Genomic DNA, 72,089 nt, shown 5'->3' on the forward strand with positions numbered 1-72,089 from the left:
TTGGGTTTCTTTCCTTCTCTCCACTCTTTACCTGCCTGCTTTTCTTAGCCTTTCTCATCCACTCTGTCACTGATACCTCTTCTCCTTTCTCTGCCCGATGCGTCTGTATGTCACATGTCCTTGGCTTTTCTTTCTGTACCAAAAGCAGGAAGTCTTGTGTGGAAATTAATGACACCAAAACGCAGTCAGCTGGTACCTGTTTCGTCACTTGGGAAATTACCAGTCATATAGCACATGCAGAGGAGGCAGAATGACAAGAATAGTTCAAGTTAAATTCCACCCCACTATCAGCTGATAATGATTGAATGCCTTTAAGTTGTCTACAAAAATTGTAATCTATATACTGTATTAAAATACAGAATGATATCCACTAAAGGTTTCATGATACAAGTGAGACAGAGAAAAGTGTAACAGTTGAAAAGGACTTTAACCTCTCACTAATGAGTTTTACTTCCCTAAATGAAATATCAGGCAGAGCTTAACCCTTCACAGTTCAGACAGGGGCAGGATTTTTACAATACCGACTGAAACAAAGAAAATTAGAATCTGACAGCAGATAAGAACCAATTGGACAATTTAGTCTACCCATTTTCTACCTATTTTCTGCTTGTGTAATCAGTATTGCAAGAAAGGGAAGTCAGGAAAAAAGACATTTGAAAAAGTTTTGTTATTTCGGCTGTTAACCTATATAAAAGCAAGGTACAGTTAAATGATGAATATGGGTTTAAAGTGCCGTCTCTCGGCTTCAGTTTAAGGGCATTCACATGCAAATTGAAGGATGGGTTTAGGGATTACAGTTCTTTAATATGTAGTCCCCTCTTTTTCAATGGACCAGAAGTAAATGGTCAATTGACTCAAAAGCTGAACATTAAGTAAAGCAGGTAAAAGGTCTGGAGTTGATTTGAGGTGTGGCATTCCCATTTGGAAGCTGTTGCTGTGAACATGCGATCAAACGACCTCTCAATGCAAGTGAAACAGACCAAAAATCCATCAGAGAGCTGCAGGGACATTAGGAAAAATCAACAGTTTTGTACATTCTGAGAAAAAAAGAAGGCACTGGAAGTCCACAGAAGACAACAGTGGTGGATGAGGGTACAATCCTTTCCATGATAAATAAAAATCCCTTCACAACATCCAGCCAAATGAAGAACACTCTCCAGCAGGTAGGTATATCATTATCCAAGTCTACCATAAAGAGGAGAATATAAAGGCCAAATTAGACTTTGTCAAAACACATATACAAAAGCCAGCTCAGTTCTGGAACAGCATTCTTCAGACAGATGAAACTAAGATCAACCTGTACCAGGCTCATAATCCTAAACATGTGAAACATGGTGGAAGCAGTGTGATGGCATGGGCATGCATGGTTTCCCTCCAGTGGCACTGGGTCACTAGTGTTTATTGATGATGTGACAGAAGCAGACAGATTCTGAAGTGTATAGGGATATATTGTCTGCTCAGATTCAGCCTAATTTAGCGAAGTTTCTATGGAGTTTTACTTTACAGATAGAGTTCTTTAACCCCTTCAGTCCCAGGGGTTTTTGGTACCTCAAAGCCCGGAGCAATTTTGCCATTTTTGCGTTATGTCAGTTCAGCGATTATTCTCCTTTTCTGCGAATAGTGTACCCCTGTAAACTATATATTGTTTTTTCAAGGAGAGATAGAGCTTTCTTTTGATACCATAGTTAGATGATTAGCTGAAAATTTAGGATGAGAAAATTCGAAAAAAATTTTTTTATATATTTTCCCTCTGAATCTGTAAGGTCCGGGGTCCATGGTCAGAAGGCTACCATGACCCAGAGCGCCCAAAGATGGTGTTCAGGGGTTATTGCGTGAGGGCCTGATGCAGGGAGGCCACACCTTCCTGGGCGCCGAGCACCCAGGGTTGTTCAGCCACATACCAGCACCATGACATAGCAGCAGATGTTGTCCAGTTCAAAACAAAGTAATAACCTGCAGGCACCCTGGAGCAGGTATGAGATATAACAGAACATAGAAATGGGCAGGATGCTGCAGGCTGGGAGTAGGGAAGCTGAGCAGAGTACAGGAGAAACATAGCAAGCAAGAGGGACAGAGCGAGCAAGGAACAGGGAGACCAAACAAGAAACATAACAAGACAAGACATACATGATACAGGGCACAACACAGGGCAGGGAACAAGGCAAGGAACACGGGATGGAGTGAGGAGCCAGAATCCTCTGACGCTTCTCCTTTAAGCAAAGATAGGACATATTAACTTGGACATGGAGAGAGGAACCGAACTCCGTCAGATGATTCAGGTAAAGGAGGGCAAAGTACATAGACAGACAAACATGAATACCGGAACTAGCCTAGGACTGTGTGATAACAATTGGAGATTCCGTCACATCATATGGCCATAGTATGCTTAGCCCACCACTACGCCAAAGTGCTCCAATGACAGTGGGTTCTAACACTAAAACGTGCCTACAGAGGTACTAAACAAACTAAATATGAAACCCAAACACATATCAGAGAGACATACCTGCATACTGAGACAAACAGAACACACAGGTGGGGCACACCCTATAAACGAAACAGAGCTAACGCAAAAAGCAAGACTAGAATCAAAGAATCAGAGGTACAGGACAGAGCATAGGGAAATCCAGGAATGGATTACTGCAAAGGGAGAACTACAGCAAGGGCTAGGGAAACTGTAGCAAAGACTAGGGAAACTAAAGACATGCAGCTCAGCAGCCCGGATGGGGCCTGACAGAATCCTCACAAAATTAGGTAAAGTGATGGAAAATCCCCTCCAATTTTATAAATTCAGGTGATTTTAGAAATACCTACTTTATATAGAATTTCCATGCTTTCCCAGCATTTATAGGGAACATACTATAAGGTGCACATTATTCGTAGAATTTTTACATTAGGTATGATGGGATTATGAAAATTGTTTCAGTCTCCAAATATTTCTGCACCTAACTGTATATAATTGCTTCTCTAAGAGATGCCTTTCCTCCTTGACATTGTGTTAACATACACTGGAATGCTCCAGACCAGCAAACTTTGCCTTTTATGGAGGCGGTCACACTTGCTGATGATAAATTAAGCAAGAGCATTTGATTAGCAGCACCTGTCTGTTACTTAGCATCTTAATTCCCATGGAAGCAGTAAAAGTGTTCTTCACGCATGGCTTCTCCATTTTGGCTTTATTTTTGTTGGGTAAATCATGACACAGTGTAATATGCCATATGCTGTTGTTCATCTGAGGTTGTATTTACCTAATTTTTAGACCTGCTAAGAACAGATGATTGTTATTATGTCATGATACGTAAAATCATAGAATTCAAAAAGGGTGTACTTTCTTTTTCACACGACTCTATACACACTGTCTTTACCGCAGCTTTTATTGTCAATGTGAGCTGCTATGATGCTGCTGCCCTACTACTGGTTCTGTGGCAAGGGGTCTGCCACCACCTTCCCAGACCCCTTTTTTGTATACAATCTTGTGCAAGCAGACAACATCCAGTATTTACTGAATAAAGTACCTAAGATTATATTCTAATTTGAGAAATTTACACCACAGGGTTGTAACATAAAAGGAGAAGGATTTATTTGCAGTGGAGGAACCAAAAGTAAACATCAATTCAGTTATCATGATTGATAAAAGGGGAAGAAAAAGTGCTGTGACAAAACTGTATGTGCAGTAAAGCGTTTATCAGGAAGGCTTTACTGTGCAAGGACTAATTTATAGAATTATAATTTTCTCAAATACAGTTAAATGCTAACTGAAACTAAATGTCAGCACTGATGGACTTTGCCAGTGAAAAAACAGAATATCTCAACAAAAACAGCTCTCTTGGTAAAACTGATGGACTTTGATACTAACAAAGACGAAACCACCCACTTTTGAATAATGTCTACATCATTAAAAATGGAGAGACACATTATTGGCAATATATGTATTAAAGATGCATATCTTTCTCAATAGTCACTTTGACATATTATATTAAATGTTTATATTTGCCTTATAAATTTGTTTATAAAGTAATAGAAATGATGCCCGGAGGAGTTTAACACCTGATATTTCAGAACAGTGAACAGCGGGCTATATACCATATTTGCTCGACAAGGATTTTTCAAATGCTCTGAAAACTTTGAAAAATAACCATTGTCTTATATTCAAGGTTGTCTTCTAATCAGACCTCAAACAGAGGTCTGACTACAAGACCCAGTGCTGCATGGGACCCGGATGCTCCTCTCTGGCAGCCGGTGGGCGTCTGTGTTCTTAGCAGGTCTGACAGTAAGACAGCATATGTTATATACAAACAAAAATATGGAAAACCAATAACCATTTTAAGCCCCCTTAATTCATAATGCACCTTACTTATAGATAAACCACTCTGACCCCCCAGATATGCCACTCTGCATCCCTAGACTCCCTGGTGTGTAGCAGGGGCAGCCGGTGAATGTCTGCGCGATGTGCGTAGACAGTCTCTGCTGCTGGTCACCACTTCCGCTCCGGCATAGAAGCCCCAGCGCAAGTGCCGGCAGCAGCAGAGGTTGTCTGCACGCATTGCAAAGTTACTCATATACCACAATTCACTAAGTATCCATGGCATATCACATGATTTTAAGTATTTATATATTTAAATAAAATGTTAAAATATAAAACACACTCTAAATTGCTCTATAATACAGTAGATTAGATTCAACTAATGCCATACTCTACATTACATTTACACCTGAAGTAAAAAACAAAAATTGTACGTGACAATAATAGGAATGCCCTTTTTCTTTTACATAAACATATATAAACACATTTTTCTCTTTTGTCCTACTTATTATTAAGACTTATTTATGCCTGTAAAAGCCTGTGACCCTAAATACTAACAAACAATCTGAGCAGGGGGATATGGGACCCAAGGAGGGTATGTCCCTCTTACAAGGGAGCCTTGTTCCAGTAATTCTCCTCTTAAACCCATAGGTACATTTATGGTTACACAAGCCTCTATAGGTTTAATAATGTGGTCAAGCAAAAGGGTGAAGACAACATAGGATATCATATGTCATACAGCATACAACATAAACAAATAGAGATTCCACTTTTGGCTGCAAACAGGAATTAAATATTGGGAATGTATGCGTGTAAATTTGGAAGTGATTTAAGTGCAGCACAATCTTGGTGTAACAACCCAATAACAGAGAGATGAGAGAAAGAGGAAAGTAGAAAAGGACATAAGTCAGTAGGGAGCAGAATAAGATATGAATATATTGAACAAAGACATTTTATTGTGCCACTCTGTAGAATGCCATGGACAGCTGCCCCATTTATTAGTAATGACCCTGGCAGATATTGTATCTCTAATTTGTATGCCAGACACACGTACAAGTTCTTTCCATTGCCAGGATGTAACAGCAAATGAACAATCTGCAGAGCCCTAAATCTAGTTCCACAAGATTTCCTCTCCCTTCTTCCATATCACATGAAGGGCCCGCTATGAAAACCAGATTACTGGAGCAATTTGAAGCTCTATTTTAGTAGTTCAAGGCTGATGCGAGGAACTTACATGTCCCAAAGAGACCAAGGGATTAAAATGTTTCCTCTTTTTAGTTAGTGGACAAAAATTTGGGTTAAAAGGGTGATTGAAATAACTACCTCCTCTCCATTACCACTCTTTTCCCTTGATTTGATGTAAACTTGTGAGATTATGCTGTTTTCAAGACTTCTTTTTTTTAATTTGTGTCCCTTTGGGTACTTCTGAAGCATCTAGGGAATATTTCTAAACCTGTTTCACTCCAAAGGTTTATGGTGTTTTACAGGTTTAAGAAAGGTCCTTATTAACCATGTGTTTTACAATCGAGTACATACTTTGAAAATTTTGTACAGCTTTGCTGTCAACTTATTAACGAGATAATCATAAGAAGTGTACCAATCGTGTGTCTAACTGAAATATATAATATTATCATATAGTGTAATATTAACATATTTATTTAGGAAATGTATACGATTTAAGAATACCAATGTACCATAAAGAATACACTGAAAAATGCTGTCATGTGTCACACATTGCTTTGGTGCTTACTTTTAACAGGAACAAGCTGTGGGTCCTTATTCAGCAGAAGTAGCAGACTCTTTCTGGACTACAACACCGTTAAATTTAAAAAAACCCACTAATAAATGGGCAATGCTGCAGCACTGCAATCTTGTATGGTATTTCTACTTCTCCCTGTCACATGCATTTGTCCATTGTATTGTCTTTGTAGGTATCAGGGCATTTGCTTTTAAAGGTACAGTTTAGTGTCCCTGACACCTCCATTAAAGAACGATGCATGTTAAAGTATGCCTGTGTGTACTTTAATTTGCAGTGTCAAACATTGCAGTGATACGCATTGAGGTGCACTTCTGCATGCTTGTAAACAAATATACTGCCTTAAACACAATCACCAAACAGTACTTGGTAAGTACTTTAATATGTGCATTTTATTTAACATAACTAAACATAACTTAAACAATACAACACTGGTCTTGATCAAATGCTGCAGCTACTAATGTTTTTTGTTTTCCAATCACTGTGCAGTAAATTGGTCCAAATTTACTGGTCCAAATACTCTGAATGCTGCTCATGGAATTATGGAATCTATGAAGTGGCCCCTCCAAAGAATGAGTCTGAATACCAATCTGTATCCCTTGTGGACAATTTAGAGAATCCAGGAGTCTTTAGCTGAACTGTTCCAGATATCTCTCAGGTGGCCTCCTACCTAGACACTCAGCCACCTGCAGAATGGAAACACACTGAATTTCTATATTGTAACACATTTTTCAATGCCCAACAGGTTGCCCTGGAAATGGTGGACACAATCCATCTGTCGGAGGGGGCAGTAGAGGCTGCATGATGCCATGACAGATGGATTGTAAGTTGTTTAACCAGAGCTAACATATTGTACTGGGCTTCCTCATCTGAGGTGAGATGTGTAAAAATGAAGGGAGAATCATTCCTTCATACCACTTGGGGTAGGAACTGAGGAACAGGAAAAAGGGGAACTTTTCTTGATGGATAATAGTGAATGGTCCCATGTAGGATAAGGCCTAGAATTCAGAGATTATTTAGGAAAAAATGATGAATAAGCACTGCCGCTGAAACATCTTTCAAAAGTTCAAAAGTGTTTAGAGATAAGATCTGCAGAACCAGTGGGAGAACCCATGAGGGTATGGTCAGTAAGGACATCTAATCCTAATGACAGCTCTCATGAAGTGGATAGTTTATTGGTCTAAGGCCCATGTTTTGACTAATTGTGTCGATTTAAACACGATTCCAAATGTACGGACATTTAACTGACACAGCAGGGACACCGCTGGTCTCCCCGCTGCAACAGTTGAAAGTCCGTGCCAGCGACCAAGAAAGTCGCTGGTACGGACATTTAACTGACACAGCAGCGACACCGCTGGTCTCCCCGCTGCAACAGTTAAAAGTCCGTGCCAGCGACCAACAAAGTCGCTGGTACGGACATTTAACTGACACAGGAGGGACACCGCTGGTCTCTGCCGGACAAGTTGCTGAATTAGGATTTTAAAAGCCTGTACGAGTGACTCTATTGGTCGCCAGCAGGGGGCTCGTCTGCCATCAACCATCAACCACAGGAACAGGCGGATATTCGCGGAATACGAAGATTTTTTTTTTGCCGAAGACGAACACGAAGAGTCCCCTGGTGCCCAAGCCTAGTCAAAACCTCTCTTTATGTTCAGAGAACTGGCTTTGACAGTATTTATCAAAGGCCTCAGACTCCATGGAGGGATTTTTTCTGACACATTTTCCTAGTTTTTGCTATTCACAAGGTGTGCAGGAAAGTATCAGTATCTAATAAATGGGGATAAAGTATGTACAGGATATATGTAAGTGTGAGTGACAGATGAGAGAAGATGAGGTGATTTTAGAGCGTCTCTCTAGATGATGGCTAACAGACTGCTTGCAATGGCCAGGAAAGCTTTTCTTGCTTGTGATGGACAGTAAAGCTACAAGAGGGGAAATAGAGAGATGGATAAGAGAAAGTTTTTAGTAATAAAAGGGGCAGAGTTATGGTTGTAGGAGGCTGGAGAGCAGGGAGATTTGGACAAAGGAGTGTGCCAGTGGTCAGCAAGGTGTCCGTACACATACACACAAAGAATTTAATTGACTGCCGCTGGGACCACAGGAAAATTAAAGAGTACCACACCTTGGTGACCTGATCTGGTCACGACGTGGTCTCTTCAAAGGCAGTCTTCTCTATTCACTGCGCGCCAGAGAGAAATAATTGACTGCTAGGCTATGGAGGTGGTAAGTACCGATAATGGGTTTTTCTGAGGAGTGGGATTTGTTAACTTTAATTAGTATTGTATTTAATTAGTACTTTTAATAATTTTTAATAAGAGTAGTATGATTTGTGTACCTAGAACAATGCAAAATGGCAAGGAAGAGGTTTGAGAGACAGAGCTGTAGTTTTAACCTCATCATTAAAAGTTACATTTTAATTCAATTTATTTTATTTCGGATTGCTAGGATCTATGTCAATTTATTTGGTGGATGTATTTACTTTTTCTGCTTCATGAAAGAGACTTCTTAGTGTCCCTTTTCTGTCTATTTAATTCTTGATTGTTTCTTTTGCTATATCTCTTTTTTTGCAAATAGGTGGCAGTGTTCAGCAGTGTTATGTTGCGTGTACAGGCTGGGGCTTCACAATAGTAAGTGAATTGTTTGTGACTGTGTGTCTGGGTATGTTGGTGTTTGCTTATGTGCCTGTGTGTCTGGGTATCTTAGTGTGTGGGACAGTGTATGCGTTTGGGTCTGCTTCTGTGTGTCTGGGTATGTTTGTGTGTTAGTATCTGAGTGTGTGTCCAGTTGTGCTAGCGTCAGTGTGTGTGTTCATATGCCTGGTTATGTTGACACACAGGTCTTTCTCAAGCCCAAGACCTGTGTGTCGAAACATTGCCTGCGTGGAATAAATTCACCTTACCATTTGAGTGCTGAGCCTCTGCTTCTTTATTTTGTATTTATTGAAGGACTTGGTGGTACCCTGGCTTGTGCACCATCTCACTGCTGAGTGCTGTATTCCAACGTTTTTTTCTGTTTATGTTGACAGTGCCTGGCTGGGCATGTGCGAGTGAGTGTTTGTTGATGTTAGTGTGAGTGATTAGATGTGTTAGTGTGAGTGTCTGGGTGTGTCTGCATATGTGTAGTTGTCTGTGTATGTTAATGTGTGTGTCTGTGTTCATTGTGTTAGTGTGTGTCTGCATTCATGTGTGTGCGAATGTAGGTATGTTAGTGTCTGTGTGCATGTGCGTTAATGTGTTTGTGCAAGGTGGAAACTGGGGCTTGAGCCGTCTTGATAAATACCCCGAAGGGTTGAATATATTGCTTGTCTTTTTATGGTAAGCCAACTGTTTAATGGGGCTTAGAGTACATAGAAGCTTGGGGTATTATATAAGCTTTTTATACATTTAAGAAATCCTGAACCAAAACATTTTGACACACGGACAGTATTTGTTCATCACTGATTTTTTTTTTTATTACTCAGAACCATATTACTTTTTTCAAAGTTTGCAATGAAAATTATTGCCACCTCTCTGGATATGGTGTGGTATCCAGAGAGGTACGGTAATGTGGCACATTCCGTATCCATGTGTCCCCACTTCCACCAACTTCCAGTAGCCAGGAAACCACCAACCCCACCACAGCGCTCTTTTATGGAGTTAACCCACTGGTGGTGGGATACAGACAAGGGGTGGTTCGTGGGAGGAAGTCTCCAGCAGATTCCCGGTCGCTGGGACTGCCAGGAGAACAGAGATCAGCTGGCGCGGTTATGATACGCAGGCCAGCTATCTCACTGTCCGTCCTGGGAAACTTTGAACTGTTGTCACTCAAGGTCCCTTTGGCCGATAGCGTCGCTTTTTGGGCAGGATACCCCCGGAACCCTGATAGCACCCCAGGATAGCCCCCGCTCCTTCGGGATCACCCCGAGAATGACGGCTGAAGTCATACGGACATTGCAGGGCTCGTGGCCTAAGCGTGGCACCGGACTGTCTGGGCAGGGCGGGACATGATTTATGGTCTTTTTCTCACCTAACCTGTATATAAGCCAGTGTGTTTCCCCAATAAAGTGTGTTCTTTCCTTGGACATTAGCCTCGTCTAATGCTTCAGGGACCCGCTATATCACCTATTGTCCTTCTAAGGACAATCTCTGCACTGCCTGTAGCTGTGCCTCAGCGAGCTGCGGGGCTGCGACCAGAGGGACATGGGACCAGTTCCTGAACGCTGCCTTGCTAGTATTCACCTGGAGATTGTTAAAGCACATTGTGCAGACGTGCCGGCAGCGGAGGTCGTTTACGCTCATCGCCGTGCCGGCACTCCCCTCGTGGAAACTGCTGACGGGGAGGCTGTCTCATCGCATCGGAGAGTAGGATCCAGATCCCCTGCAGCGTTGCAGAGGATCTGTATCCTAACCCTGCTGTCTGCCCGGCGCCCGGGAACTGCATGTCTTGAACGTTGGGCGATACACAGACATTCACCGGCTGCCCCTACTAGACACAAGGGAGTATGTGCACAGGGGGGGTAAGTCTAGGGGTGGCAGAGTGGCATATTGGGGGTATAAGGCATATGAGGGGCACAGTGGCATATAGGGGGTTATAAGGCATATATATGGGGTGGCAGAGTGCCATTTTTCGGGTATAAGGCATATCAAAGGGCACTATGGCATATAGGGGGTATAAGGCATATCTGGGGGCACAGTGGCATTTCTGGGGGGGCAGAGTGGCATATCTGGGGTTATAAGGCATATCAGAGGGTACAGTGGCATATCAGTGGTATAAGGCATATTAGAGGGCACAGTGGCATATCAGGGGGGTATAAATTATATAGGGGATATAAGGCATACCAGAGGGCATGGTGGAATATCTGGGGATATAAGGCATACCAGAGGGCACGGTGGAATATCTGGGGATATAAGGCATACCAGAAGGCACGGTGGAATATCTGGGGATATAAGGCATATCAGAGGGTACGGTGGAATATCTGGGGGTATAAAGCATACAAGGGGTATATGGCATTTCTGGGAGGCAGCATGGCAAGTCTAGGCTCAGATGTGCATATAGGGGGGGGGGGCTGGGGGTTGGGCAATAAAAACAAGAAATGCATTTTTCTCAAAGTTTTTTTAATTCTGCTGTTTGTTTTTAGCAACCAGTTTCTTCATTAAATTATTTTAAATAAACAAAAAATTTACATTATTTTTTTATCCGATTAATCGATTATGAAAATAGTCGTTAGTTGCAGCCCCAAAAAATATACAGATAGATGTATAGATAAATATATATATATATATATATATATATATATATATATATATATATATATATAAATATATGCCTCTATGATTGCCTAACTGTTCCAGCACAGACCTGGAGGTGGCTTTCTCGTACGGGTTGTGCAGTGCAGGGCTGACTGACAGGCAGAGTGTGGGGTGGAGTTGTAGGGTGTGGTTAGGGACAGGCAGCCAGGGAGGAGAGGAGGAGTGTGAGAAAACAGAGAGAGGAAGCAAAGCAGATAGAGGAGAGTAAGCTAGGGATAACACATAGTGCCCAAATACCGTAAAAGCTAAATTGAGAGAAAGCGTCCATAGGGGAATATAAGGGGCAGAGGACTCCACCCTGCAACACACCCAGAGAAGGAGAACAGCAGAGAGCAAACGAGAGGCAGTCTGAACATAGAAACCGTACCAAATGCCCTAAATATACAGGGTGGCTACCAGGTCAGTTCCATAGATCATACATATTGTAGGGACAAGAGGCCCACCCTGGGAACACCCACGATATGTGCTGATAGAACAGATGCAGGAAACAAGGTAGGGGACAGATTTAGATGTGAGCCCCAGCCGAGAAATTTCCAATTCTGCAGAAAAATCATCGAGTTCTCACCAGGGACCAAGCGCTGCTCCCTGTAAACAACCTCTATATGTGCTGAGAAGCAGGGGATGCGTTCAGACACACACACGGTAAGTCGAATCACCTGCATATTCCCCTGGATTCCGAACCCTGTTTCTTTAAATGCAGCTATAGTTTTGGATAAACGACATTGCGTCGTGTTTTCCTGTTAAACCCCCCCATTGTTTTAATGGCTCTCCATTATGGATTTCACCATAATTCTTGCAATTTGTGGGGGATCTGGGCACATTAGCTGCCCCTTCCTACACAAGACTCCATCTTGCTGTTTCTTAAAGAGACAGTCAACATAAAAGGGAGGGAACAGGCTACATTGGCTGGACACAGCAGGTAGGGAGGGGGAGGGGTTAAGTACGTTGGAAGGCTTCATGTGCAGGTCTGGGTTTACAGATGTAAACGGTATACGAGCTGTGTGCATGTCTTCTAAAATGTCTTGGTACCATACACACACTATATATACCTATATATATATATATATTATATTATATTAACTCGTGATATATATACACATAACTACTGTATTTATGGAACTCAGTATATATATATATTGCAGTGATAATGTGATTTATAAGCATTGTTATCCATATTCATGTGTTTTCGAGGCCTTCATTCTTTTGCAGGGGAACTGCTGTCCACAAAGTTTATTTTCATCCATAACTTAATATACGCTATACATGTTTTTATCGATATATGTGTACACGTAGATTAATTCAGCATACATTCAGTTCGTTGAGTTAAAATGTAAACGTTTACCTTTCATCATTTCTCCTAAAATCTTGAGAACTCAAATATCATACTGGTTTTTAACTTACTAGGAACACTGCAAGTCCTTTTTCATTTAATAGCATTTTAACTGGTAAATAAATGAGTGCATGAATACTAATGATGCAGACACTAATGAATGAGTTAATACTAAATGTTTCCTATTACTGTGTACACTTATAAAGTGTGTTTATATATAATATATATATATATATTTTTTTTAATTTTGGCTATGTGACGGCCAGACATCCTTTAACCAGTGGTTATTTAAAATCCAGTGTGATTTAAAATCCAAGCTTAGTTATACCCCTGCGGCTAGCAGAGTGGAATGACTGTCTATAGCCATTCGTTTTTCATGAGACTTTTTGGTTTCATGGAGAATCACAACTGTCACATACAGTTCATTTTTTCACAGTAGCAAAATCTGTGAAATGTTTATTTGATGATAGAAGAATTGCAGAGGGAGGGTGGTTGGCATTGTTATAAATAAGGGAATGGAGTTAGAGAAGATTGAAACTTTAAACAACTACGAGATTTACACTAATGAAATGAACATCCTATTATATGCTTCATTATGAAAATGAAAACAGCTTTCAGATGCGCTTGCAGGCATCACCACCCGGCGCAACTAGATGTTTGTCATGTACACAATATAACAAAAAGTATAGCACCTGTTTTCTGGCATTGGGGTAAAAATATTTGCAACCCATTTTTACCCAATTTACTCGACTATTCTGCTGTAACGCAAATCAGAGGACGAGAACAGTAGAAGCCGTTTCTGTATGTACTGTTTAGCATTGTTTAATGTTTAGGATGTTATTTTGTCTCAGTTTCAAAACGTTTTGTTATTGCCACCTTCACAAAGTAACTTATAAGGCCGCGGAATCTGTTAGCGCTATATAATATAATAATAATAATATCAGGGTTGGCATCAGGCCTGGGCAATAAATGGTCTTCTAGCTGCTGTAGAGCTACCTCTAATGATTGTCAGCAAGCCAAAAGGTTTAGTTGAGTAACAGTTAGTGGCACATATGGTCCAGTCCTGATCTATATGTCAGGCTCAAGTACTTGGTGATTTTTCTATTTTTTGTTTAATATAAAAAGGGCCATTTGCACACGACACTAAACATTATGTACTCAATCAGTTTCTTATAAATGGTAATGATGCAGCCCAGCAATAACCATTTACGATACAGGCCCTAGTAAGAGGTGACCATACATCTGTCCTACTTCAAAGAGGGAAACTATCAAACAATGCTAGTTCTTGCATCATTTTGATTTAAGATCGTGGGGATTTATTGTTGATACAGATGCATTACTGCTTATTGTATAAGAGGGGTAGAAGATGGCACGATTGACATAGTAACAATCCATTTAGGATACACCATGTTTAGTATTGTGCTGTTCTCATATGAAACTAGCCTTTGACCGTCTGCTCTGACTGTATTGGATGGAGCTGGCATAAAAATGATGAGGGGTAATCCCGACTAAAACCATGGGGAAATCGCTGGTATATTTTCTATGCATTGGCAGACGAATATATATACGTATATGTGTGTGTGTGTGTGTGTATATATATATATATATATATATATATATAGTGTGTGTATAAAAAGAAAAGGGCATCATTCTGTATACATTTTTAATAATATCATACATATTGTGACCAAGCGATGCTAATTCCAGAGGCGCCAGACATTTATGGACATCTGTGAATATCTGGTACAGGTAAGTACGTAAGGAGACTCGTATGCTGAACATTATAGATACTAACAGGCTGCTAAGGTGTCCTTGCAATCTTTAGGGACATTTATTAGCTTTTCAATACCCATTTCTCTATATCTTCACCTAACTGCTGCCTGATTTTTCTTTCTATAGTGTGATGTCATAATCTTACTCAGGTGAGGTTTCTAGCCACACTTAAACATGGGTATTTCCCTAAAACATTACTGCCCAACTTCTTCATGCCTTCATCTATTAGCATTTCGGAGGCATAGAATGCAATCCCCCCCCGTATCTTTGTAAGGCTTCTGCCGAGCGTCTGCAGCGCAGCACATTTCACTTCCTGAATACACAGACACTCCGCCCCCAGCTCCCTCATTACTGTGACCTAAATGGGACATCAGGGAGGGCCCAGGGTCTCCCGTTGAACTGCATCTAGGTTAATAAAATTGTCAGCGGGTTGCCTTTGTCAGTATATGGGGTTTTTTGTATGTGTGAATATATGCCTGTTCTACGTATGTGCGATTAACACAGTTTCACGTATACCCTCCCCCATGGCTATATATAGAGTACCGCAGATCTGCAGTGTAAGTAGGTGCGGTCCCTTTAAGCTGCAGTGTCACACACTAGGTGATGAGGAGGAGGGGAGGTCACAGCTGTGACACTGGATAGGGAGACGGAGGATGGGGCGGCTCCTGGGGTGGAGACATTCCTGTCCCCTGGACACTGTCACCTTGTCACCTTCCTGCTGTAACCCTTGCGTTTCTGGCACTTAGCACCTCAGTATCACCTATATTACTGTAGGTTTTTGGAATCTAGGGACCTGCAGTTAGAACAAGGTGCTGCCATCTGAAATGGAAACCACGAGTTACCAGAAAATGTCTACAATTGTACTGAAGGGTTTGTTTTATGGACTGTTGTCTGATGAGTTACTGCTTGTAGGCTGTGATTAAAACGAACTCCTCAGGTAATCTAAACATCCGATATAGGCAATGCTGGCATTGTAAACATTGCAATGTATAAACCAGTAGAATAAATGACAAACGCCTATAATCATTATATAATGTACAGTTTCTGCTGTGATAAAGTATGCACTGAAAGGGTTAATGCTGCAAGTGAGAGCAGAGCAGGATGAAATGCTTTGTTGATGACACACCCTGTACTGCCCCACCCCAGCACTAACCTTCTAGTAACCCTCATCGGAACAACAGTGGGGCATGCAGCCTACTACTTAGTATGATTTTATATATATCTGACCAGATGTATGTGTGTGTGTGTGTGTGTATATATATATATATATATATATATATTTGCATACACACATACATGTGACTTCCTGTATGAAAGTTTGGGATGGGAGGGAGACATGGACACACCCAGAAAATAATCCAATTTGAACATTCCAGCTATAGGTGGAACTGGTAGAGCTATAGGGTGGGTTCCCTTAAAGGCCTTAGTGTGACAGGGTGGATGGCCATATGCAGAGTGTCATTGAGAAAGAAACAGATGTTTGGGTATCCCATGGGTTGGTATTGGGTTCACCAGACTCAGCACTGCATGAAGAATGGCACAGTCATGCCTGGAAACCTAGGCTGTGTTATATCACATTTAAGGTTCTTCCTCTGCTAGCATAAATGCTTCAACCAGCTTGGGACAGCAGTGATCATGCCAGGCTGAATTTAGAATCCCACACCGGCTCTGTATTTGGCCAGTCGCATCTTGTTGGATAGTGCTGCAGTACAGCATAGTTCTTGCAGTGTTTGGAAAACAGAGGTGACATTGAAACAGGCCAGATATGTTTATTCTAGATGGTACGGGGTAAAAAAAAAACCATTAGGAACTAGGATAATACCCCATGGTAATAACAAACATTAATTTGTTATCATATGACATATTGAACAGTGACACCAATATAGTACACTGAGCACCGATAATGTAATTGTGTACAATGCATTATACACTGTAATGGTGTGTATGGAGGCATGTTGTGGGAATCTGTTACTGATATGCACAAATGGGTGAGACTGCTTGAGCAGCCCTACATATTGTATGTGGGGGTGACTGTGTGTGTTTACGGTATATGTGTGTGTTTACGTGTGTGTGTGTGTTAGTGTGTAGGAGAAGCGGTTGGTGTGTCTATGGAAGACATTACTAAAATGCAGAAAGTTGCTCAGGCTTGGATGAATTAATAGATTTGTTTGCCACATCCATTTTATTTTCATGTCTTAGTGTTTCTTATTATCTCTATAATCATTTCCCCCCCTTCTTACTATGTTTATTCTTCCATCATAAAAGGGGTACTGCCTGTCTGTCTCCCTCCCCCCAAACTCCCTGCCAAATCCCCACCCTGATCCCCTGCAGAGACATGGAGGGGGAGGAGAGCAGGATGCTAGGGAGGGGGTGAATAGGAGGGAGGGAGAGAGCCCCATTCATTCAGTCTCCTTTATTAGGTACAGATGTCTATTAACCATTTCATAGAAACCTAGAATTTGACAGCAGATAAGAACAATTCAGCCCATCTAATCTGTCCTTCTTGATGGTCACAGAGAATAGCTAATTGGTCCATGCAGTTTGCTCTCTCTTTGTCTGAACCTAGCGTGCTAAGGGTATCCTTACTTATACCGATGTGAAATTGGGACTAACATTTGTAATCATGACACTGACCTTGCAGAATACTCTTATATGATACTAATCCCCTTTGACTTTAAATTATCGCTAACTTTGCCCATTTTGTGGCAATGACCATATTCATCTCCTAACATGACATGTTAATATTTTAAGAATGTACTGAAACATACTGTGTAAGTACATACGTAGTCAATAGCATCTGACACTTTATAGATGAATGATTATGGACACCAATTCTAATACTTTCACTACTTCCTTGCATTAACCCTCCTGTGTTTTCGTCTTCTCCCCACTCCAGTCAGTACCTCTTCTTACTGTTTCCTACTCTAGAACTGTTCCTTCATTCTTTCGCCGCATAACTCGCTCATTTCCCTCACTATTGATTGATGTATACTTTTCATCTAGACAGTTAAATAGAAATGGCTAGGTTACCACCGTCGTCAGCCGTTTTATGTAGTCAAGATTTCAGATTGGGAGTGTACAAATGTCCCCAATGGCTGTGCATGCACACTGGTCCCAGCAGCGATGCCTGCCAGGAGTTGGGTACCACCCATGGCTAAAATAAACAAGACTTGTTTCTAAGTGAAACACCCATCCTTGAGCTGAATGAAATACTGATTGCTTCACTGATGCCTGAAGAAGATGTGGGCAAAACCCCTGCTCATTATCCTCTCCCACTGCTCTGCTCCTCTGACACCTTTTTCTTTGGTCCCACCTTGTGGATGCCATGTCTGATATTGGGTTCTTATAAATATATTGCTCATGCTCCCGTAACCCTCTCTCCTATACTTCCCCAGCTCTCTCTATATAGCACTGTATGTTATGCTATTTTGGATTGTTACTGTGTGATTTATTGATTACAACACAAACAATTGTAACAGCTGCAGAAATGGGTTCCAAACGTATGAATAATTAGCATGAAATATGAGATGCAGAAAAAGACTACATCAGAGACACTCACCGTGTCTACAAATATGTTGCATACCAGCCTCCCACACAGCATTGCTTCCCTTTCTTAAACTGTTGCTAGGCACAGTTTTTTTGGGTAAGTGTGTGAGTCTCGGGGGTGTGTGTGTAAAATAACGCTTGTGATATTCAATAGAGCAAACGCTATGGGGGTATGTTCTGTTGGCCCGTCTTAAAGCTCTAATCACTGATTTAGGTGCATTATATATTATATGCGTTATATTAATTATACATGTAGTATATCAGCTGACTGCAGGCAGTTCTATCAGGTCGTGTGCAAATATATTGGTGTTTTATTTACAAATCCCTGAATTCAGTTTCTTTTATAGTTCTGTAACCTGACTTAAGAAATCTCTCTGATTTAACGGCATCCTGAGAAGAGTGGTCCTTTGTGGCTGAGGACCGCAGTGTACGTTTCTAGGTTGCAAGCTTTTGTTTCTGTAGGTGGAATTATATTATTTGCTACTTTGTCATGTTTACCCATTGTACAGTGCTGCAGAATATGATGGTGCCATATAAAACAATAATAATATCCTCCGTTCCAGTGCTAATGCGGTGAGTCTGATTTACAGGAAATTGGGCCGTCATCAGACGGCCTGGTCTTTTCCCTGTCTGCTGCTCAGGGCGACGGTGACAGATACACCATAAGGTTACACTGACACTTTTTATAAGGGCAAATGGAAGTTTGGGCATTTGCTGATGTTACAGGGTCTCTGCTGGGGTCTCTGACCCCTCCTGTAACTAATCACACAAGATGCAATCCACAAAACAGGGCTGCAGACCCCACGTGTGATCAGCACACAGTCAGGTCACAATGACAAGGCGGAGAGATAAAGTTTCTCGTGAAGGTAAAATAAAATAAAAATGGTAACCAAATTAAGTGAAACAGAAATAAATTATTATAAGACTCCTGACTCCACATAGGTGGTGAGAAGCTGTAGCTCTGTATATTTTTTATTATGTAACTTTGAACATAACACAGGAAACACTATTAGACTTCAAATATTATTTTCTTTTTCCGCTGATTTTTTTTGGGCACTCGTTGCTTTGTGTGGCAAACCTTTTATTAAGGAAGATCTTTTAGTTTAAACAACATGCACTTTGTATATGTCATATGGTCATTTATTTCCAACTTTTTTGCCACAACAACTCCAAATTTAGCACTTTTGACTGCAACATCCACGGTATATTATGAGGTCACCGTGCCATAAAATGGATGTTTGAACAGAATTATATTTATTAACCCCTTAACGACCTTTGCCGGTTCAGGACCGTCATGGAAAAACGGTCACGTAATGACCTTTGACGGTCCTGAACCGTCAAAAAATTAAACAAGCTTAGAAAGTGATCAACGATCACTTTCTTCGCTTAAACGGCGTTACTGTAATGCCTCGATGTCGAGGCATTCAGCAAGGCCAAGATCGGCATCAGGGGCCATGTCTGGCCCCTCCCCGGGGCGTCAACAGCCGCCACACATTGTATGGTGGCGGACGCCCGCTTTAAAAGCGTTTAGGAGGCGATCAGGAGGCATCCAGTGACACCAAACACTTACCTCTGGATGGGCTGTGACCGCTCCGGAGAGCAGTCACAGCCACAGCTGCTGGTGATCTTCGCCATCAGCAAGATGCCGGCGGCCCGGGAAAAAAAACAATAAAGATGAAAGAGTTTGCTAGATGGTCACTAGATGAACCATCCAGTACCAGCAAAATGTGTAAAAAAAAAAATATAAAAAAAAGTATTAAAAAAAATAAAATAAAAAAATAAAGTTTATTATTTTGAGCAAGTGCTAAAATTTGTCAAAAATCTCAACAAAGAGTTAAAATAAAAGCACTTCAAATACCCAAGGGGTGTCTAATATAAAAAAAAAATGGCTGATGGGGTAAATTGGAGTGGCCGAGCTCAAAGATAGGGCATAGCTACAGACTGACCAAAATGGGGAAAAAAGCGCACTTCCCAAATGTGGCATTTTAAATCTCAAACAACACGACAAACCCATGCATGTCGGGTATCACTGCACTCAGGAGATGTTCCTGAACACACATTGGGGTCTTGTTTGACAGTGACCTATACCAGAACCTGTATATCTATAACTAAAGTACAATTTGTGTGAAAAAAAACAAAAACAAATTACTATTACAAAGTTTGACAAAGTGTAGTTGTATAATTGGTGCATGGAAAGGGTTAAAATAACAGCATTTGGAATACCCTGGGGTGTCTAGTTTTCAAAAATATATAGTTTGACGGGGTTAAATTGAGTTAACCAGATTCAAAGATATTCCAAAGAGGAGATGGAGGCAGAATGACCAGATGCTAAAAGTCTGTGTTGCCTCAAAAGTAGCCCTTTACCAGCCAAACAATCTAACAAACCCATGCATGTGGGGTATCGCTGTACTCAGGAGATGTTCCTGAACACATATTGGGGGGTTGTTTGACAGTGACATATACCAGAACCTGTATATCTATAACTAAAGTACAATTTGTGTGAAGAAGAAAAAAAAAAATTACTATTACAAAGTTTGACAAAGTGTGGTTGTATAATTGTTGCATGGAAAGGGTTAAGATAACAGCATTTGAAATACCCTGGGGTGTCTAGTTTTCAAAAATATATGGTTTGAATGGGTTAAATTGAGTTAACCGGCTTCAAAGATGTTCCAAAGAGGAGATGGAGGCAGACTGACCAGATTTGTTAAAAAAGGTTTGGAAATCATAAAACGCTACTTGTACTTATTGCCCTATAACTTATAAAAAACATTGGGTATTTCTAAACTCAGGACAAGTAGTAGAATCTATTTAGCTAGTTTTTTTACTTGCTTTTTTAGGTGAGTAAAAGATTTTTCAAATAAAAGTCATAAAATTTGTTTTTTTTCAATTTTTCACCATGTTTATTTTTTTTTATAGTAAATTAGATGATACGATCAAAATAATGAAGTATCTGAAGAAAGCCCATCTTGTCCTGAAAAAAACAATATATAACTTATGTGGGTACACTAAATGGGTGAGGAGAAAATTACAGCTGAACACAAGCACCACAAAAGTATTAAAACAGCCTCGGTCCCACAGGGTACAAAAAGAAAAAACGAGCCCGGTCCTTAAGGGGTTAAGGATTTAACATCAGAGGGTCATGCTCTAAATGTAGACGGTTGACCGTGGTTCAAAAATAGAGAATGGGGCTTTAGGGTGGTACATACATGGAAGAGCATACCGGGAGAAGACTTAGATGCTGATAAATGTAGAGAAGGGGCAGATATTTATTTTTGCAAACAAAGACTTTCAAGAGGAGCAGAATATGCCTGTGAAATACGTTTATCAGTGTCGTTAAACACAGTATCACAAGATGAACTGTGATGTTTTGCTCTCTTCTGGTACACACAGGGAACACTCTTGGTGCTCAGGAGCTTTATTATGCAAATGAATACAATCATTAGGAAAAGTTTGTTAGCATGTAGGTGGTGGGGGCCAGAAACACTCATTCGCACCCCCACCCCCATCAGGGTGATGTAAGTTCACCCAATGGCAGAGTACACACCCCACCCCCATCCCATGGGGGTGAGTTCAGGGAGGAGGAGAAGGGTGTGTGAGCAGCAGGCGTTCCCTATCCATTTAAAAAAAAACGACCCACCCTGGGTGTGCCTGATGTCAGCTCTCCCCAGATCCCTAAGCAGTAACAGAATAAAAAACATACTGCTGCTTCTCAAAAACTGACATTTTATACATTCTGCAGCGCTTTAATTATAAAGGCTTCTCACATCTGTGTTAAAAATGTCAATTCTAAATAATTGTTCCCTGTAATCTACCTGTTTGTGCCGGATTGCTGTTAATCTGTGTATCTGTTGCTATGAAAAATATTTTTTTTGCTGTATGGCTCTGCATAATATAAAGGCAGATATTTAAAAATGAATCAATTCTGAAAATAGGTTAATAATATATAGTGAGTTTGATCTGTACAAATCTGTATGTTTTTACTACACTGATAGATAAGTGTGATAGATAAGTGGAACAGGTTAAGTGGTAAAGGTTAATACATTGAAAAATGTAAAAATGCGTAGGATATCAGAGGAATGGTTCTTGTCTGATGTTAATTTCTATGTTTTTATGTTTCTGTATGGGGGAAATCCTATCCATTTGTTGGCAACATTTGCATCTGTAGGTGTGTAAAGGATAGTTGTGTTACGGTAGTATACAAATAACCCGACTTATGGCAGTTTTAGATACGACTCTAGTAACTAGTATTTTCTTTTCAGACTTACAACTCCTCCCCAATGATGTCATCCCATTGCAAATCGGCCACCGAGTCACCAACTCCTGCTCTCCTTAATGACATCAAGATGGAGCCACCTGAGCAACTTTTGGACAGTGACAGCAGTCTCCCACAGGCAGAACCAGTGGACCTCTCTCTAAACAAGCCCAAGACTTCACTTCGTCAGTCCATCACCCCACCTTCTTCCTCTCCTCTGGTCCTGGGGTCCTCTTTCTCCGCATCCCCTTCAGTCGTTTCACTTTCTGGCTTAGGTTCGGCTGTCCCTGCAGTATTGTCTCCTGGTTCTATTTTGGCCTCAACGCAGGGCAGCGGTGGACAACAGATACTACATGTCATTCATACCATTCCTTCTGTGAATCTTCCCAGCAAAATGGGCAGCCTACAGACCATACCTGTAGTGGTGCAGTCGTTGCCTGTGGTATATACAGCATTGCCCACAGATGGAGTAACGGCATCCATCACTGTACCATTGATAGGAGCGGATGGAAAGACAACAGGTAAGAATGCTCTAGCAATTGGTTGTGCGCCAAGGTGCATGTGTTGTCATTGATTTCTTGATATCTATACATATGTTGGATGTTGCCCTCTAGTATCTATAGAAACGAATGTTTCTATCAATAATACAGTACAAAAACTCGATGCAGCTCGTTGGAGAAAAATATTTATTATGTAGTGTATGTTGTAAAAGAGCAATGAATCTCAAATTGTGTGCAATTATGCAATTACAGATTTGTATTGTATAAAACGTTTAATTTGGACTTTAATTAAGCAAGACTTTTTTTCAGCCAAAATGCCAATTTCTGAGCTATAATCCAGTTAGTGATGTGCTGGTGGTCTGGTAGGCGTCTTCTGTGTATTATATGTGTTCCACCACTTTGTGGTTAACAATTATAGAAAGGTAAGTAAAGGATAGACTTCTCAATGTGCTTCCTGGATTTTACTAGGGCTGAAACAACTAATTGATAAAATCGATAATAATCGATAATGAAAATCGTTGTCAACGATTTTCATTATCGATTAATCGAATAGATTTTTATCGATTAAAAAAAGAGGTTTTTTTCAGAGCAAATGCTCTGAAAAACTCCTCTCCTTATATAATCCGACCTCAAACAGAGATCGGATTATAATACTAGAATCCAGATCCCCCGCAACGCTGCAGGGGACCTGGATTCCCCTCACTGTCGGCCGGTCTCTCACTTCCGTCTCTCTCCCCCCTCCCATCTGCCTCCTCCCCCCTCCCATACATCACTCTGCCTCTCTACCCGGCTCCATTACTGACAGGCACTTTCCCTGCAGCTTCATAGAAGCCTCAGTGTAAGTGAAGGTGAGTAACGGAGTCTGTCTGTGCGATGCAGACCCCCACCGGCTGACAGAGGATCATCCTCTCTGTCAGCCGGTGGGGGTCTGCATCGCACAGACAGACTCCGTTACTCACCTTCACTTACACTGAGGCTTCTATGAAGCTGCAGTGAAAGTGCCTTCAGTAACTGAGCCGGGTAGAGAGGCAGAGCGGTGTATGGGAGGGGGAGGAGTCAGAGGGGTGTATGGGAGCCACCCTCCCATACTCCACTCTGCCTCCTCCCATACACCACTCTGGCTCCTCCCCCTCCCATATACCACTCTGCCTCCTCCCCCTCCCATACGGCACTCTGCCTCTCTACCCGGCTCCCTGGTGTCTTGTCAGCAACAGAGGTTCACAGGAGGCAGAGTGGAGTATGGGAGGGGGGGAGGAGGCAGAGTGGAGTATGGGGGGGGGAGGAGGCAGAGTGGTATATGGGAGAGGGAGGAGCCAGAGTGGTGTATGGGAGGAGGCAGAGTGGAGTATGGGAGGGGGGAGGAGGCAGAGTGGTATATGGGAGGGGGAGGAGCCAGAGTGGTGTATGGGAGGAGGCAGAGTGGAGTATGGGAGGGGGGAGGAGGCAGAGTGGAGTATGGGAGGGGGAGGAGGCAGAGTGAAGTATGGGAGGGGGAGGAGGCAGAGTGAAGTATGGGAGGGGGAGGAGGCAGAGTGGTATATGGGAGGGAGAGGAGGCAAAGTCATGTATGGGAGGGGAGGAGCCAAAGTCATGTATGGGAGGGGGGAGGAGGCAGAGTGGAGTATGGGAGGGGGAGGAGGCAGTGGTGTATGGGAGGGGGAGGAGCCAGAGTGGTGTATGGGTGAGTTATAGTGGTGTATGGGGGGTATTATGAATTTCAGGGCATATAGGCATATCAGGGGGCATAAACATATCTGGGGGTAAAAGGTATCAGGGGGCTCAGTGGCATATAGGGGGTATAAGGCATATCGATATTAGGCATATCAGGGGGGGCATAAAACAAATCTGGGGGTAAAAGGTATATCAGAGGGCTCAGTTGCATATCACTGGCATATAAGGAGTATAAGGCATATCAGGGGCACAGCGGAATCTGGCATATAAGAGGTATAAGGCATATATGGGGGCAGAGTGGCAAGCTGGGGGTCAGATGTGCATAACTGGGGGCAGTTTGGTAAATAAAAAAAATGTAAACAAGGCTTTTTTCTCAGTTTTTATTAAATATGAAAAATAGTTAACATATGAATTAATATTTACTAATAACTTTGTATTAAAACCTAGTTTGAGAAACACTGTGTTTGGGTTCTTGTAGCTTTTATTATTATGTCAGTAAAATAAGAAGGTGAATAGAGAGAGGCCATTGCAATAAAGAGATGAAAGTGTAAATTGTACGTTTTTTATTGCAATTTTTCTTCAATTTAAAATAATGTATTTTTTTATCCGATTAATCGATTAATCGGCCAACTAATCGATTATTAAAATAATCGTTAGTTGCAGCCCTAGATTTTACTTTATTTAGGGATGCATCGAAACGAAATATCTGGACAGAAACCGAAAATGACCCCCCACACACACACACCTTTCTAAAAAAATAACCACACCAAAATTGGACAAAAAAATTAAATAACAATGTTAATATATATTATATATTACACATTTTTAGCAGCAGTTGTTAATCATAATATATTGATATTAATATTGTTGTTGAATTTTTCTGTCCAATTTTGGTGTGTTACTACCTTTTAATAAAAGTGTGGTTAACACACCAAAATTGGACAAAAAAAATCTACAACAATATTTTTATATATATATTTATTTTTTCTAACAGCAATCAAACTCCTATCATGCCTAGGCTGCCAGTACATGCTAGAACCTGGTCATGATGATTACAGGCTCCTTATGCCATGCTACCCACCCCCACGCTTAAACATCCATGCTATCACACACACCCTCATTCACAAACATTCATTCACTCATTCCTATTTTCCCCTCTGAATCCTCACAAGATTATGTAAAGTGACAGTAAATCCCCTCCAAGTTTATCAATTCAGAAGTACCTAATTTATATAGAATTTCTATACTTTTCCACTTACAGGGAACATACTATAAGGTATACATATTTTTTACAAATTATTTTTACATTAGGTATGATGGGATTGCAACACTAATTTTAAACCAATAAAACAAAAATACCCAAACTATTTTGTGACATTCTCCCCATCTCTTACCTTTCTCATCTTCTTTCTTCCATCCAGTTGTGGGAGCGTGAGGTCTGTCATTTCAGACATCGACTTCCGTGCTCCCTAATCACTACGCGCCGGCTATTGATGCCGAGCGCGGGGATGACGTCATGTCCCGGCGCTCGGCATCAATTTTGCCGGCGCGTAGTGATGAGGGAGCAGTAAAGCAGAGGTCTGAAATGACAGACCTCACGCTCCCACGACCAGCCAATCACTGGTAAGGTACATCGCTTGCCATGATTGGCTGGTTGTTGTATACTGCGCGTATAGCACAAACTCTATATACCTGGAAAAGTTGGGGGTCGTCTTATACGCCAGAATATACAGTATTTATTACTGGCATGACTCACTGACTCAGGCCGGGCAGACTTTAATGGGGGCCCTGACAAGCTCCCCTGTGCCCCCTCCCAACCTGTTACTGGGTGCTGCAATATGACGTTGTACGTGTGGACAAGTGCACAGCCACCTGCAGGACTATGGTGGCTGTAGGCAGGTCCAAAGAGGCTGCTGCACTTATTCCCTGCATTAAAGATAGCCCTATCTTCAGGTTCAGTTTGCATCTTTTGTTCTGCTTCTTTTAGAGATATAGCCCTATACACAAATGCTGATCACTTTCATATCCATACGTAACCTATATGTCAATATAGATGATGTATAGTGCAGTGATTGTGACCACTTAAAGCAAATTTTATAATACTGTTCTTAGGCAGCTGAAAATGAGACCTGCTCTATTAAAATGAAAAGATCGGTAGTTATGTCTTGATCTTGTCTCTTTAATATCCTTTTAAATTACTGTACTCTGCATACCCGTTTTAGTTCCGGAGATCTTTTGTTGAAGAGGGTTATTCAAATTCAGGACAAACGCATGAGGTCCTCAAGGAACAGTTCTGGTGCAAAATGGTAAAACTCAGCTACTGGAAGAACCAATAGAATGTGAAATTTAGAAGACAATTAAGACACAGCTGCCAAAGACATAAATTGCATACATTCATTTTTGGCTAGAAGCATTTGCAAAACGGTCATTATGGCCTAAATGTATTCTCTTGTAGCAGTTCTGTTTGAACCATGCTGCTACCTGTCTATGCCATTGGCCCGTTAGCCTGCATAAAAGGCCAGATCATGGAATAGGAAGGACCTGCAGCTGTGCAGAATGTTTCACTTTCTCCAGAATACAAAATCGGTTGTGTGGGTGTTTTTTGTTTGTCTTTGGGTTTTATTTTTTACGCAAAGCACCCATTGCTTCATAGGCGGTACATTTTGCCACTACATAAACTCGTGTGATGGTGTTTACACTACAGTCTATGCTATTTTAAAATAATATTATAAAAATCATATTTGTACTATGGGATCTGTATGATAACTTCAGATAGTAAACTGTTCCGTTTTGTTAACTGCCCATTGGTATTGATTAGTTCCATTAGCCTCCGTAAGTATAAATAAAAACGACAGCCACTATTGGGCAGAAGCAAGCTGGGCTCTTTCTCCATTCCCTGTAGTGTGTCTGCTGACTGCTCTCCCTTACGCTTGTGGCCTTCCAGGTCTGCGTAAAGCAGAGCACTGGGGTGTGATGTCATATCTTAATGCTTTGCTTCTCAGACCTATGGAGAGCACCAAGCACCTTCTGCCTCCCACAAGCTACTAACTGAGGGTTCGTACTTTTCTTTGGTACTCACCAGGGTCTGGGAGTAGTGAAGGGATCATTTTGAACTGTTTCCCCTGGAAAAAAGTTCTAAATTTTTAGTGAAAAGAAAATGTGTATGGTTTTGCTTTGGAAAAATGTAAGACTGTTATAGCTTGGCCCTCTACTGCTTCATCCTTAATTACCGTATTTGCTTGATTTATAAGACGACCCCCCAAAATTTGAATATTAATTTAGGAAAAAAGCCTGAATATAAGACTACCCTATAAGAAAAAAGTTTTACTAATAAATATTCTCATGTAAACTATTTTTTTTCATATTTAATAAAAACTATGATTGAGAAAAATGCATTTTTTTTGTTTTTATTTTCTTTTATTTGCCAACCTGCCCCCAGTTATGCACATCTGCCCCCCAGATATGCCTTATACCCCCTTTTATGCCACTCTGCCCCTAGAATTGCTTTATACCCCCCTATATGCCACTTTGCCACCAGATATGCCTTATACTCCCTGTATACCATTCTGCCAACATGATATGCCTCTTGACCCCCTATATGCCATGCCACCTTTCTGATATTCCTTTTTAACCCCCTATATGCCACTCTGCCTCCAGAAAGCCCTTATACCCCTCCCTCGACTTACCAGTGCTTCCCTAGACTCCCTGTGCTTCAGATTCCTTGGTGTGTAGTGGTGGCAGCCGGTGAAGGTCTGTGCGATGCCGGGGCTTTTATGAATGAGCACCAGAAAGTCATGTGATGCCGGCGCTCCATCTTAGATGCCCTGGCAGAAGTGCCGGCAGCAGCGGAGGTTGTGTACGCGCATCGCACAGATCTCCACCAGCTGCCGGACAGGAAGATCCAGGTTCCCTGCAGCGCTGCAGGGGAATCTGGATCTTAGTCTTGTAGTCAGACCTCTATTTGAGGTCTGATCAGAAGATGACCTCGAATTTATGACGATGGCATTTGCTCTGGAAAAAAAACTTGTCTTATAATCAAGCAAATACGGTACTTTATTTTTCTGCCTTGGGGGCAGCTCCCTCTGGTGGCTATCTACTTTAATGTAGAATGGATTTTTTTAATGCAAGTGACCCCATGCAATCTGCAGTGAAGTCTAAAACAGCATATCTGGGAAAGCTAGGTTTTGGAATGTATTTATTGAAAGTCACCTCACTGAGCTATAAATTTATGTAGTATAGCTCACCTATTTTTGGCAGGGTTTCAGTGAACTAAAGCTGTAACTATTCTGTGAAAACAACATCTTTTGTGAAGAAACCTTATTACATACATGTATTTCAAGTCTTTTATCTGTATGTCTAGGGAGGACCCATAACTTGATGTTACGGTCACCGGTGTCTGAAGTGGAAGACTTAGATTCCAGGGTGGACAAGTCTCCTGATGTTGGCCGCATTGGTTTATCAACACGTACTGCAGGTACTCAATTGCACCACTGTGGGGCAGCATAATACTTTTCATTTCAGTGTTAAATATGCATGTAGATAGTTTTTAGTATAACTTCGTCTTCATCACTCCCTGTTGTGGTTGTTACTGCAGGTAATGTGGAAGCCTTAAGTGAAGACTGGGTCAGGTTTTCACAAAAACAAAATGTGGATAGTGGTTGCTCTCAGAATGCGCTTGGAAACAAAGTATTTTTTTCCTCTGTTTTAATAAACCTTACTTTTTACAATTCAGTACAATATAGTGAGGGAGGAGTATGCATGTCTGTATGTATATGAGCATGGATGTGTATGTATAAGTGTGTGTGAGCATGAATGTGTAAAGGCTGTGAAAAAAATGTCTTATTGTTTAACGTTGTTCAAAAAAATACACAAAATACACTGAATTCCAAACAATTGCAAGCATAACACAAGTTTATCAAAAATGTAAAAAATATATGTGTGGCACAATTATTGTCACCCCTATGAATTAATGTAGGAAAAATCCAAAAACTTACTCAATCATATTCAGTTTGCCAGATACTACTGGAACTTCAAATGGGATCAGATGAAACCAAAATAGAGCTTTTCGGCAATAAACACCAGTTTGGCGCACATACAGAGGTAGCCATATAGAAAAGTACCTCATGCCCACAGTTAAATGTGGTGGTGGCTCTTTAATTTTTTGGGGCTGTTTTTCCGCCAGAGGACCTGGACTTTTTGTTAGGATGCATAGCATCATGGACTCTATCAAATATCAACAGATATTAAATGAAAACCTGACTACCTAAGCTTAAAATGGGCCATGGTTGGACAAAACATTGATGTGTCAAAATCAACACAAAAATGGTTTACTGACCGCAAGGTCAAGGTTGTACCACGGTTAGTCCCCAGACTTGAACCCCATAAAAAACGTGGGGTGAACTGAAGAGGAGAGCCCACCAGTGTCAACCTTGCAAGTTGAAGGATCTGGAGAGATTTTGTATGAAGGAATGGTCTCAGATCTCCAACCTCATCAGGCATTAGAGAAGGAGACTCAGAGTTGTTATCTTGGCAAAGGTAGGTAGCACAAAGTATTGACGAAAATGGTGCCACTATTACTGCCACACATTTATTAAACTTTTTGTTGTTGTTGATAAACCTGTGTTGTATGTATTACATACAGTATGCATGGCAGAGTGTATGTTGTAGTGGGGCAGATAAGCTGTTTGGAGGCACTGACAAGCAGGAGGCAAAGATGGCACATGCAGGCTCTTTGAGGGTAAGGATGGCGCTAATAAGCTACTTGGTGGCACGGTGGGACATGTTGGGTTGTCCCGAGGCAATCTTTGCATCAGGTGCCCTGTGGTTTCTAGTTGCGCTCCTGCAACCAACAATTACAGGTTGTGTCTTTAACTTGGGACACTTACTACAAATGTGTCCTGGAAAGTTGCGCTAGCACTTGATTGATGCGTTATATCAATTAAAAACCGCAAAAGACACCACCAACCAGAAGTCTGATCTGATGGCCACAACCATATTCATGAATTAGACAGTAATGCTACTCAATAAGTTCATGTAACAATATTTGCATAGAATGCAATTTGTGTACAGATTTCTTGTACATGTCTCACATGATGTCATTGTTCATCCAGGGGACAATTATGTGTCTGTACATAATAGACAGTGTAGATCAACTCACAAAACCAAGACAGATGAATAGTTAAGAATTATTGACACAATACCCACATTAAACACTCTCAATTTAGCTACACATAGAAGCCAGTGCCATTCTTGCAAAAATCTGTGTGTAAATATGCAGTCAACCTCACTTATGCACATACCCTTCCATACACATGGCCTACTAAAAATTACACAAAACCGTGTCCAACACTGTGAAGCGACGTTATCACTCAGGATTTGCATATTGTTTTGTTAATTCTGAGAATCTTTATGGCCCTAGAATGAAATTCTAGGATTGTTCCCGGCAATCTTGGAAGCAAAGTTAGTGCAACATCCCACAGCCCCATATGTCATCCTGTGAACCACACTGTGCCCCTGTGTACCACACAAGGCATTTATTCCTCATACAAAATGAATGTCTCTTGGTTTTTATGTAAAGCCTCACATAACACTGTCTTTAGGCATTACAGCACCGCAGCTTCATGGAAAAGGGACTGCACGTAAACCATTACATACGTTTGCGGATCTTTCTTCACAGGATATGTTTTTGTTTTTTAAAGGGAGATATGTATTTAATACGTATCAAAGCTTCCAGCTGTCCCAAATTTTCAAGAAGAATCCTGACAATTAGACTCCTGGCTGTCAGCTGCCCCAGTAGTGTCCCATGGGACAGGCATAAAGGTTAGCCGCAGTGTGGCGCTAGCTGAAGCATTGCCAGCTAAAGCATCACCCATACTGCACTGACCCCATGGCTGCCAGAAGGGATTAAGATAAACCAGGAAACTAAAAATAATATTGGACGGTAGGAGCTGACACAAACCTTTCTTGTAGGCACATGCCACAAGTAATATTTATTTCTTTAAATCTCTGCTGGTCTGTCTACTTCATGGTGGGATGCAGCCCACTGCTCCAGAACTAGGGTCCAGAAACCCTTCATATTTTTATAGAAACCCATTTAGCATTGTTTTAATGGGTAAACTGGAATAAGTACGCTAATAACACGTTTTTACTCAGTTTTCTAGAGGTAAAATGGTTGCTTGCTGTAGACAAAAATTATTACATTGAATGAAGAACCAAGCTGGTTATGGTTTGTTTATCTGGACCACTGCAAATAGAAATGCCTTAGAAAGGCGTTAGGCTTGACACAAGAGTGATGCTGATGAGTAAATTCTGGGATTAGTTAATGTGATGTCAGATGTAAATGATCCAGGACTATATATATATATACATGCAGTGTGTGAGTATTAGACTTTTTCATATGTTAATGGTAATTAAATAAGTTACATTTTAACTATAAATTTATGTTCTTGCTTTAACATTTACTGCATTGTTTAGGGTAAATCAATATTTATTAAGTATTTAAGCATGAGGGATACGGAATGGAAAGGGAAGGGGGGGGACCAAGCATAGCATAACCAAGCAAACATATAGTACATAATCAGGCGCATATTTCTGTTATAGCAACATTGTGTACTGTAGAACAGCTAATGACCAGTGGGGGGGGGGGGTGAGGAAGGAAAGGGGAGAGAGGAAAGGAAGGTGAAGGGAAACAAGAGAGGGAAGAGGAGAGGGGGAAAAAATGGATATATATGTTATAGTAGGAGTGGTATAGGTAAGAACGTCAATGAAGGATCCTAGACCTGTCTCCACTGTTTTAGTCGACCAGAAAGGGCGTATACACGGTGTGACAGTGAACCAGGCATGGTGGTGGATAACATATATATTTCTCAGAAAATACTGCAGTGCAGTGTATTTGATAACCCCAGGGAGAATGGTTTGTTACCAACAAAATAATGGTAATGTTGTAGTTATGTTTGGGTCCCTGGGGTGGAACATTTGGAGAGAAGGGAGGGCCAGTGCTCCACTCCACAGTTTACTTGCAGCAGGTGATGAAGCCAGTCCAGGAGTTCTGGTTCTCTCAGAGAGTTACTCACCTGTTACCAATGAGCAGCAGGGGGCTGCTACAAAAAGGAGCCCTGTGAGTTATTCAGGTGAGAAACATACAAGCAGTGAGTGAGACTGCATTTTCTCCTAACAAATCTGCTGAACGGTTCCTAAACGAAAAGGTCTGTGCTAAATGTTTTTTGTTGGTAGCGGGTAAGCCGTCCAACGATAGTTAGTTGCTGTTTGTCAGTAAGTGCTCAGAGAGCAAGGCTTTTCTTTTTGTTTGTTTTATTTATGTTTGTTTACAGACCTTTTAATAAAAACGACTACAATTCTAAAAAGAATTCAGCCTTATGTGGTATTTCAAACCTTAAGACTGTGTGGTTACATGATCCCATGACAACGGGCAGTTCCACCACAGGTGAGGGAGGGGGCACGGTGTTTTACCGCATCGTTTAATGGAATTTATTCCCCTCTAGATTATAAATTTATGAGCAGGGCCCTTTTTACCTTTTGTGTATTGGTTTATTTTTGACTATAGCAAGTGCTGCATAAATTGTTGGTGCTATATAAATACAAGATAATAGTAATTTGCTTTCTAAATGACATTTATTTTATCCTAGATCGCCTGTTTCCATCACCACCTTTCCCCAAGGGTTTGTCCAAAAGTAAGAGCTATATACTTTGGTTAGGGAGATTATTATCATTGTACCGAAGTCACCAGTCAGCGGTAGGAATCTGTGGGAGCACTTTTGGTGCATGAACACAGAGAGCCTGGTTAGACCTCCCAGAACACTTGCTGAGCCAGTGCTTGAGCTGTACCGTATTGGCTCAATTATAGGCTGCACCCGATTATAGGCCGCACGCTTAAGCTTTGGTGCTATTTTAAAGAAAAAAATATTTTTAGAGAAAATACATGAGTGGAATGGTTAAGCATCGTTTTATCCAATGAACAGTAATACATCTATTTTATTGTTTTTGGTATCTATTATGCCGTTAGTCAGCATAGATTAAATACAAACAGACATTTGGAAAGCCAATAGCCGTTTTAAGGTCCTCCCCCTTAAGTCATAATACTTATAGATAAACCACTCTGCCCCCCAGATATGCAATATAACCCCTGATATAACACTGCCCCAGATATGCTTTACAACCCTTGATATGTCACTGTGCCCCCTGATATGCTTTATAACCCCTTATTTGCTACTCTGTCCCCTTAATGTGTGGTAATTCTTGAGTTATTATGCTTTCTGAAAACCCATCTCTTTCGGGAAGCATACAACCTTTCCTTATAACACTCTCAGCCAGCATCCTGTCTAAGCCACCTAAACGACCAACAACCTCCACAGCTCATCCTGACTCGACCAACTCATCCTAGCAGTCCTCTCCCACTGTTTCACTTCTCCCCTCAACTGACTAGATTATAACCTTGCAAGAGCAGTGCCCTCTTCTCCTTTTTGTACCAGTTTGTTTTTGTTTGTGATTTAAAATGAATTCTACCAACTCTGATTGTAAATTGGTCTTGTTGCTGGTGAAGCTCACAAGGGTTCTGCTTCAGAAGTCAGTGAGCTGAAATATTTTTCTTGTGCAAATTCCAGACTTATTAAATGCACCTCTTTGTCTCACTGCTTTATCTTTTTCTGTAAAGACCAACATGTATGCCATTAAAATGTGCTTTTATAAATTAAGATTATCATGCATGTTTCTATAAAGTGCAAACAATCAGAATGAATTATTTTTTAATACAACTGCAATCTGAAATGCCAGGAAGGCATATTTTTATTCTTCACCCATTCTTTTTCAATATGGCTTCAATACGGCTACCCGGAGCCTGCTCTTACGGGATGCAGCAAGGACTGCCCACTGACATTGGTGGGTGGTCCTGCTGATGACATGGGAAACACCCCTATTTAAATGGGAAATGGGCGGGGAGTGGGGCCTGCCAAGACCCCGCTCCCGTGACCTAGAGGATTTGAGTGTTGACCTGGAGAAGCTATGGGCAGTTTTCATTAATCTGATGAAGCTGCAAGCTTTGTAGGAAACACTTTTTTTCTTTAATTGCGCCAAAGCTCTAAATGTGATGTGTTAATGATTTTGTGAAGCTGTCCATAAATTACCGTGAGTAAATACCAGTCTCAGCATTTGATCTTAACTAGGGCTGCAACTAACGATTATTTTAATAATCGATTAGTTGGCCGATTATTTTTTCGATTAATCGATTAATCGGATAAAAAAAACAATATGCAAATTTTTTGTTTATTTAAAATAATTTAATGAACTGGATGTTAAAAAACAACTTAAAATTTACATTAACATTCTTATTTTGTTATGATGTAATAAAAAAACAATATTTTCAAAGTACAAAAACCCAAACACAATATTTATGAAACAAAATAACCCCAAACATTCTGAAAAGAGGTGGACTATTACTGTTCAAGAAACTTTGCACCCGGCACTTTGCACCCAGCCCTGGCACTTTGCACCCAGCACTTTGCCCCAGCCCTGGCACTTTGCACCCAGAACTTTGCACCCAGCACTTTGCACTCAGCCCTGGCACTTTGCACCCAGAACTTTGCACCCAGCCCTGGCACTTTGCACCCAGCCCTGGCACTTTGCACCCGGCACTTTGCACCCAGCCCTGGCACTTTGCACCCAGCCCTGGCACTTTGCACCCAGCACTTTGCACCCAGCACTTTGCACCCAGCACTTTGCACCCAGCCCTGGCACTTTGCACCCAGCCCTGGCACTTTGCACCCAGCCCTGGCACTTTGCACTGTGCCCCTGCACCCAGTCTCCAACTCTGCCCTGCACCCAGCCCTGCCCCCACATTCTGCCCTGCCCCCACACTCACACCCTGCACCCACTCTGCTCTGCACCCACACTCACACTCTGCCCTGCACCCAGTCTCCAACTCTGCCCTGCACCCCCACCCCCACTCTGCCCTGCACCCAGTCTCCTGCCCTGCCCCCACACTCACGCCCTGCACTCCCACCCCCACCCTGCCCTGCACTCAGTCTCCTACCCTGGCCTGCCCCCCCCACCCCCACGAATCGCTCTGTGCGAACGGAGCCACTCGCACAGAGCGAACCGCTCTGTGCGAACGGAGCCACTCGCACAGAGCGAACCGCAACTAAAAGAAGGCGCGTGTAGCGGAAGCGGGGAACGCTCGCGGAGGTAAGTAAAAGGAGCCGAGTGCTCCAACAACGAATCGATCACTCGATTAATCGATAATGGAAATCGTCGACAACGATTTCCGTTATCGATTATTATCGATTTTATCGATTCGTTGTTTCAGCCCTAATCTTAACCCTCCCCAACAATGATAATGAAAATGTTTTTCGTTTATTCTGTCATATGCTTTTGAATAACATTAGGCTGAGCTGCGATTTTTATTTTCAGGATATACCGGCAATGCATTGTGGATGTTTTAATAATACGGTGCAGGAATTTGCGACAAAAGATGGATAGGGCTAGGAGGGAACATGGTATACCCGTTAAAAAATTTAAGTGTAGGTGTAGTCTAGACACCAACATTCATATTGGAGTCGAATTAATGCATCTACAGGACATTTACTGATTTTATGCTTCTCCTCTCAGCAGCTGATGGAGGAGTTAAATAAGACAGGCGTTTCATTTTCTGACCCTAAACATATTACTATTTTCATGCAGTAAAATATACTAGAGCCCGTGCAAAATATGTTTTTATCCTGAAAATAGGGCTGAGGTGCTGCATTTAAAAACGTATGTCCTTTTAATGACTTTCTTTCTTATTGTTTAGTGAAGGCAGAGCCAGATTCTCCAGTGGAGTTAAATAGTGATAGTGACGAGAGCCTCGTTGAGACATCCACCTCCTTACAGGACACAACACATGGGTAAGAAGTGGTTTTATGAGGCAGAAATAATGGGAGTCATGAAACAGGTCCATAGTCGATCAGGATTCCAACTAAACCAGGTTTATTTTACACAGCAGGGCATTGTGTCCGCACTGATTTAGAGCAGGTTGTATTTTGACAGTACGTAATCCGTGCCTGGATAAATCTGGGAAATATTCTGACATTACATGTCTAGTGTCCCTATGAGTCATCATAATAAAAAGGTAACTTTTAAAATTAAGTTTGTGAGATAATTGCATCAATATCATAAAAAATACAGAAATCAGAAGGTGTCCTTGCATTGGGAAGATTGTTTGTTTGTTTTTCACGTTGTAATGTATCCAGACCTGCATTCCAGGCGTTGGCCCCTAACAGGCCAGGATTTCTGTATATCTCTTAATGAGTTGAGCATTCATTTTTTTTAGAATGTGGCCTTTTAGGTTCAAAGTCATTGATTATTGAAGATATTGCCCCAAAATCTGAACCTGATACTACATTAATCAAAACCATCAAGTTGTCGGCTGTGTTGGCTTCCATGCAGCGTTATCACTTTTTAGAAATGTTGCAAAAGTTGCCATTAGGGTCACTGCTGTGACGGTTTTGATTTTGTAGATTCCGAGTTAATGGATCTCTTGTCTAATTATGTTATCTGCCTCCGACTAGGCCACGACTTCTACGAATGCAACGTAGTGGTGCAAGCTCTCCTGACCTAAGGAAACGAAGGGTCCATCAGTGTGACTTTGATGGCTGCAACAAGGTGTATACAAAGAGCTCTCATCTCAAAGCCCACAGGAGGATACACACAGGTAACATATGAAACTACACCAAAATCTTATTGATAAATGATGATATCCATAGTCTGTAACTACAAAATAACCTTTATAAGAGATGTAGTTCATAAACCACTGAATCTTACGGTAGAGGGAAAGACAAAAAGCAGAGAATTGGATAGCAAAAACAAGTGCTGTAGAACATGAGTTATTCTGTTATATAAATGCAGTACAGCAGGGTTTTTCTTTTCTTACCTTCCCACAATCAACATTAGTAGTGTATTGCAAAGCTTGACCATGCTTACTGTGTATTGGTGAAATGGCATTGGATCATGTTTATTTATGAAAATGTGCCACATTAAGTTTACATGGTGTATTAGACAGGTTTGTGCACCATGGGCCTACAAATATTAACCAGTCTCACAAACCCAAGAGAATAAAGTAAAACTTTTAAATCTAGTGGAAACACATTTAATAAGGTCAATCAAGTTGAGTTACACACTTTTATAAAGCAAAAGCAAGGTTAAGAATTTTTTAATCACCAAATATACATTCTGTTGCAGGGGAGAAGCCGTATAAATGTACATGGGAAGGATGCACATGGAAATTTGCAAGATCGGATGAGCTGACCCGTCATTTTCGGAAACACACTGGGATCAAGCCGTTTCTTTGTTCGGACTGCGACCGCAGCTTCTCGCGTTCGGACCACCTGGCCCTACACCGACGGAGGCACATCATGATGTGACAGAGTCCTGGAGTGCAGGGTAGCCTAGAATGACTGAAAACACTTTAGTCTGTCACCCACTACTTTTTTGCTTCTCTGGTGGATACAATGCCTTCATCGTCCACTGCGACTTGTTTGGTCTCTGTCTTGTCGTGAAAATCTCTCTTTTTACCACATACCTTCTCTTCTGTCATTTTCATTTCTAGTTTATTTCATACCCATTCAGATTCTCTTAGCTCTCCTTGTATCTTAACACCTCTTTTTCTTTCAATTTTACCTTTCCTCTATCTACCCCTTACACTAGCACAAAAAGCACAGTATTGACCTGCCCCATCCCTCATCCACCAGCATTTCCCCATCCCTCTGCTCCTTAAAGGAGTGTTATGGACAAAAACCTCCTGACCTCACATTACCCTGGAACAGTGAAAGAAGAGACACTTATTTTCGATTGCAGTTAATCCAAGAGGATAGGAAACCTGAATTTCAAACTCAAATGCATAATGTGTTGAGCTTAATGCTCAGTGTTAAATGGGCAGCAATGGCAGGGATAAATGTCTGATGTGATGAAGTCTTTTGTTGTTTAAAATGTTGGAAATATATACATTAATTATGAACACATTGACATTTATATTGATATGAGTAAAGCATCAAAATGCCAGTTTCATAGGGACTGTTAGCCCAGTTGGGAATGGCCACTTATTTACATTACTAATAATTAAGGGACATGATTGAGTTTTTTTTGTTTTATCTTTTAACTATTTTTGGCTTCTTATAACAGAGTGTTTTTTTATACCCTGTTGATAATTACTTTGCAATACGTTGTGTACACGTCTCTATGGATTTGTCTAAATTGATAGGGAGACCGTATACATGCCTGTGAATTCTAGTGGCAGTCATTTTTAATTGTAATTGATATGGTGCCATTTGGTACTTGCTTCTTCTGAATTGATTACTTTTACCATACCATTAGCAGTGAAGTGTTAAACGGTGTTGTGGCAACTTTTTTGTTCAAACACAAAAAAGGGTTGAAAATGCGACTGCAGTCTTGCCCTTTTTTTCTACATTTCCCCATCCTAAATAAACTGTCCTACAAAGCAAATGTTGTTCTTCCTTTAGCATTGTTCTCAAACATTTACATGGTAAGGCCTGTGAAAGCAAACAGAGAAACATTGTGTATTGGTTACTTGTCTATATCAGCCTTGAAATGGAGGTAATTCACAATCTGGAATTAAAGAGTACTCTTATGGAGGTAACAGTGACAAGAATATTGTCATTGTTTGAAGCTCATTTTATAGATTAAAAGAGATGACTGAATAATTATTATTTGTTTTTTGTATTTCTTGTTTTCTAGTAGTATCCTCCTTGGATAAAACATTAACAAACATTTTTAAATTAAATTAAACATTTTTTTCAGTGATCAGTTCCTTTGCTGGCATCTACTTTTGAGAACTAGCTAGGTGATTGTTATTTCCAAATTCGGGTGTGAAAAAAGGCCATGGTGGTTTGAGTGCTGTATAAACACAACGTTCCCTCTTAACACTACTTCCTGCTTGTGTCAATGGCTGTGAGGCAAGAATGCAAACATTGAGTTTCATGTGTAAATTTTAATGTAATATAGATGACCTTTTTCTTGTGATATTTTTAAAAATGTTAACACAGCAGGTGAAAGAATGCTTGCCTGGTGAATAACCTTTGATTAGTAACATTTATTAGGGTTATTCACTAAAGCAGTGCATAGTGCCCAGACTTTCATATTAAGTTAATACTAACACATTGTTTATTTTATGATACAGGGAACTTATTTAAACTGTATAACAACATATTTATTAAGATTAAATAATAGAGAATTGACAACCTGAGAACATACCACATTTTAGGCATTTGTTTATAGCAAAATATTAACTTAATTACACTTCACATGCCTAATATCTTCATCTATCCTCCAAAGTTACAGACAAATATTATTAGAAAGTGCACAAAACCTTTTGGTATGCCAAGACTGTAGCCTTCGGCAGAGCTGTCCAACAAAGTACAAAATGGGTGACTGCTGAACACAGATGCCCCTGTCCATTCTCTTTAAATAACCTGGCTGACCCAATTATGTTAGTGAGTTAAGTTGCGGGGAAACTGGGTAAATATATTTCACCCCTCCTGCATCACTTGTTTTGTCTCATGCAGGTAAATGAGTGAGATTAATATACTCACTTTATTGGTTTCCAATTCCTGAGTTGATGCTGACTGTGATGATTATCCCTTCTATACTTACATGTCGATAATGTTTGGGATTACCGCAGTAAACATAAATGCTTAATTGTATTCAAAAACTAAAATATTAATACAGTTAGTCACTAACAACAGCTGTATAATGTGTTTTGAGAAAGCATTATAATGCACAGGATTGTGATTTTCCCTTTTGATGCAAAATACCACACAACAAAATGTGTCCCAGGCGTTGAGGTGGTTTTGCAGGGATGTAATGTTACGCCACCCAACGTTAGGGGGTTAAACCACATATTTCCAAAACTAATATATTGATTGAAAAACAAGGAAGCGCAAACTATAGTATTCTGAAGAAATGTATTTCATGAAAATGTGTGTAGACTCTGATCTCTGACAGTCGGGGAAGGTCTGCGCGATGAACGCAGACAACCCCCGCTGCTAGCCACGCCTCCGTCCGGCTGCAGCAGAAGTGCGTGGGATCTACATGCTGCCCCGGCTACATGACAGGGAAGTCAGAAGCACCGGTAAGTTTTGGGGGGGGGCGTTAAATGGGGGGCATAAGGCATTTCTGGAGGCAGAGTGCTCTGTGAAATGCCTTTTAACCCCCTTAATGCCACTCTGCCTCCAGAAATGCCTTTTTAACCCTCTATACGCCACTCTGCCTCCTGAATGCCTTAAACCTCCCTATATGCCACTCTGCCCCATAATATGCCTTTTAACCCTCTAAATGCCAGAGTGGCATATAGGGGTATAAAGCATGTCTGGATGCAGAGTGGCACATAGGGGGTCAAAAGGCATATCATGGGGCACAGTGGCATATAGGGTTAAAAGGCATATCATGGGGCACAGTGGCATTTAGAGGGTTAAAAGGCATATCATGGGGCACAGTGGCATATAGGGGGCAGATGTGCATAACTGGGGGGCAGGTTGAAAAATAGAAGGAAATAAAACCAAAATATTTTTCTCAATCATAGCTTTTATTAAAAAAAATAGTTTAGATGAATTAACATTTACTGGTAAAACTTTTTTCCTATAGGGTCGTCTTATATTCAGGCTTTTTTTTTTTTTTCCTACATTAATATTCAGATTTGGGGGGGTCGTCTTATAATCAGGGTCGTCTTATAATCGAGCAAATACGGTAATAACTGGGCAAACCTTCTTTGGCAGAAATGACCTCAAACAAGTGCTACCAGTAGCTGCGGGTCAGACTGTTCAGGAGGAATTTTAGACCATTCTTCCTTACGGAACTGCTTAAGCTCAGCCATGTTCAAGACATCTACCTTGAACGAGTCCCGGACGTCCTCTTCTCTCTCCCGGCAGAAATGCCGGCACTGCTCACTGGCACATGAATATTTATGAGGCTGACCGCAGACTGGATTCCGCGATCACGTCCCGGACGTCGGGGAACGCCCCCCCGGGCTATTTATACCTCATTCTCCTTTCCATCAGTGCTCAGTTATACTGGTGCTTCCTGTATCTCGTGAGCCTCTCCGTGTTTCAAGTTCCGTTATCCTGTTTTCCCGGTATCCGACTCTGGTCTGCTTAACGGTTCTCGTGTACTTCTGGCATCCTGACTCTGGCTATCCTAACGACTCTTTGTATCTCTGGCATCCTGACCCCGGCTATCCCAACGACTCTGTGTACCTCTGGCTTCCTGACCCCGGCTATCTCAACAGCTCCTGCGTATCTCCGGCATCCCGACCCTGGTCTGTTAAGCGGCTACGTCCTGACCACCCATGCTTACAGCTACACTGCCAAGTGCCCTGTTACCCTCACCAGGCCCCTTGTGCGTGTTCTGTACTGAGCAAGCGTGTTCCATTCCTGCATTCCGGATTCCTCCTGGTATACACTTGTATAGTAACTGGCTGCGGTGATCAGGTGGGATATCTCTTCGCGGCTCAAGGTTATGGCTCCTGCTTGGAGCGCGGTCCAGCCCTTTCTATCGGCCACCGAGGGCTCAGCCGTTAGCGGGTCCTCGTCCTCTGCTAAAAAAGGTAAATGCTGGCAGTACAACAACAGCACATGTAAGTGGGGTGTGCTTATTGTTTTCTGTTTTTTTCTGATGGTTTTCTAATTCCTAGTAGGTCTGTTGTTTCTGTCCTGCCACCCAAGAACCTCAAATCTTACAGTTACAACCTTGGAGTTGTTCTGAAAAATTGCTTAAGGAGGTACCCTTAGGTAGGATGGAAGACTCTTTCTTGGTTTCCCCTTTGCCTAATCTTTGAATTTCCCCTTTGGGGGTGGTCCCCAAGAAAGAGGCGGGTAAACTCACCATTCACCATCTATCCTTTCCCAAAGGAGAGTCGGTCAATGATGGCATTGACCCAGAGCTTTTCAGGGTTGCCTATCCGTCTTTTGATCATGCAGTTCGTTTGGTCAGGATGAAAACGGACATGGTAAAAACAGATATCGCGTCTACCTTTCGCCTCCTGCCTGTCCACCCTGAAAGTTTCCATCTTTTGGGTTGCCGCTGGGAGGGTAGTGATTGTAGATTAGTGTCTCCCAATGGGGTGCTCCACTTCCTGACGCTATTTTGAGACTTTTAGTTCATTTTTAGAATGGGTGGTTAGGGAGGAATCGGGTTTCTCAGCGATCATTCACTATTTGGATGATTTTTTATGCATGGGCCCTTCGGGCTCTGCGCTTTGCCGGGTGCTGCTCTCCACCATTCAGCGGGTGATGGGTCATTTTGGGGTCCCTTTATCCCCAGATAAGACAGAGGACCCTTTGTCAACCATTACATTTTGGAGTATAGAGCTGGGTTTCAGCCTGTTGTTGTTCATTTGCATTCTTCGCAAGGTATTTGTGGTGTTGTATTCATTTGCATTTTTCCCCCTTTAGGTCTCTCTTGCTGTCAAGTTTGGACCCTCGGGGCGCTTGTTTGTGTTCTGGGCTGCTCATCGGGCCTCCATCCTGAGCACGGATGAGCAACTAGGTTTCCACCCTTCATGGCTTCACATCCGCTGGATGGGTGTACATGGTTTACGTTGGTCAGGGTTGTTGGACAAGATTTCCCATGCTGTTCTTTCTGTAGGGATGGTGTTCATCTCACATACATTGGGCTGGATTTATGGAACCTGTCGGTTCAATCAGGTGTGGAGAGGGCCTTGGTGGTGTGGTGTGGTGTGGTGTCACCAATAACGTGCAGGGGGTTGCACGTATTGGTTGTGGCAAAGGGTCCGTCTGGTCTGGCGTGCGGGAGTTGGCCATCTATCTTAACATTGTTTACACCTGCGCCAGCATTCCCGGGGGATCCCATCCTAGTAAGCTAGGATGTTCATTGGTTACGCACTTTATTACGCATTTTTTCTTCATTTTACATATCTCCATCCACTGGTTATATTGGAAGACCCTTACAGCCTTAGGCGTGACCGTCACACCCATCCCAAACACTTTCATCTTGTTCACTTGTTCTGACTTGTTCTCTCTCACGCTCTCTAAATGTTTCCCTACCTGATAGAAACAAGCACAGCTCGACACCGATAGCAGTACTAACACACATGCCCACACATGAAAACACACCATTAAAACTTACGATAATACAGACACACACTAACACACACACACACACTCAGGCACTCTTACACTAACATTCTCAGAAACATAAACACACTCACACACTGACGACCCCCGGACACTCACACCCTTACACACACATGTATCCAGGCATTAACAGACACCCAGACACTTAAAAACACCTAGACACACACTAACATACCCATAAGGACAAACACACCCAGATTCTCACGCTAACACATAAACACTAGAAGAACTAGAGACTAGACTTGTGCATTCAGATTCGTATGAATTGCAAATTTACAGAATTTTGGTTCATTTGGCAATTCGTATGAAGTCCCCCACGAATCGGAAGGAAACTAAGTAAAAAGCTCTTAAAACAATGGCGCTCTCAAAATGATGGATGTAGGATCAGGGAGAGGAATTTACTGAAAACGCAGCCATTTTGCCTTAACTCACACACTCAGAGATTAACACTCACGGACACAAAAACCCTAATGGAAATCACTTACCCTAACTGAAGCCTCATTCTATCCTCAATCCACCTCGCTGAACCTCACCCTTGTCTGAAATAGGATGCCATCTGCCACCAGCCCAGTGGTTTCCAAAACATAAAGAGGTAAGTACAGGACTCATGATTTACCTCCTCATTCTGGGACTGTCCCTGTGAAACCAGTACTTGTAGCAGCCCTATTTTCATTGCTTTTTATAATTCCAAGCCTTAGGTATAAGGTATTTATTGTTAAAGTACAATAATTATGTTGAAGCTATTTTTAAAACTTAAAAAGAGTACCATGTAAAGTTTAACAGGGATTAATTTGTCTGGGGTTAGAGCATGCATCACCCTCAAGGTGGTCTTGTCACCATAACACTCAGTGGAGTGTTCCTACTGGACAACTGCTATTGTGGCAAAACCACTTTTTAAATGGTGCATCAGAAAACCTTGTATATGTATATGATATTTTCTGAAATGTAAAAAATAAAGGGGGAGGGTACAATTCCCACAACTGTCTAATCTCAGTTTACATCTTCTCACTACCAGGCTCATCTCAATTTACCCTATTTCTTTTTGTCCAATTTCAATCTAACCTTATCCACCAATTCACATATCATATCAACTTCACCCACATCCTGTGCCATTCCAGTTTCCCCTCTTGTACAATACCTTTTCTATTCCTGTTCCCCACTTCCAACCCCATCCTATATAAAATCACCCTACCTTATTCCTGTTTCATTTCATTAATAATGTCAATTAATTTAACTACCTATCCAACACAACACAATACAATAGGTATGGTGAGAATTGCATGGGCCTCTATGCCCATTTCTATTAAATTTCTATCTGTTAAACCTGCAGATGGTGCCCAAGTGCAGAGCTAAGATTGCAGCAGACAGCCATCACAACCTGAGGTGTAGCCCTCACCAGACAAGAGCAGGGTTCTGAACAAGACTACCACTTGATCTTGTACCAATTATTGAGACATAGGGTTTAATATTGCTAAGCATTGTATCAATAAATTCAGGCATTTTATCTACATTAACCACATTCTTTAACCGTACATTAGGTGTGATGTTAATTGGGAACGTCAATCAGAGATGATATGCTATGGTATCCCATGTAACCTGACAACCTATTTTATAAATAAGTCTTCTAGACCCTGAGATGTCAGAAGCTTGGGCAGGACTATGAAGTAGGACTGCTTAGAGAACAGGTCAATGATAACTGGTACGTAATATGTATCCAAGATTGTGAAGGATTAATTTGGCCATGATGAAAAAGCACTCGACAAACTGCTTTATGGGTGAGAGCATAGATAGGAGTAGTGATCTTGGAGAAATTACATGAAGTGGACGGTGTTTTAAAATAAATAAATTGCAGCCCAGAATTTAGAATTAATATAAAAATCTTATATTATGCCAAAAAAAAATATAAACATATGATATGAATTTATTTAAATCCATAAACAGATGAAAAACAAAGTAATTGACATGTATCTGTCTGGAAAGGGTTACAAAGCCATTTCTAAGACTCTGGAACTCCAGCAAACCATTATCTACAAATGGAGAAAAACAGAGGTGAACCTTACCAGGATTGGCTGGCCTAACAAAATTTCTTCAAGAGCACCAAGACGACTCATACAAGACACAAAAGAACTCTGACTTACATGTAAAGAACTGCAGAGTTCATTTTCAGTTAAGATTAATGTTCACAATTCCACAGTAACACAAAGAAAAACAGAAAGACTCGCCCCACATTTGCCAACAACAACAAAGAATTCACACAGCATTTCACAATAAGAACATTATACCAACATTATACCAACAATAATTCATATCAAAACACATACAAATATATATAACCATACTCATTTGCAATGCCTGCTTGAAGAAGGTTTACAGTGGGACTGAACCAAGCTGCATTTAGGTGTTATTTAAGTGTTCTATGGTGTTCCATGCCAGGACCATAAAAATATCTTCAGAAGTTTGTCCAGTTTCCTGCCATTAACTTGCTCCCGATATATTTGTATGTACCGTATTTGCTCGATTATAAGACGAGGTATTTTTCAGAGCAAATGCAGAGCAGAGTGGTACATAGGGGTATAAGTCATATCGTGGGGATATATCGTGGGGATCATCCCTTGGACCAATTTTCCCAATCTCTTCAGATCTTGCTGCAGTGCCTCTCCTCGCTTCTACGAACCTGCCTCCACCACAACGCTATGGAGGAGATCCTACGGTGTCTCGTGGCTTCCTGCGCAAATGTGAAATACACTGTGGTAGGGTATGTCATTTTACTCCTCACTGATAAGGCCTTGGCATGGGCCTCTCCTCTCTGGGAGAGAGATGCCCCAGAGGAACCTATGCAGTTGGGAGCCACCAGACTCTCTGAGCAGGAAAGGTCTAGAAGAAGGAAAAAAGGAGTTTGTATGTACTGTGGAGTGGTTGGGCATTTAGTTAGATCCTGTCCCAAGAAGCCAGGAAACTACGCCAAGCTGGAAAAATGTGCATTTGAAGTTCGCAATGTGACCTTTTTGGGGTACATCATAACTCCAGAGGGTTTCGAGATGGATCCACCCAAGGTACAAACCATCAGGGACTGGCCTTAAGGCCCTTCAAAGGTTCTTGGGTTTTGACAATTATTACAGATGTTTTATCTGCAACTACTCTACGATCACTGCACCCTTAACAGCTTTAACCAAGAAAGGGGTCAACGTCTCTGAATTGTCACTCTAGGCTACTTATGCCTTCTCCCACCTCAAGGATAAGTTCACCACAGCTCCTGTGCTGAGACATCCCGATCCTGAAATACCCTTTGTGTTAGAGGTTGATGCTTCTGAATCCAGAGTTGGAGCAGTCCAGTCCCAACAGGATTGTTACAGCACTCCTCTTCACCCTTGCGGATATTTTTCTAGACACTTCACTTCATCTGAAAGGAACTACAATATAAGTAACAAGGAGCTTTTGGTGGTCATCCTGGCCCTGGAGGAGTGGCGTCATCTGTTAGAAGGGGCCTCGGTACCTACATTGATTCTAACAGATCACAAGAATCTTCAATACGTTGAGTCCACCAAATGCCTCAATCCGCGCTAGGCTCGATGGGCACTCTTCCTCTCCCACTTTTTGTTTGTGCCGTCCTGGTTCAAAGAATACTAAGGCGGATGCTCTGTCCCGTATGCACACCATTGCGGAAGAGGTGTGTCATGAACCTGAACCTATTTTTCCAGCCAGTAAAGTTGTCACAGCAATCCACCCACAATGTAGCACTCATCTTCTGGACCGTATTACTCAGTCGCAAGCCTTAGCTCCAGCATCCTTAGCACCTGGGAAGCTGTTTGTTCCCTCTAGCCTATGAACTCCGTTATTGCATATGTTGCATGGATCCAGAACGTCTGGTCACTCCGATGTGGCCCGCACCTAGGACCTTATATCTCGAACATTTTGGTGGCCACACTGGGGGAGGGACACTATGGCTTTTGTCAATAAGCCTTCTAGGAGATGGCTGGCCGGGTTCCTCCAACCACTTCCTCTTCCCTCCATTCCATGGACTCAAATTGCTATGGACTTTATTGTTGATTTGCCCTCCTCTAAGGGGTATAAAGTGATCCAAGTTGTGGTCGACCAATTCTCTAAGATGGAGCATTTCATACCCCTAAGGAAATTACCCAGCGCTGTTACTCTGGCTGATGTCTTTATTCGGGAGGTGGTTCACCTTCATTGGTTGCCTACTGACATCATCTCTGACAGGGGAACACAATTTATAGTGTGGTTTTGGCATGAATTCACCAAATCCTTGGGGATAACCCTCACCTTCTCGTCAGCATACCACCCCCAGACCAACTAATCAACATCTCGAGCAATATCTATGACTCTTCAACAATAATCACCAGGACTGCTCTCCAGGAGTCCGCTGGGATGACGTCATATCCCGGTGCTCTTATTCATTTGCCATAGTGATGAAGGAACACGGAATTTGGGGCCGGTTAGAGGGAGTTTGTGATCTCCCCAACCAGTCCTGCAACTGCTGATTGGGCGGCTGTGCTTCCCCTCGCTGCTGCGCCCGATGTGAGTGCCTCTCTCGCCTCACCCTTCCTACAGCCCTAGCAAAGCGGGACAGAGTTAGGTAACGGCACAGTTGGGGGGCATGGCATTTACACAAAGCAGTGACTATAACGCATAGTTATATAAATATATATATATATATGTTATAGGACATAACCATAAAGTTCCTTTATCCTGTCATCTACCGTAGAAACCCTAAAGGACCTCTCCCACCATCATATAGTCACCAGAAGGCAAGTTTGATAAGAATGACCATAGTCTAGAATTACCTAGATACAGTGCTGCCCCTTACTGCTTTCTTCTGTTTTGGCTTATTTGCCCTATAAGAATGTTTCAGATCATCCAAGCAATTTTAATACTAGACAAAGACCACACAAGTAAACACAAAATGCAGCTTTTAAATGAATTTTTAATTTATAGAAGGTAGAGAATAATTTCCCCCTAAACCTAATAACTGGTTGTGCCACCCTTGGCGGCAAAAATTTGAGACAACTGGCAATGACTCTTTAATAGCGCTGTAAAGGAATGTTGGCAGATTTTTCTTCGCAGAATTGTTTGAATTCAGCAACATTGGAGGGTTTTCAAGCATGAACTGCCTTTTTAAGTTAAAGTCACAGCATCTCTATCAGATCAAATCAGGGCTTTGAATAGGCCACTCCAAAACCTTCTTTTTGTTTCTTTTGAGCCATTCAGAGGTGGACTCTGTGTGTTTTGGATCATTGACCTGCTGTATAACCCGGCAGCACTTGAGCTTGAAGTCACAAACTGATGGCCAGACATTCTCCTTCAGGATTTTCAGGCAGAGAACACAATTCATGGTGTCATTAATTATGTCAAGTCACCCAGGTCCTGAAGCAGTAAAGCAGTCCCAGACCGTCACACTACCACGACAACATTTGACTGTTGGTATAATGTTCTTATTGTGAAATGCTGTGTGAATTCTTTGTTGTTGTTGGCAAATGTGGGGCGAGTCTTTCTGTTTTTCTTTGTGTTACTGTGGAATTGTGAACATTAATCTTAACTGAAAATGAACTCTGCAATTCTTAACATGTAAGTCAGAGTTCTTTTGTGTCTTGTATGAGTCGGCTTTGTGCTCTTGAAGAATCTTTTTTCCATTTGTAGATAATGGTTTGCTGGAGTTCCAGAGTCTTATTGAATGGCTGTTTAACCCTTTCCAGACAGATACATGTCAATTACTTTGTTTTTCTCAAATTTAATATTTAACTTTTTATATTCATGTTGATGTTCACAGGTAAGCAGTACAGTATAATTTCGAAATGTTAAATGAATAAATTGTATCAATATGTATGGAACCAAGGAGAGGGTTTTGTTCCAGGGGGGAGTTTACTATGAGTTGCACTGGAGTTAACCAGGATGTAGTTAAGTGGATGAGTCACATGTGCACTGAGTATAAATTGGAGTTTAAGTTTATACAGTATGTTAATAAAATCATTAGAACACTGCAACTGGAGTGTGAGAGCCCTGTTAATGCACAGTAACATTGAAACACAAATGACATTCCATTTAAGGCACAAACTCCAAGTCATTGAATAAGATCAGAAACAGGAATGGATATAGGAGTAGAATCAAACAGTGCAAGCATTTGTGTAATATATTACAAATCTTGTGTGCTCAGGTATAGTTGATACACATACATAGCTCCATAATTATGAAAATACTCAGTGAGCTTGCAAAAGCCATTTGCTTTTTACATGCAAAAGGAATACCTTAAAACCCTAAATACAATAAAATATTACATATCAAACAGAACTTACTCTGTTTACAGTAAAGGTAATTTACATTGGCCTGGCGCAGCCACCCACGCAAATCCACGTCAATCCCTCTCTTATGAGACCAACATTTTATCCGAAAGTTGTTTTACAACCCCGATCACCCAGAGGTATTTCCTCTCAAATGATCGTCCATGATTGCCTATAGTAAGGATAAATGTCCGCATTCCAACCATGGAGACCATACCTTTGAATATTGAATGGATTATTGTGATATTTTTTCCATAATTCTATGTTTCTCCATAAGGAGAAATGTCTCATGCAGACACAGGGGTCAGTCGATTTCCATTTATGGGCTATAGGCAGTTTTGCTGCTATTAAGAAATGGATGAGTAATTTTCTAGTTGGGGAGAGGATCAGGAAACATTTGAAGTAATGCAGCTTCAGGGGAGCATGTGAGCTTGATAGGCAAAACTTAATATAGTTCCAACAAATATGAATTAGAGACCCCTCCTGCAGTGCAATGTAATAACGACAAAGCCTGTACATGTACGGGCTACTGTTAAACAGCTGCATCGCCGCGATTGTGGCATATTTGCCGCGGTCGCCAGCTTTGCAGCATCCACAGAAGCCTCACAAGTGAGGCTGACGGTGGATCTGGGGAGGAAAGCCCTCCCCACAAGAAAAATGGCCGCTGCTGCACTGATCAAAGATCGCGGCAGGCTAAAACAGCTTAGGAAGCGATCGGAATCGCTTCCTAAGCATAAACGGTGTTACTGACATGCCTCGATACCCCGATAGCCTTGTGATGGCTCCGAAGAGCAACCACAAGCTCCATCATGTAAATGACGTTACTGCCATTCACAAGATGGCGTCAACAATAGTTCTTGAGAACTCTTGAGCTCCTCCATGCAAGGTCAATGGAGCCCAGCTAACTAATCAGTGTGATTAGTAAAAACAAAAGTTTAAAAAAATGTTTACATTTTTTTAAAATATATGGTAACATGTACAAATTATTCCCCACTGTCACCAAAAAAAGAAAAAAGTGCATATATATATATATATATATATATATATGTTTTTATGAGCAAGTCCTACAATTCACAAGTCCTATATCTTCACAAAATATCCTGCATGGAAAGAGTTAAAATATTGGCATTATAAATGCCCATAGGGTGCCTAGTTTTAAAAAATGTATGATTTGATGGGGTAAATTGAATTGGCTGGCTTCAAAGATGTCCCAAATAAAGTGCAGAGGCGGGCTACAAAATTAATAAAAGGAATGGAACACTTTAGTTACGAAGAAAGGTTAATTAATTTAAATCAGTTTAGTATGCGCCCTCCTGTGTCAACGTCTTAACCCAGAGAGCCCTATGCATCCGTGGTTAGTTCTCTTAGAAGTTTTCCTCCTTATCTAGAGAGGAATCTACTCCTACTCCTGTGATTCCCCCAGACCGTATCTTGGCTACAATTCCTACCATTTTAACCTTTCCTTTGGGTTAGGAGATCCTGACCGCCCAAACCAACGCTCCTCCCAAGAAGCCCTGTGGCCGTTGATTTGTGCCCAAACACCTTTGCACTATACCAAGGCTGCTGCGCATCCGGAGAAAAATCAGTTAATATGGTCTATCTCGCAGCAGTTTTGGTGGCCTAAATTACGCTCTGACATAACTGCATACGTAGCTGCCTGTTCGGTGTGTGCACAAAATAAGTCTATGTGTGCTCTGAGGGTCTCTTCTGGGATATAACATTTTGTCCATGAATGAGCCAAAAAAGCAACAGAAGGAAGGGCCCAAGAAGTATTGGTAATAGGCATTTATGAAGCCATCCGGACTTGAGGCAGAGTGTTTCTTGAAATGCCCCACTGCAACTCAGAATATCACAGATGGATTTGCAGAAAAAAAGAGAAGCATTTCTGCATCTCTTTTTCTCTGCAAATCCTTCTGTATTATTCAGGCTTCTGGGAGTACTTCCGCAAAAGGGAGAAGGCACGGTATGCTTCATGGGGACAGCCTCTCCCCCTTATCTCCAATCGTGGGGTGTGTGTGCACAGTGGCTCATTTGCACAAGTCTATTATTCGATTTGTATTCACTTTGTTCTACTGGAGATAAAACAAGAAGCCTCACAAAAATGAATTTTGGTAATTGCATGTGTTAGTATGTAAAACCTTAATATTATAATTTTGCCCTAGCAATGTGACACATATTTATAAGAGTCTGTCTAAAGTGTATCACACTGTGTTGGGTGTATAGATTATTTTACCAAAATCATCTACAATTTCACAATTAGTGTCTGAAGTGGGGCATTCATTTTAGGCTGTAGATGGTGCCCTTACCCTTTACTGGTGCTTCAGACTGGTGATGGTGAGATACACAATGAAGGCAGCAACATGTATCAGGATAACTGCACCTAATTCTGGTACCCAACCTGTCCCCATTAATTATGTATTGGTCCGATTATAAGCACCCACATCCACTTTAAGTCTTAAGGGGGTGCGGCCTATAATCAGGGTTTCTGTACTGCTCGGGCAAGCACCAGGGTTAAGATCCAGATCCCCCGCAGTGCTGCAGGGGACCTGGATCCTCCTCTCTGGCAGTCGGTGGTCGTCTGCGCGATGCAGATAACCCCTGCTGCTGCTGGCGTTGCATTACCTTTTGGTGCTCCACCATAGAAGCCCCAGCGGGAAGGACCGGCCAGCAGCAGCTGAGGTTGTCTACGCACATTGCTCAGACGTTCACCAGCTGCCAGAGATGAGGATCCCTGCAGCGCTGCAGGGGACCTGTATCCTCCTCTCTGGCAGCCGGTGAACGTCTGTGCGATGCGCGCAGACAACTACTGCTGCTGCCGGACCGCCTGCATGGAAGCTCCAATGGAAGTGGCGAGCAGCAGCAGAGGTTGTCTACGCGCATCGCATTGAAGTCCACTGGCTACCCTTTCTAGACACCAGGGAGTCTGGGGATGCATTGGTAAGTCGGGGGGTGGGGAGGCAGAGTGGCATATCTGGGGGGCATTAAGCATATCTAGGGGGCAGAGTGGCATATCGGGGGGGCAGAGTGGCATATCTGGGGAACAGAGAGGCATGTCTATAAATAAGGTCCATTATGAATTAAGGAGGGAACTTAAAATGGCTATTGGCTTTCCAAATTTCTGTATATAATCTATGCTAAGTAACTGCATAATAGATACCAAAAATGTTACAATATATGTATTCCTGTTCATTAGATAAAATACCATTTAACCATTCCACTCATGTGGATTTTTTCTTTAAAAATAAATTTTTCTTTAAAATAGCACCAAACTTTAAGGGTGCGGCCTATAAATCGGTAAAATTTTTTATATCATAAGTGTTTGACTTCATATGATATCTGTTAATATCGCAAATTTTGTATTTCTTTTTCTTTAGTTAGATTGTGAACTGGAGAGCTGGGACATCGTTATTGGTGAGTAGCGGCCTAATCTCCCTAACCAGCCCATGATAACCACTGCTCATAAAAGCTGGACAGTAGGGCAGTGTCTGGAAATCAGGGCTGTCTTATTTAAATCTGGACAGTTGTGAGGTACAAGAATGATTAGTTAGTATGAGCATTGTTTTATAGCATTAAAGATTATTATAATATATAAAGAAAAAGCCCCAAAATGGGTTTATAAATAAAGTAATGTGAATAAAACACATTATTCACAATGTGACTAAAACACAATAAAACACATTATTCTCCTAAATATCTTATGTTTTGGTAAAGGCACACCACCAAGACACACCTCTTTTGAGATTTTAAATTTTGCAAGTTGTGAACAGCACAATGAAGGATGAAAAATCAAGAAGTCTGTGCAAATCACATGCATCAATGAGATAACATGTGTAAGCCTGTGCCTGCAGTGGGTGTAGTGAGTGCAAAGAGAGAGAGAAGGCTGCTGAACAGCACCTAATTAGGGCTGTTCCCGGATGCCCCCAAAGTAACAGTACAGCAGTTGAAAATTGCATTTTTGTTATTATCCACAGTCGATATGACTGTTGCCCTAACGTGTTTCACATTTTGGCTTCATTAGAGGGGCTAATGGTACAAATACAAAGTATGCCTTTACCAATTTGCGATTTGAGATTGGATTGGATTGGGGCAGTGTGCGCAGATACTATCTGCACACAATGATAGTCTAACAATTGTGAAGATCGCTCATTCAGAGCTCTCTGCTACGTGTCTCTGTGATCAGTGAATGCCGACTTCAGATCTGGTGCTTTAAAGCGTGTATGGGAGGTGTGTCAGAAGGGCAGGGCCACAGTGGAATATTTTTTATTTGGTAGCCATTATAAACACAAACAAAATAGCATATTATTAGATTTCAAATTATACTGTTTTTTCTGAATATGTTTAATTGATGTAATTTTCCAATTTCCAATTTCTATTTTTTTTAACATGCTTATTCATTTACATCTTTATACCTGCAAACATTTTAAATAATTAAAAGGGACACAGCCTTTTTACCAAATTCTAGATGTTTATATTTCTAACAGGAATAATGCATTTTACTTACACTATTTTATATATAAACACATTTTATGTTATATATATATATATATATATATATATTTATTATTGTAGGTTGCCACACTAACCTTATTTTCTTATTACTGTCATTTGCATGCAGGTGGCTAAATAATTTTACTAAAAATAAAATCATACATTATATATATTAATATGTGTCACTGTAAATACTCATTAGCAACACAGACCATGGGAAATGGTATTAGAATCAATAAATGCGGCAACACATTTTATCTAGTAATTATTAATAGGGACTGCAGAAACTCATTGGATGCATATCTGCTATGTTGGTAGTTCACAAACTGTTGCTTATCGAAAGGAATATAATATAATATCCATGACATCACATCTTCAGATATTTTAAGTGTAATACTGTGGTTAATCTCACGCATCAGTTATTCTTTAGGCTGTTCCTTAGTCTTGCTCAGTCTCAGCTATCAGGCCTCGGGCTAGGATTTGTTCTTTACTAGTAAGAACATGTTTTGGAGCAGAGCCTATATTATGGTTGCCATGGTAAATATTTACCAAAGACAGTTCACCCTATAATTGTAACGTTCTCTGAGATACCACAATTTAAGAATATTTTATACAAAAAGAAAAACAGATTCCATTCATATACTGGTAATATTATTTACTAACCTTTTCTAGATAATTCTAGAATGGACATTTAAGCCATCTGCTTTGTTGATGTGCTGGATGGATTCATAAACCTACCGTGTATAGCTGACACCTGTTGATTTTGTACTTGTGAAATAGGGCTTTTATACAATGACCTTAAACATTTTATTCTTGTGTGGGAGTTTTTCTAGTTTAAAAGTTGTGTTCTTAGAACACTCGAGCGAGTGAGTTAGCTACATATTTTATAAACATAACTAGGAAAGCAGAGGATTTTATCACCTTTTATCTTCTCTGGCGTCATTGGCCAGGTGTCATAAATGTTTATTGCTATGTTAGCTTGTCTCAGTGAGGAGAAGGTCAATGATTTATATTATATGGGAACATCATGATTTAACAATATACAGTTTCTTTCCATAGGAGCCATTAAAATCAGACATACTTGAGGTTTCCATTTAATAAATATGAATGTCCAAAAGCCACAGTATAGTAAATATAATCCGAGTGCTTCCTTATTACTTAAAAATAGGCATTTGCACAACATTTTAAAGGATTACCTGACTATCCTTCATAGTTTATGTCAAATCGCATTAGATAAAAAAAAATCACCACTGTCTGAGCCTGTCTCTTTTACTTTTGGGACATTGTGTCCTATATAGTCAACTGCATATTTCTGCTCTATGAAGAATATTGACTTAAAGGGGTGTGTTGTGTTTAAAAATAAACCTGTTACACATTGTTCCTTGCGTGACGCACACAAATCTAATTCCGTTAGTGTGTGAGTCAACAGAGTGTGTATACTTTGTATTGTGAATATGAAATCACTACCTATGATGTATTGCTATGTGTAAAACACACAATACCAACGAATGCCAATCAAGCACAACTAGGTGCCAGCATACTAGGACAAGCAGAGTACAGGACAAAAGGTGACCAAACGTACATGGACACCTGACCATCACACCTATATGAGCTTGCCGGGCTTCCCGTTGCAAAGCCATGGGCATTAATATGGCGTTGCCCCCACACTACAGCCCCCACCCTGCAGATTTTACAGCCTCCACTCTAATAGAAAGACTCTAAGATTTTGGAGTGTGGGAATTTGTGCCCATTCATCCAAACAAGGGTTTGTCAAGATTCATCCCAAAGGTGCTTTGTGGGGTTAAGGTCAGGCCACTTGTCCAACCATGTCATCATGGACCTTGTTTTGTACACAGGGAGGTCCTTCCCTAACCCGGTGCCACAAAGTTGGAAGTATACAAATATCTTTGTATACTGCAGCATGGACAATACCATTGACCGGAACTAAGGGACCTAGACAAAACCCTAGCTGCGTAATGCATTTTAAAACATGGTTAATTTGGCAATAATGCAAAAGTAGTAGACAAAACATGTTTAGGTCAACTCACAGTAATGTGCAGTGTATGTGTGTACCACAGAGCACCACATAGTAAAATTCACAATGAACTACAATATGACTGTCTCACAGAACCACAATCTATCTAATTAACAGATATGGTTGGCGGTTGTAGGCATGCGTGGATACAGAGCCTGTATCACACTAACATACACGCAGACATACACATCCACTTACATAGACAATCAGCACTAACACATACCCAGACACTCACACTAAGACATACTGTATACACACGCACAAAACCAGACACAAACTAACATACCCAGACACACACGTTAACATACCTAAAGGCACATGTATACCCACTAAAATACCCACATACACACACTAATATACCCAAGCATTCACACTAACATGTTCACACACTAACACACCCAGACACACACACTAACAAACGCATATAGCACTCATGGTTATGTGAACCCGGTCAACCCCAAATACATCATTTTAGTTGCCATTATATGACCACAATTAACCATGTGGTCTGTGGCAATAACATTATGACCACTGACAGGTGAAGTGAACAACACTGATAATCTTGTTATCATGGCACCTGTCAGTGGGTGGGATATATTAGGCAGTAATTGAACATTTCGTCCTCAAAGTTGATGTGTTAGATGCAGGAAAAACAGGCAAGTATAAGCATCTTAGCGACTTTGGCAAGGAAGGAAAAGTGAACTGGAGACAGGGTCATGGGTGACATAGGCTCATTGATGCACGTGGGGGGCAAAGGCTGGCCCGTGTGGTCAAATCCAAGATATGAGCTACTGTAGCTCAAATTGCTGAAAAAGTTAATGCTGGTTCTGATAGAAAGGTGTCAAAACAGTGCATCTCAGTTTGTTACGTATTGTGCTACGTAGCTGCAGACCAGTCAGGGTGCCCATGCTGACCCCTGTCCACTGCCGAAAACGCCTACAATGGCATAAGATCTGGACCATTGAGCAATGGAATAAGGTGGCCTGGTCTGATGAATCACGTTTCCAGTTACATCATGGGGATGGCCAGGTGCGTGTGTGTCACCTCGCAACTCACTGGACTTAAAGAATCTGCTGCTAATGTCTTGGTGCCAGAAGCCACAGCACACATTCAGAGGTCTAGTGGAGTGCATACCTCGATGGGTCAGGGCTGTTTTGGTGACAAAAGGGGGACCTAGACAATGTTAGGCAGGCGGTCATAATGTTATGGCTGCTCGATGTACAGTGCTGTGCAAAGTATGTGCCTCCTTCCTAATTAATTCCTTTTTGCTAATTTGTCACATTTCAACTTTTGCAGATTTATCTGCTATGTTTATCTTGGGTCCTATTGAGCAGGTGAGAACACTGTTTAAACTTACATTTACAGCTTGCTGTTGTTTTTCAACTCACATCAGCTGGACTGTGCAGTGGACTGTGAGTCTAGTTAACGTAGAGTGTACAGTCTAGATAGCAGTAGTAAACATAAAAGTTGGACATTTTGTCCAGCTCATGGGGTTTTGCTACTGCAAACTCACCTCAGCTGCCAACGCTCATTCACTCATCCTTTTGTTACTTAACTCAGTTAAGTTAAGAAAACAGCAAAGGAGAAAAATACGTAAAATGACAGAAAGCGACAAAATCAGCATCATTGTTTTTAAAGACTGGGAAAATGTTTTGCGTTCGGACATCCGTGTGGACATGCTTAGGTTATACTTTTTTTTAATCTTTCTTTTTTTACATTCCAGTAGCTGTTAGACAGGTTGAGCCAGTGCTTAAGGAGGAGGGAGTAGAAGCAAAGAACCCAGGTGAAAGGAATTTGTCAGAACATTCAATTCAGTAGAAAAAACAAACAGTGGTGGTTTAGAATTACGCCTCCAGCACCCTCCATGTACCTGTTTTTGCCGCCTAAGATAATTTAACCCCTAAAGTATAATTCATACCTGAAGTAATTAAACATACCTGCATTAACATTAAGATCACTTTGAATTAAGGACTGTGTAAGCTAGATACGTGGTCACTACAATCCCTGCATCTTACTCTTTCTTTGCTGTATACTATGTTCAATATTCCTTTATATCTGTTTTATAAGAGTAATAATTTCATGCCCATTATAGTAACCCTTTAACTTTATTTTTAACTTTAACGTTAGACTTTACTTCTATAGCAGATGACTATGTGGCAATGTTTGTAAGAGTAATATTTTCAAGTGAACCAGAAGGTTATGGTAAAGTCTATCAGGGTGATTACATACATCCTAAGTGTATCTCTTTGGGCCCTTTCCTTTCTACCGTGATGTCACACTTTTCTGGGAGCTCAGAATGTTTGGTAGGCAAGAGTGCATCATCTACTCAGTACTTTCACTATGCTAACCCCAAGAAGCTTCTCCTACGAGAAGACCTTAACTGATCCTGTATAATGGACGGCAAAAAATATTAGATACCTGTAAACAAATCTCACAGATCAAACCGAGAGAAATTCAACAAGTTCATAACATTGAAGTTAATTGAAACCACAACTCCCCTGCAAGTTCATATGCAAACCCCCACATTAGAAAACAACTTACAGATTAGTAGCCCAGTAATTATTGTTAATATTCTGATGTGAACTTTTAAGAGATAGCAAGACCTTATGTAATGTATAGCTAAAGTGGAGAGATGTCTTAAAAGCTATTTCACATTATGCACCTCTATTCTTCTTGTAGGTGAAGCATACTAAACCATTCCATTAGAATGCATAGCAAAATCAGTGACATTAAAGTGTGCAATAACCTGCAAACTCATGCCAAATCATGGGGTTGTGAATTTGGGTTTATTCACTAAGAAAGCATTTCCATGTGAGTTTGAATGAGTTTTATACTTACCTATGCAATTAGGAAGGGAACTTATAATGGTTTAAGAGTATGATTGGGCTTTAATAAGGAAAACCAGGCAGATTTCCTGAAAATCACCTCACCATTCAAATTATGCATTATTTAACAACAAAAAAAACTGCCTTATAAATTAAATAAATAAAATTGCTAATAAAATACATAATTATTCTTCGAATTGCTTTGTTTTCTTTATAAAGCCCCCCCAGGAAATAGTAGTCTATGCTAGAGAGTATACAACGGTGTGGGAACAATGATCCACATTTGGTATGAATGCCTAAAAATACGGTACATAATTTGTGGTTGGAATTATTTCAGATGATTAAGAGATGCCTCCCATTAGATATACCACAAAGTCCTGAATTGGCCTTATTAAATGTATTTCCATCAATACATTACCATTATTTGCTTCACAGGGAAACTGGTTATAGCCAGAAACTGGAAAAAATATAAGCCCACTAGATTTTTAGAGGCTATGGATTTACTAAATTATACATGCATTTCTGAGAAAACTTTCCTTAATACGCAGAATCAGTCAAATATCTTTCAGCAGATTTTGGAACTGTGGCTCCTCATATGGGGGGCTCCTAAACCCTAAAGCTAAGCAATCATGTGTGATCTCAATGATCCCATTGACAGTCTCAATTTCTGGATTACTTGATACGATAATTGCTTTAAGTAGCTCTCACGTGTTTTTATACACATTCTTTTCATAAACCCACCTTATATCTTCCATATTCTTGGGGTTAGTTGCGGAACCGAAGATATGTTATGAAACTATTTAGCTTAACTGCATTATAGTAACTTGTAGTAATACTACTATAATCAATGTACGGAATCTGATATGCTGTATGCAACTTTCCCCCACACTGTTTTTCCTTTCTGTACCACACATTTTTTGTTGATATTCATTAAGAAAAAAACATAATATATATATATATATATACCCAAAGCGTCCCCCCTTGGCCATTTAAAGACTTGGTAACACTGCTTACTCCTGATAATGAAATGATTGCATGCAAATAATACATTACATCAGTGCATTTAATATTAAAATCATTAATTTGCATGCATTATTAATGGAGCCAAAGTGTTGTCATAGTAGATAAGGAACACGTACAATTCAGTTCTCCATTAAATATACTGTATAACATGCTCCACTGTGTTATGTTCTATACATTATATTCAGTATAGAGCTTTGCAGGATGTCAGGTTATAAATTCCAGCCGTCTCTGTCCTCAGACAGGTTTAACAGCTTTATCCATACCTGAATCACATCTCTCTCCTGATTGGTCAGAGATACCAAACACTCTGCTTGCATTGGCCCCACACACCTGTCATTAAACATCCATCCTGCCTCCGCTGTCGGCTCCTCCCCTTCCAGGTATAGGACAGAGACCCTACAGGGCACATTAATCCTACAATTTCAAGCTCAGGGTCCCAATAGCTTGTGCGATTGTTTTTATCATACTATTCAAAACTTCCAAGCGAAAGGCCAACCTTTAGGGTCCAGGAATGACCCTGCAAACAAGCCCTAGTGCTGTGTATTCCCAGTTAAAACCAGTGAATATGTCTGGGGAGGGTGTGGATGACAGTGCTGTCTTTGAGGATATCAAACCTGCTGTAAGGATGCTGGAAACGCAGCCCGAGCTCAGTGAGGTAAGGAAACACTTCTAGAATTGAGATGTGTACAAACTGCATAAAAGTTGCTTCGATACCTTTTACTTATGTTTTTTTTCCATATATGCCAAAATGTTTTTAATCTTCTCAATTTACTTGCTTCTGTTCGCATTCATATACATTAATTGTTTTATATTTCTGTTTAATTAATTTCATGTTTTACTTTTCTAGCAAAAGGTTGTAGGTATAGATTGACACATATAAGTTCAATGTATCCTGGATAATTAAAAACAGTAATTTAGTTACCAGAACTAAGTCACCAACACATATATGGACAGATTAAAACATTATGTGTTTATATGAGGCTGTGAGGAAATAGTTGCGTTAGTAACATATTTTATTATGTTTTAGAGTAATAATGGAAAGGACTAACAAACTAACATTTGATGCTTGCTTGCAGAAAGTATTGTTTTATTCATCTGCTGATCTTATACAATGCAGAAAAAATTTGTATTTATTAAATTTTTCTGTTTAAGGCTGGGTAAATAATAAACACACCTACAAAACAATATATCTATGGATGGATCCTATAAAGCGCACTTATTCAAATACACATTCAACAGAAATACCACCAGTAGCGACAACAGTTTGCACACCATTTGTCCTGATGTAGAGTACCTTAATCAGTCTTTGGTTTAGTCTTAGATTCAGAATAGCTTTATGCTTTATGTCTTTTGCATGTTTAAATTCCTTTACCGAATTAGCCACTTCTGATGGGAAGCTGTTCCATGCATCGACCACCCTCCTAGCAAAGTAAAACTTCCTTACATTACAACTGAACCTCTAGTTTTAGATTATTATCTACCCATTGTACAGCACTACAGAATATGATGGCATAAAACAACAACAATAATAATAATTACATGTCCACTCTTTTGTCCCCTCTCTTCTTTCCTCCAAGCTATACACATTAGCCTTGTATTTTTTTCTGCAAACCATTTACCATTTTAGTAGCCCTCCTCGGAACTGTCTCCGATATGTCTCCAATATTTAATAGATAACTGTTATAACAACCATCTAAATGTCTGTATAGTTAATCCTTTATATAACTACAAATTGTCTCAAGACATAATTTTTACTCACTGCAGGTTATTACAGTCAGTGAATATGTATCATGAGACACTGAGCAGAGAGGAATAAAAGAAAAAAAATGATTTTTGTTTATGATTTTTAACTAATATAATAAAAATAATTTACAAATAAGGGGATACAACAGTTTTGAACGTGTGTGTGTGTGTGTGTATATATATATATATATATATATATATATATATATATATATATATATATATATATATATATATATACACACATACACACACATGGCACACATCTTAGAAGCAATAGACCTTGTGTAGACGAATCTACTCTGTCCAGTCGAGTGTATAGGCCCTTGATTACTGTAGATGAATGCTACACAATTATAGACATACATGCCACATAACCTACTGAGCCTCTTGAATATGCTGCAGGGAGGAATCCCTGTGTGAAGATTTTTCCCTGCACAAGAGCCTGAGGACAAGATAAACGATCTTAAATGTTAGCCAATACAGATATAGGCATCAGAAGAGTACAGGCTGATTGTCCTTCCTGTTTTACAAGATTTTAAAGCAGACACCATTCTGTGCTACAAAAGCTGCTTAAACATACAAGACTTGTGTAGACTACATAAAAACACCTCCCTATCTGCTTTTACGCTACAACTCTCATGATGCTTCGTCAACCTCTTGATTTGCTGGGCATCAGGGTGGTTGTAACTTGATAAAAGCTGGAGGGCTGTATTTTACCTAACTCTGTATTACATATACCCATTTCATAGACAGTAGGAATGCTGAAGGCAGTTAACAAAGCTTGATGTGCAAGAGGGCACGCACACGGGAGTGGCTGGTTAATTATTAAGCTTCTTTCTATTGTAATATCACAATCTTGCCTCATTCCATAAACCTGTATATAGCAGATAAGTATTAAGCCACTGACTCTTGTATTTATATATAATATAAAAGGCTGGAAAAAACCCAGCCATTGCTGCTAAACATTTATTGCTGCTTCCTAACAATTTATATCTTCCAACAATGTCTGTGGTGGCATCCATTCCTTTAAATCCTACATGTATTTTGTTCAACCCTGGTGTATACACATACATTCATATACTGTATATTCTTCTCAAGTATATGACCACATCATTGTGAATGGTTGCATCATTTGTTTGTTTATATCAACATTCACAAACCAACCTCTTCTGCACATCAAATTAAAAGAAAATTGCCTTTTGATGCAGGTAGTATTGGGTATCTGTGCCATCATAATGTTGGATGATATGGAAACGGCAACAGCTAATTATTGTCTTGAAAGTAATGGTAAACGACGTAGGTGACTCTAAGAGATAACCAATACACTTAAGAGTTAAACAGTTAGGCAATAGGTTAAATGACTAAGCATTCTAACCATTGTTAATACATCCTGCTGAGGTTTTCCATGATTACATGAAGACGTTAGAAAGAAAAAAGCCACTGAGATTATCTGTATAGTTAACTAGCCTAAGGGAGCATACCTGAGACATGATGTAGGTCTCAGAATTTATCAGTTTCATTGCTGTCAGTTTCTGGAGACTAATCCTAAACCTCAAAGGCACAGCACTGTGTCTCTATGAAACTGCTGAATTTAAAATTGGCTAAATTGTTAGATTGCAAGAAAACAGGAATTGTCCACAAACGAAAAGTAGCATGCTGTATCCGTTCAACTGTAATTTCCCTGTCATCTAAGAGAGATATGTATGTATATATATATATATATATATATATATATATATACTAATATACACATTAATTAGCATTATACAATAAAAAGAGAAAAAAAGAAAAAAACACATTTTCACAGATTCACCTATACTGTAATTATTATTCAGTTAGTGAAAACGGTAAAAAAAAATCTACAAAAAAGTCCTGAAAACACCTCAACTAATTTGGTAACTACAAGGCAGGTGTAAAAATTTGGTATGCTGAGACTATAGCCTTAAGAGCACTTATAGATTCCAAAACCACCTCACAAAAGAATATGTTTCTATAAAGCAGAACACCTAGACTATTTCACAAGGGTCATTCTACCACTTTTCAACAATTCAACTATTTCTCATCCACCTCTTCTAAAATATGTACCAAAAAATAAAACTGGGCATTTTTTCTTCGCCTGAATTGTGTTTTAGGATTTCTTCCACATGATATGTATAACTAGGGTGACTGCATTCAGCCATTTTTTTCCAGGACACATCAGTTTCGCTTGTTGCTGATCAGCATACATAACGCTGAGCTGCAGTATGTGGGATGAATAAACTCATCCAATGCCATTAATTACTATTATACATTCAACATACCGCAGTGCAGCACTGAACATCTGAACATTTCCAGTAAAATGGCTGAATGCGATCACCCCTAGGTGCAACTGCTGAAAATAGCCAATTAATGCCCAGCAACATCCTGAATGGAAATTGTTTTTATACATTTACTGGTAGGGATAGTAAACATTTGCAAACTTTATTGGTTCTCTTTGTAGACCCAAGAGTTATCGCTTGATGATGTCAGGAAGGCACCAATGAGGTCTTTTCGTACCTTTTGTTTTTCTACTTTCTACTTTTTTTTTAATATTATTATCTACTAGTACTAACAAAGAAAAATCACTTCAGAAAGTAACATAATATTAAGCTATATAACAAACAAAATAATTGTATTTTGCTTAAGTAGGGTTTTACATGTCAGTCTATCAGTCTAAAGGAATATTAACGTACACATACATGACGTTAATGCCCATTTTGTTAGGGATCTGTGTTTTTTCCCCCACTGATCTCTATGTTTCAGTAACATTTACTTAAGTCAGGAAGGACTTTGGGTTTCTGCACATAACTTTATTCAGTCATTGGTCTTGGTCTTGTCTTTGTTTTTGAGACTTGGTAGATTGGACTTTTCCAGAATATTGTACATTTTTCTAATTTAACTAAACAGAAAAGATGTTTTTGGCGAGGGCTTTTACTGGTAATGAGGGGGTAGCCCTGACACTTTGAGGCGATGGCATAATTATTATTATTATAATTACTCTAATTGGCGTTTTTATGTATTTTTCTCCTAAATCCGAGTTTTGCACTAAGACCCAAATTCCTTATTCTGAGTCTGCCTATACTATACAAAATGTAAAAGTGTTTCATACAGCATAGTAGGTTTAAGCACATTAAATAAGAATCTATAGTTACAGTATCAGTTTCTCTTGAAAGAGTTTGTTAAACTACATCCAGTTTTTAGCTGGCTTTTTGTCCTGTCACAAGCTGCTTTCTACTACTAGTTTATTATCAAGGAATACGTTTGTTAGCCAATGAAAAGCTAATCTATTGTTATATAGTCCATTTAATATACAACTAGGGAGATATACAAGCAGGTTTATGATTTAAACATTTTATCAATTCTGCATTTAGCAGGTAACTAGCGATCAAAGTTCAACAGGCGCTTGTAAAACGAATGCCAACGAACTAATAAACACATCTCAATACCAGATGATGTGTATCAATCACGTGAACAACCTATTCTAACACTGTTAGAGCAGAGGCATATTGTTTACATGAGGTGGGCTCCTACATACATGTTTGTTTCTTGGTCAGTAAGCAAGAGTTAAAATCTAGAAACATCTGATTGACTGTAAAAAACACCAAGAAGCCAACTGGAATTCAAAAGTTTCATTTTTCTTTTGCCTTTGTATACCACTGTAAAATGTGGGGCTTCTCGTAGCGATAGAATGCAGAAATGAGGTCTCAAAACATTTACACACCAATACTTCTTGCAGTGTGCTATACTTAAAGAAAATATATTATTATATATAAGTATTATTTTCACTTAACTGTATTTACTTAAATGTTTCTGATTTTTGCTCACTAGTATTGATATATCATTATCTCACTATGGTTGAAACTTTGAATGTGGGGAATTTAAATTAGCTATCTTCCTAATAAAAAATATTAAGCATGTGAAATAAAAGTATAACATAAAGAGCTCAAATAAAGCCAAAAACCTTGCATGTAAAACCAAGTACCTCCACTTATACAAATTATACTGTATAAATCAGGTGTGATAACTTACTATGGTTAAGAGGCAGAATGCAACTCCTGACAAGATGTTGTGGGTCACATTTGAATATGTCGCATACGACCCAACTGTCTACCATAGTCACCAACAGTCACTCTTTGGGACCCAAACCCCCATTCTCCCTCAGTCCCTCAGTTCTAGGAGCTGTGAATATTAGGGAATTATAAGCGTAGCAGTGTTTTACATCCCCAAAAGTCACAATAATGTGTATTAAAAAGTGATGAAATTATAAATGATGTAAAGCTAACACAATGCATTTTTTTTATTGGATAAACACAGCCATATCCTGCTTTAACTCATTCAGTCCCAGGGGTTTTGGTACCTTAAGTCCTGGAGCAATTTTTTCTGGTATGTCGGTTCAGCGAGTATTCCCCTTTCCTGCGAATAGTGTGCCCATGTAAACTATATATTGTTTTTTTCACTGAGAGAGAGGGCTTTCTTTTGATACCATAGTTAGATAATTAGCTGAAAATTTAGGATGAGAAATTTAGTAAAAACTAGCAAAAATTAAATTACAATTTTTTTTTTATATTTTCCCCTCTGAATCCATAAAAAATTAGGTAAAGTGATGGAAAATCCCCTCCAGATTTATCAGTTCAGGTATCCTGATTTCAGAAGTACCTCATTTATACAGCACATACTATAAGGTGTACATTATTATTTACAAAGCTGTAGAATTTTTACATTAGGTATGATTGGATTAGAACTCTAATTTTAAACAAATAAACCAAGCATACACACAAAAGTATATATTTCTGTAAAGCAGACAACCCAGACTATCCTCTTCATGCAGCTATAAGGCCACCAATCACTGTCAAAGGTGGCCAAATAGAAATTATTTCCTGTGCTTTTTCTCACCGACACTTCTGTGTTGCTTAGATTTTTTTGCACAGGATGTGTTATGGCAGAGAAACCCAGCCAAAATACCGCACATCCTTAGTTTTTTTTCTCTAGAGGGCCATATCCATCCCTTACCTATAGGGTAATATTTTTCAAACTTATGACTTAAGGGGTTTGGGGGTTGTGCTAGGGAAATGGGATGCAAGGGTTTTTTCTATTTTTATTATTATCTTTTTTATAATTTTGTGAGTTTTTTGTATTTTTGTAAAATTGCACTTTTATCAGTGCAGTACGGTTATAGGTCCTCTGAGGAACCTCTTGAACATGTTATTAATGCAAGTGATGTCACAATGACATCACTTAGCTCACTGTATTGTTTATTTTTTAATATGTAGTTATATATATAATTAATCATTGAAAATTTACTATTTCAGCAAACAAGGTCGGAAATGGAAAAATATCTTATTGATCAAGTCCCCCAGCTACAGATTCTTTCAGACAAGAAATATAGAAGAGAAAGTGCATCTGTGGTAGATGAATTCTTTGAATCGGAAAAGACACCACAGGCTCCATACAGTGTGAACATTAATGTAATACTACCAGATACAGCACACCTCCGTACTGGTCTTTATCGTCCAACCAAGACGTTCGCAGTTCTCCCACAAGTAAAGACTGAAACAGGCTGTGGCTTTTCACAGCCATGCTCTGCCTCTTTAACCCAAACTCTACCAGATTTCACCAGTGTTTTTAGCATGCCCCACTCATTGCCAGTAAACAATATTTTCATTAAGCAGGAAACCCCCTCAGAGATTCCACTCTCAACATCCACTCCACTGCAACCACATCTATACAGTATATCACTGGCTAATGATGCTTTGAGTTTGGCTCACTCTAATGAAACCACCTCTGTTGTCAACTCACTCAGTGGGGTCACCATGACCACAATCAGCAGTGTTTCCTCTGCTTTACCAAGATCTACAAGGATGAAACAGTTACAAGGCTTAGCTCAAGATGGTGCCCAAGCTTCTGGGCAGTTTTACCAGTCTCCAGGTGTCAGTCTACCACCTTCCCCGCCAAACTCTCAGCCAGCAAGTCCAGAAAATCAGCCAGAGATAATTAACACAATATCCCCACCGCCATCGTATGAAGCCACATTTGGATTAAAGCTAGTTCATCCCCCACAAATCCACACTGTATCGAACCCCTTGGTATCTGTTCCACAAGGGCAAGTTGTCATGGCAGTCCAAAAATACAACAGACGAAATAACCCTGAGCTAGAGAAAAGGAGGATCCATCACTGTGATTACCCAGGTGAGCAAAGTTATATTTATTGTCTGCCCCCACACACTTTTCAATGAGCTAATAATGCCCAAGTTGTTTCAGGGACCAGAGAAGCAAACATTTTGCTTGACTTGTCCTGTCTTTCTACAACCTGATAACTTGAAACATGGCTCATTTTTTATGCAGTGGATGACTTCACCTTTCCGGTGAATTCCCCCTATGGGGCTGTTTATAAACAGAGAAGCCAGGTGAACCCGATCCAAGCCATTCACCTTTTCTTCTCATGATGAACTTGTACCATCAAGTACAAGAAGGCTTTGACTAAATATCTGAATTTCTGCCCCCACCATGTTCCTGCAATTATAACAACAATTTTCATTCACTTTCCTTACTTTCGCATTGTGTGGGACTGTGTCTCTCTAGCTGCAAAAACATGTCATTCTGACATTCTGTACAGAGCAAAGCTGCCAGTTACAAATTACTCATGTGAATCTTTTCTGTGTTAGACGCTCATGTACAGCTTCTTTTAGAGCACACTTCTATTAACAACAGGGGAAGGACAAGAGTCACAAGTATGCAGATGAATATGAAAGCCATGTTACCTACTTGGGAGACCTCCTCCAAATATCTCTTATTTATCATAGTTTTATTCAATCATGTTAGAAGAAATGAAGGCATGGGTTTAGAGGAAGAACTGCTAGTATGTGTACTGAATTGTGATTGTTTAACCTACTTTTGTGTTTATTATGCTTACATAGGTTGCACGAAAGTCTATACCAAAAGCTCACATCTCAAAGCACATCAGAGAACACACACAGGTAAAGTACATCTTTAACCTTTCCTTTCCAATTTTTCTTCCTTTACGTATAATTGTTTTCAATGTATTTAGGTTAAAGCTAAAGGGAATATGAAACTGAATATGACACCAAGATCTATGGCAAAATTAGTCTAACATTAAATTTCATTCAGTAAATCAAACTCCTTTTTTCCATAACCCATTCTTAAATAGAGACTTCCACCACAGGGGAGGAATAACTTATCAAACGATAAAGAATAACTTCCTACCTGAGTAGGTGTACTCAACTGTAGAATGTAAGAAATTGATGGATCCTGTATTAGTTTGGGGGCTGGTTGTTCCCTAGGTTCTTTCTAATCAGCAGTGGCCAATATTTACATATACCAACTTTCCAGGTTCCCACAATAGTACATTCCTGCTCACGTGCAGCCGTGGGCAGGTCTACCAACAACCCCCGTGAACACTAAAATTCCATATCTCTGATGCCATATTATTAAAGGGAGGTATTTTAAACTGAGGGCAAAAGCAAAGTTATAAGCAATGGTACTGCTGATAATACATAAAGTCCTAGGCCACCACTTTTCAGGTTCATGCTAAAATACAATTAATGTTATACAGCATATAGCCTGAGTAATGTATTTGTGGTTGTCTGGACAAGAATGATGGGGTCTACTCAGTTCAGTTTTTCACAGAGATTGCAAATGATGTTTATATGTATGGATGTATGTGTAACCATGAGTGTGTATGCATGAATGCATGTATGTGTGAGGTGGGGTATGTGTACATGCATGCGATAACACAATAGGGGTGCTCCATCCATGTGCAGAGTTTACTAGAAGGATATTGTCAACTAAATGTCCTTGTGATTTTGACAATCCTCAAAAGCAATGTTACAATGGAAATGTTAATAGGGGTTACTTTTGGAAACTAAAGTGAAAGAAGATTGTGAAAAGGTGTAAGATGACAGGTCAGTTACTGCTACCTTCCATCTACACGTCATTCCATTTTTTTACATCCTATCACAATTACAACAATTCTCATAACTGAAAATATATGAAATCTATGCAAGTGTTTTAGCAGAGTGTGTAGTACCAAATACAACGGCCATGCATGCAATTCAAACTTAATAAACATAGAAACCCACATGATTTTAGATCATACATCAAGACTGCAGGCAACCATACAAATTCCTTTTCTAAATGAGAAAGTAGGAGATAAAAGTCCTAGACCTCTTTCAGGTGGCAGACTGGTGTTGATACTACACCCATTGTTTGGGGTAGTCCTTCCATGGTGTTCTAAACCCTTTGCCAGGTTCTTATACAATAGGTTCTGTCCCTCCCTTGATTCAGTGCCCATTGTTTTGATGGTGGGTCTGACCTCCCCACATGCTGGCAGACAATGATTTGGCTGCCCTGTTCACTTACTTAAAATTTTAAATGGGAGAAGAACATTCCTATATATTAACCCCTTGAAACTGCAGGTTGAGTTAGTGAAGTTGATAAAATTACTCGTAAACTTGTGAAATGAGTTTAGTAGCACTGCATAACTACAGATTAAATACTTAATAGAATCTGTTCTTTAATAAAGGTATACATCAATTTATTGAAGATAAATGCACAGTATTATATAATTATACATTTGTTAGGCATATAATATACAGAATAATGTGTATCTATTAGTCTGGATAAGCAGACGCTTAAATGTCTTTCTTATAGAATAGTTTCTATATTTGTAGTGCTGTATTTATAAATGTCATACTGGGTGTGTCTGCTCAAATATTAGCAGTTATTGCTGAATGCCTGAGAAAAATATGTCTCCACTCAGGGAATTCCAGAATTGCTCTGTAAATATTTGCTCTACTTAAGTTGGGGTTGTAGAATGGATTTGCAAGATCTGGCACTTACTCATATACTTGTGTTTTAGGGAATATATGCATTCTCACAAGCCTATTACCTTATTCTGAAACATTTTTAGATGGCTGTTAATGCCGTGTTTAAAGCTTGTATTGTTTTAGATTTGCTGTATTAAAGTTGCATAACCAGTTGTTTTACTATTACATACTTAGATCAACATGGAGTTTAGGGTAAAGGTTAGTGCCATGTACAAAAAAAGTTATCCTTTTAAAGGGTTACACCAATGATTAAAAAAAGAGGAAGTCAAGGTAAAAAAGGAGGGAGGATATTATAACTATGATAAGGCAAAGATACAATTGTAAAAGTGGAAAAAACGGTTCTGTAAATTGAATGTGGAAAGGGGAATCTCACATAGACACTGGACATTCTGACAAAGAAAGTATAGTGTTCTTTCACTGAAATGGTTAAATGTTAGCTCTTGTTCTTGTGAACTCATTCCAGGACATTGTTATTGTTGGAGTAATTACAGTAATTGTATTAATTGTCAACATTATATTTTTCTGGCAGGCGAGAAGCCGTATAACTGTGCCTGGGAGGGCTGTGATTGGCGATTTGCCCGCTCTGACGAGCTGACGAGACATTACCGCAAACACACAGGTGCCAAGCCCTTCAAGTGCGCCGCCTGTGGTCGCTGCTTCTCTCGCTCTGATCACCTAGCACTCCATATGAAGAGGCACCAAAACTAAACCCCAGACCAACAAGGCAGTTTACTGGATATAGAAACAAAGACATGGAAAAAAAACTCTATTGTCAAGGGACATAATGAAATCAAGCTGAGAAGATATGGAAGGTGTATGGATCAAAAAAATTACAGTGCCATAATCAGTAGATGTGTCATATCTGCTTTCAGTTTTGAAAACTTGCTTGAAATAACCATGACAGTGCCTTCCTTCCAATAATTAATATTGTCTTCCATGAGTGCTTTATCCAAAGGATTTTGAACAATGTACCACCATGTGGAGGATTTATTTCACTTGAACTTTTCCTTGGCTTTTTCTTTTCAATACACATTTTCAGACCTCCAATCATGTATATGAAGATTATGATTTTCTTATGATTTTCTTATGATGAACAAGGTTCAGCTAAAGAGATGATTCTTTAAAAGGCAATTGCAGATGGATTTTCCATTGAAAATAGGTGAGAATTGTTTCTAAAGATGTGGTTTATAAATAAATTAGGGAGGTCTTCTAGTAGATGACGATTGAGAACATTTACTCAAGATGCTCAAG

General features: G+C 40.3%; 2 protein-coding genes across 2 annotated transcripts; both read left to right on the plus strand.

The window, feature by feature from the left end:
• The first annotated feature begins 14,396 nt into the window (after window positions 1-14,396).
• On the plus strand, window positions 14,397-37,825 carry LOC149282303 (Krueppel-like factor 8). Its single transcript, XM_089498365.1, has 6 exons — window positions 14,397-14,423; window positions 22,253-22,766; window positions 28,777-28,890; window positions 36,217-36,310; window positions 36,974-37,116; window positions 37,644-37,825. The coding sequence occupies exons 1-6, from the start codon at window positions 14,397-14,399 to the stop codon at window positions 37,823-37,825; spliced, it is 1,074 nt and encodes a 357-aa protein (XP_089354491.1).
• A 22,944-nt stretch (window positions 37,826-60,769) lies between these two features.
• On the plus strand, window positions 60,770-71,546 carry LOC149282304 (Krueppel-like factor 5). Its single transcript, XM_089498356.1, has 4 exons — window positions 60,770-60,886; window positions 67,305-68,181; window positions 68,910-68,969; window positions 71,368-71,546. Exons 1-4 carry the CDS (start codon window positions 60,797-60,799, stop codon window positions 71,544-71,546), a joined length of 1,206 nt encoding a protein of 401 aa, XP_089354482.1. The 5' UTR covers window positions 60,770-60,796.
• Window positions 71,547-72,089: the final 543 nt, after the last annotated feature.

Source organism: Sceloporus occidentalis, unplaced genomic scaffold, assembly GCF_023333645.1.
Source record: "Sceloporus occidentalis isolate IW3139 unplaced genomic scaffold, rSceOcc1.0.p SCAF_119, whole genome shotgun sequence".
In the NCBI taxonomy this organism is placed as follows: domain Eukaryota; kingdom Metazoa; phylum Chordata; class Lepidosauria; order Squamata; family Phrynosomatidae; genus Sceloporus; species Sceloporus occidentalis.

Bases quoted from the DNA above. Each gene is read 5' to 3' on its own strand.
- LOC149282303 (XM_089498365.1), top strand. From the start codon at position 14,397: ATGGACATCTGTGAATATCTGGTACAG. The intron at 28,891-36,216 runs GTACTCAATTGC...CTTATTGTTTAG, and splicing joins TTTATCAACACGTACTGCAG to TGAAGGCAGAGCCAGATTCT. The intron at 37,117-37,643 runs GTAACATATGAA...ATTCTGTTGCAG, and splicing joins CCACAGGAGGATACACACAG to GGGAGAAGCCGTATAAATGT.
- LOC149282304 (XM_089498356.1), top strand. From the start codon at position 60,797: ATGTCTGGGGAGGGTGTGGATGACAGTGCTGTCTTTGAGGATATCAAA. The intron at 60,887-67,304 runs GTAAGGAAACAC...TTACTATTTCAG, and splicing joins CGCAGCCCGAGCTCAGTGAG to CAAACAAGGTCGGAAATGGA. The intron at 68,182-68,909 runs GTGAGCAAAGTT...ATGCTTACATAG, and splicing joins CCATCACTGTGATTACCCAG to GTTGCACGAAAGTCTATACC.